At 41.6% G+C, this 72089-nt stretch overlaps 1 protein-coding gene across 1 annotated transcript; it reads left to right on the top strand.

The window, feature by feature from the left end:
• The first annotated feature begins 29871 nt into the window (after positions 1 to 29871).
• LOC126082866 (tigger transposable element-derived protein 1-like) lies at positions 29872 to 48883 on the top strand. The gene is made up of 2 exons (XM_049895951.1): positions 29872 to 29985; positions 47827 to 48883. The coding sequence occupies exon 2, from the start codon at positions 47846 to 47848 to the stop codon at positions 48431 to 48433; it is 588 nt and encodes a 195-aa protein (XP_049751908.1). The 5' UTR covers positions 29872 to 29985; positions 47827 to 47845; the 3' UTR covers positions 48434 to 48883.
• The last annotated feature ends 23206 nt before the right edge of the window (positions 48884 to 72089 follow it).

Genomic DNA, 72089 nt, shown 5'->3' with positions numbered 1-72089 from the left:
TCAAAGGCCACCCTATCTATACGTTCCCCTGCTAATTTGAGTTTCTCTCTTTGGGTCAAATTAAACCACTGGGAGGCTATTAACTTTGACCAACTCAACTCAACTCTGAACACAGTCTCCTTCACTGAATGACATTTTAATTTTATGCTTTCTATTTTTATCAAGGGTTACTACAAGGCAGAACAATTTTAGTTCAGCTTTTGCATTTGCAAAACACCTGTTGTTGAAAACCTTCTCCAGTAAATCACTGAGTGTTCCTGTAAAAAGCTCCCTGTAAAGACTTTCTCTCAGAACTCAGTACTAGGAAAGCCCTGTGTGCCAACCTTTCAGAGAGTTTCAGAGTTCTTTCTTAGCTAACTACACACCATTCTTACCAAATTGCCCTCTTCACTCTGGCTTCTGGGAAGCTTAGAGTGAGATTTTATTCTCAATCACAACAAGTGTATAGTACAACTCCAGGGAGTCCAAACTAGGAAGCTGTTGCAGACATTTATATAAGAAAGCTTAATCTCTGGGGAAATGAAGGTTTTCTTTGTAAATATGAGTCCAGGCATACTTTGAAACACTGCCCTCCCCCCCACCTCAGAGTCCCTGAGTGGTGCAAATGGTTAAGTGCTCAACTACTAACCAGAAGTTTGGTGGTTCGAACTCAGCCAGAGATTCCTCAGAAGAAAGGCCTGGTAGTCTGCTTCCAAAAGGTCACAATCTTGAAAACCCTGTGGAGTGCGGTTCCACTCTACACGCATAGGGTTGCCATGAGTCAGAGTCAACCTGACAATAAAAGGTTTAATTTTAGTTTCCTCCCCCCTCCCCGTCCTGGTGTCTTGAAGACACACTGTACCTCGGAAGAGGGGCATCTTTTCTGCCTCCTTTAAATAGATAGGTGTGGTGGTTAAGATTGTGTGTCAACTTGGCTGGGCCATGATTCTCAGTGTTTATATGTGATCACGCCCATGATCAAATCTACTGTGAGTAGCCAATCAGCTGAAAGGAAGTTTCCTCGGGGATGTGGCCTGTATCCGAATATAAGCAGACGTTCTGGCTTTTTTGCTCACTCTGGATCCTGCGGCTGCCTCCTGTTTGTCTGACCTCTAGCTCTTGGGATTTGAGCTATCAGTTTACCTGCCAATTTTGGGATTCATCGATCTTCATAGCCTATGAGCAGAAGCCCTGCTCTCTCACCTGCTGATCTTGGGTTTTTGCCAGCCCCTGTGGCTACATGAATCAAGAAAAGCCTCTATCTTGATCTGTGGAGTTGGGACATTCCAGCCTCTACAATCGTGTGAGCTGTTACCTTGATATAAAGCTCTCTGTATGTATATTTATATGCTTTACTGAGTTTGCTTCTCTCGAGAACCCAGCCTAAGACAATAGGCTATTATATTCTCCTGGGGGAAGATGGCGAAGGACACTTTCTCTGGGAAAGTGATTGGCTGAATGTGATGACCAATTATCCATATGTTGGACTATCTCTAGCTGAGACCACCATTCTCTCATTTACTCCCGAACAGCTTCCAGCCCTGTCCTGCCCTTACTCACCCGTCAGCCTCATTTGTTCAGGGAATTCATCCCATCCTGCCAGACACTTCGGGGACTCCTGTCTGTATTCCTTTTATCCGTGTAACTGCCTCCCTCACTAAACCTTAACTTTCTTATTTCTCATTCTCCTTTGTATTGCCAGATCCTGGCACAGGCCTGACACAGAGTAGGTACTCAATAAATGTTTAATGAGTGAATGAATGAAATCTACACAAGATATTTGGAAATTTGAGCTTGTAACTCAGGAGAGATGGCGAGGCTAAGATAGTTTTCAATTTTTTCTTAGCTCAAGTTTTGAGACTATATTAACTTTTCCATGTGTCTTTATTTTTTAAAGTTTATAGCATCGATATATAGAATTTATATCTTTTCATAGTCACAAAGTACTTTTTCTTGTTTTTCATTCTATAATTCACATTACGTTGAAGAGGCATGTGTTTTCAATAGCCTGGGACCCCATGTGGTTTTCATGGCATCTCCCATGGTACCAGGACCAGGACAGACTTGCTTAGGTCTGGTAGTGAGAAGAGCTGGCTGTTTGAGAAATTAACTGGCTTACTGGAATCGCTAAGTGAGAACAGTTCTTAGCAGGGATGCCAGTAAACGTTGGAAAAAGGTCAGTACTGGGGAGCCAGGGACCGGGACAGCGAAGGACAGGCATGCAGACAAGGCCTGACATAGGTACCGACCGAAACCAGTGGAGCAGAACTTGAATGGCTGAGCTGGCCAGGGAATCTCACACTGGCACCAGGATTGGGCCATGCGTTTTACGGCTTGGTTTATGCAAAGGATAAACCAAACCAAACTGGTTGCCGTTGAGTCAGTTCTGACTTATGTCAACACCGCATGCTTCAGAGTACACCTGCTCCATAGGGTTTTCAAGGCTGTGACCTTTCGTAAGCAGATTGCCAGGACTTTTTTTGAAGTGCCTCTAGGTGGGTTCAAAACACCAACCTTTCGGTTAGTAGCCGAGCACTTAACCATTTGCACCACTGCAGAACGCCATACAAAAGCCACAGCCCAGGGATGACTGCCTGATCCTGTCCAAAATGGCCGGGAATTTCCAACAGGTCTCAACAATTCTTTTTTTTTTTTTTTTATTCCCAGTGTTCTGATCTGCATTTAAATTGTTTTTTTTTTTCATTTTTTTTTAATAACTTTTATTAAGCTTCAAGTGAATGTTTACAAATCCAGTCAGTCTGTCACATATAAGTTTACATACATCTCACTCCCTACTCCCACTTGCTCTCCCCCTCTTGAGTCAGCCCTTTCAGTCTCTCCTTTCTTGACAATTTTGCCGGCTTCCCTCTCTCTCTATCCTCCCATCCCCCCTCCAGACAAGAGTTGCCAACACAATCTCAAGTGTCCACCTGATATCATTAGCTCACTCTTCATCAGCGTCTCTCTGCCACCCGCTAACCAGTCCCTTTCATTTCTGATGAGTTGTCTTCGGGGATGGTTCCTGTCCTGCGTCAACTGAAGGTCTGGGGAGCATGGCCGCCGGGATTCCTCCAGTCTCAGTCAGACCATTAAGTTTGGTCTTTTTATGAGAATTTGGGGTCTGTATCCCACTGATCTCCTGCTCCCTCAGGGGTCCTCTGCTGTGCTCCCTGTCAGGGCAGTCATCGATTGTGGCCGGGCACCAACTAGTTCTTCTGGTCTCAGGATGATGTAGGTCTCTGGTTCATGTGGCCCTTTCTGTCTCTTGGGCTCTTAGTTGTCGTGTGGCCTTGGTGTTCTTCATTTTCCTTTGCTCCAGGTGGGTTGAGACCAATTGCTGCATCTTAGATGGCCGCTTGTTAGCATTTAAGACCCCAGACTCCACATTTCAAAGCGGGATGCAGAATGATTTCATAATAGAATTATTTTGCCAATTGACTTAGAAGTCCCCGCAAACCATGTTCCCCAGACCCCCGCACTTGCTCCGCTGACCTTTGAAGCATTCATTTTATCCCGGAAACTTCTTTACTTTTGGTCCAGTCCAATTGAGCTGACCTTCCATGTATTGAGTGTTGTCTTTCCCTTCACCTAAAGCAGTTCTTATCTACTGATTAATCAATAAAAAACCCTCTCCCACCCTCCCTCCCTCCCCCCCTCGTAACCACAAAAGTATGTGTTCTTCTCAGGTTTACTATTTTTCACGATCTTATAATAGTGGTCTTATACAATATTTGTCCTTTTGCCTCTGACTAATTTCGCTCAGCATAATGCCTTCCAGGTTCCTCCATGTTATGAAATGTTTCAGAGATTCGTCACTGTTCTTTATCGATGCGTAGTATTCCATTGTGTGAATATACCACAATTTATTTACCCATTCATCCGTAGATGGACACCTTGGTTGCTTCCAACTTTTTGCTATTGTAAACAGAGCTGCAATAAACATGGGTGTGCATATATCTGTTTGTATGAAGGCTCTTGTATCCCTAGGGTATATTCCTAGGAGTGGGATTTCTGGGTTGTATGGTAGTTCTATTTCTGTTTAAGATAACGCCAGATGGATTTCCAAAGTGGTTGTACCATTTTACATTCCCACCAGCAGTGTATGAGAGTTCCAGTCTCTCCGCAGCCTCTCCAACATTTATTATTTTGTGTTTTTTGGATTAATGCCAGCCTTGCTGGTGTGAGATGGAATCTCATCGTAGTTTTAATTTGCATTTCTCTAATGGCTAATGATCGAGAGCATTTTCTCATGTATCTGTTAGCTGCCTGAATATCTTCTTTAGTGAAGTGCGTGTTCATATCCTTTGCCCACTTCTTGACTGGGTTGTTTGTCTTTTTGTGGTTGAGTTTTAACAGAATCATATAGATTTTAGAGATCAGGCACTGGTCGGAGATGTCATAGCTGAAAATTCTTTCCCAGTCTGTAGGTGGTCTTTTTACTCTTTTGGAGAAGTCGTTAGATGAGCACAGGTGTTTGATTTTTAGGAGCTCCCAGTTATCGGGTTTCTCTTCATCATTTTTGGTAATGTTTTGTATTCTGTTTATACCTTGTATTAGGGCTCCTAGGGTTGTCCCAATTTTTTCTTCCATGATCTTTATCGTTTTAGTCTTTATGTTTAGGTCTTTGATCCACTTGGAGTTAGTTTTTGTGCATGGTGTGAGGTATGGGTCCTGTTTCATTTTTTTGCAAATGGATATCCAGTTATGCCAGCACCATTTGTTAAAAAGGCTATCTTTTCCCCAGTTAATTGACACTGGTCCTTTGTCAAATATCAGCTGCTCATACGTGGATGGATCTATGTCTGGGTTCTCAATTCTGTTCCATTGGTCTATGTGTCTGTTGTTGTACCAATACCAGGCTGTTTTGACTACTGTGGCTGTATAGTAGGTTCTGAAGTCAGGTAAGGTGAGGCCTCCCACTTTCTTCTTCTTTTTCAGTAGTGCTTTGCTTATCCGGGGCTTCTTTCCCTTCCATATGAAATTGGTGATTTGTTTCTCTATCCCCTTAAAATATGACATTGGAATTTGGATCGGAAGTGCGTTAAATGTATAGATGGCTTTTGGTAGAATAGACATTTTTACTATGTTAAGTCTTCCTATCCATGAGCAGGGTATGTTTTTCCACTTAAGCATGTCCTTTTGAATTTCTTGTAGTAGAGCTTTGTAGTTTTCTTTGTATAGGTCTTTTACATCCTTGGTAAGATTTATTCCTAAGTATCTTATCTTCTTGGGGGCTACTGTGAATGGTATTGATTTGGTTATTTCCTCTTCGGTGTTCTTTTTGTTGATGTAGAGGAATCCAAGTGATTTTTGTATGTTTATTTTATAACCTGAGACTCTGCCAAACTCTTCTATTAGTTTCAGTAGTTTTCTGGAGGATTCCTTAGGGTTTTCTGTGTATATAATCATGTCATCTGCAAATAGTGATAACTTTACTTCTTCCTTGCCAATCCGGATCCCTTTTATTTCTTTGTCTAGCCTAATTGCCCTGGCTAGGACTTCTAGCACAATGTTGAATAAGAGTGGTGATAAAGGGCATCCTTGTCTGGTTCCCGTTCTCAAGGGAAATGCTTTCAGGTTCTCTCCATTTAGAGTGATATTGGCTGTTGGCTTTGCATAGATGCCCTTTATTATGTTGAGGAATTTACCTTCAATTCCTATTTTGGTAAGAGTTTTTATCATGAATGGGTGTTGGACTTTGTCAAATGCCTTTTCTGCATCAATTGATAAGATCATGTGGTTTTTGTCTTTTGTTTTATTTATGTGATGGATTACATTAATGGTTTTTCTGATATTAAACCAGCCTTGCATACCTGGTATAAATCCCACTTGATCAGGGTGAATTATTTTTTTGATGTGTTGTTGGATTCTATTGGCTAGAATTTTGTTGAGGATTTTTGCATCTATGTTCATGAGGGATATAGGTCTATAATTTTCTTTTTTTGTAATGTCTTTACCTGGTTTTGGTATCAGGGAGATGGTGGCTTCATAGAATGAGTTGGGTAGTATTCCGTCATTTTCTATTCTTTGGAATACCTTTAGTAGTAGTGGTGTTAACTCTTCTCTGAAAGTTTGGTAGAACTCTGCAGTGAAGCCGTCCGGGCCAGGGCTTTTTTTTGTTGGGAGTTTTTTGATTACCGTTTCAATCTCTTTTTTTGTTATGGGTCTATTTAGTTGTTCTACTTCTGAATGTGTTAGTTTAGGTAGGTAGTGTTTTTCCAGGAATTCATCCATTTCTTCTAGGTTTTCAAATTTGTTAGAGTACAATTTTTCATAATAATCTGAAATGATTCTTTTAATTTCATTTGGTTCTGTTGTGATGTGGTCCTTCTCATTTCTTATTCGGGTTATTTGTTTCCTTTCCTGTATTTCTTTAGTCAGTCTAGCCAATGGTTTATCAATTTTGTTAATTTTTTCAAAGAACCAGCTTTTGGCTTTGTTAATTCTTTCAATTGTTTTTCTGTTCTCTAATTCATTTAGTTCAGCTCTAATTTTTATTATTTGTTTTCTTCTGGTGCCTGATGGATTCTTTTGTTGCTCAGTTTCTATTTGTTCAAGTTGTAGGGACAGTTCTCTGATTTTGGCTTTTTCTTCTTTTTGTATGTGTGCATTTATTGATATAAATTGGCCTCTGAGCACTGCTTTTGCTGTGTCCCAGAGGTTTTGATAGGAAGTATTTTCATTCTCGTTGCTTTCTATGAATTTCCTTATTCCCTCCTTGATGTCTTCTATAACCCAGTCTTTTTTCAGGAGGGTATTGTTCATTTTCCAAGTATTTGATTTCTTTTCCCTAGTTTTTCTGTTATTGATCTCTAGTTTTATTGCCTTGTGGTCTGAGAAGATGCTTTGTAATATTTCGATGTTTTGGACTCTGCAAAGGTTTGTTTTATGACCTAATATGTGGTCTATTCTAGAGAATGTTCCATGTGCGCTAGAAAAAAAAGTATATTTTGCAGCAGTTGGGTGGAGACTTCTGTATAAGTCAATGAGGTCAAGTTGGTTGATTGTTGTAATTAGATCTTCCATGTCTCTGTTGAGCTTCTTACTGGATGTCCTGTCCTTCTCCAAAAGTGGTGTGTTGAAGTCTCCTACTATAATTGTGGAGGTATCTATCTCGCTTTTCAATTCTGTTAAAATTTGATTTATGTATCCTGCAGCCCTGTCATTGGGTGCATAAATATTTAATATGGTTATGTCTTCCTGATCAATTGTCCCTTTTATCATTATATAGTGTCCTTCTTTATCCTTTGTGGTGGATTTAAGTCTAAAGTCTATTTTGTCAGAAATTAATATTGCTACTCCTCTTCTTTTTTGCTTATTGTTTGCTTGATATACTTTTTTCCATCCTTTGAGTTTTAGTTTGTTTGTGTCTCTAAGTCTAAGGTGTGTCTCTTGTAGGCAGCATATAGATGGATCGTGTTTCTTTATCCAGTCCGTGACTCTCTGTCTCTTTATTGGTGCATTTAGTCCATTTACATTCAGGGTAATTATAGAAAAATAAGTTTTTAGTGCTGTCATTTTGATGCCTTTTTATGTGTGTTGTTGACAATTTCATTTTTCCACATACTTTTTTGTGCTGAGGCATTTTTCTTAGTAAATTGCGAGATCCTCATTTTCATAGTGCTGGACTTTATGTTAGTTGAGTCGTTATGTTTTTCTTGGTTTTTATCTTGAGTTATAGAGTTGTTATACCTTTTTGTGGTTACCTTTTTATTTACCCCTATTTTTCTAAGTAAAAACCTAACTTGTATTGTTCTATATCGCCTTGTATCACTCTCCATATGGCAATTCAGTGCCTCCTGTATTTAGTCCCTCTTTTTGATTATTGTGATCCTTTACCTATTGACTTCCATGATTCCCTGTTATGTGTATTTTTTTTTTTAATTAATCTTAATTTGTTTGTTTTTGTGATTTCCCTATTTGAGTTGATAACAGGATGTTCTGTTTTGTGACCTTGTGTTGTGCTGATATCTGATATTATTGGTTCTCTGACCAAACAATATCCTTTAGTATTTCTTGTAGCTTTGGTTTGGTTTTTGCAAATTCTCTAAACTTGTGTTTGTCTGTAAATATCTTAATTTCGCATTCATATTTCAGAGAGAGTTTTGCTGGATATATGATCCTTGGCTGGCAGTTTTTCTCCTTCAGTGTTCTGTATATGTCGTCCCATTCCCTTCTTGCCTGCATGGTTTCTGCTGAGTAGTCAGAACATATTCTTATTGATTCTCCCTTGAAGGAAACCTTTCTTTTCTCCCTGGCTGCTTTTAAAATTTTCTGTTTATCTTTGGTTTTGGTGAGTTTGATGATAATATGTCTTGGTGTTTTTCTTTTTGGATCAATCTTAAATGGGGTTCGATGAGCATCTTGGATAGATATCCTTTCGTCTTTCATGATGTCAGGGAAGTTTTCTGTCAGGAGTTCTTCAACTATTTTCTCTGTGTTTTCTGTCCTCCCTCCCTGTTCTGGGACTCCAATCACCCGCAGGTTATCCTTCTTGATAGAGTCCCACATAATTCTTAGGGTTTCTTCATTTTTTTTAATTCTTTTATCTGATTTTTTTTCAGCTATGTTGGTGTTGATTCCCTGGTCCTCCAGATGTCCCAGTCTGCATTCTAACTGCTCGAGTCTGCTCCTCTGACTTCCTAGTGCGTTGTCTAATTCTGTTATTTTATTGTTAATCTTTTGGATTTCTACATGTTGTCTCTCTATGGATTCTTGCAACTTATTAATTTTTCCAGTATGTTCTTGAATAATCTTTTTGAGTTCTTCAACAGTTTTATCAGTGTGTTCCTTGGCTTTTTCTGCAGTTACCCTAATTTCATTTGTGATATCATTAAGCATTCTGTAAATTAGTTTTTTATATTCTGTATCTGACAATTCCAAGATTGTATCTTCATTTGGGAAAGATTTTGATTCTTTTGTTTGGGGGGTTGGAGAAGCTGTCATGGTCTGCTTCTTTAAGTGGTTTGATATGGATTGTTGTCTCCGAGCCATCACTGGGAAACTAGTTTTTCCAGAAAATCCACTAAAAAAAAAATGCAGTCAGATCTCTATCAGAGTTCTCCCTCTGGCTCAGGCTATTCAGAGGTTAATGAAGCCGCCTGGGGAGGGTGGGGGAGGGAACAGAGAGATAGGAGAGTAGCACCTGAGAATATAGCCAGAGTTGCTTGTCTTGCTTGGAATGACTATTATATCTGAGATTCCTGCGGGCGCGTCGCCTATGTGTGCTGGCTGCATGGAGATCGCCCCCGGGGGGTCTGGCCCGCTGGAGTTACGGTCAGATCCTCCGCTTCCAGCCCCACGCCCAGCGTCAAGGCTCCCCTACTGGGACAGTGCACTCTCGACTCCAAAATCAGTCGCTGCCTCCCGGGGACTTCTCGTCCCTCCAGCCGCGTGGCCGTGCCGCCTCCGAGAACCAGTTGGGCCTCCTCCCGGGGTTAGTTCAGATGGGTGGAGCAGCTCCCCGTGCTTGTGCCGTGACCAAGTGTCCCGGCTGGGACGCTATTCTCCCCGCTCCAATACTAGTCGCTGCCTCCCGGGGACTTCTCCTACCGGCTGCGTCCCACGCCGCCCGCCCGACCCGGCTGGGCCCCTTCCCGGGGTTAGTTCAGGGGGGTGGAGCAACTCTCCGTGTTTATGCCATACCTGCGTCCAGTCCAAATCCCTGCAGGATGGTTCCCTGGCTCAGATGCTGCTCTTTCTGCTCCAAGACCAGTCACTGCCTCCCGGGGACTTCTCCTACCGGCTGCGTCCCACGCCGCCCGTGGAACCGGCTGGTCCCCCTCCCGGGGTTAGTTCAGGGGGGTGGAGCAGCTCTCTGTGCTTGTGCCGTACCTGACTGGTACACTGGCTCCAGGCTCTGGAAACAATCGCTGCTTCCCCGTATTAGTTCGTTCTCCGTCTCTAAATCTGTGTTTGTTGTTCAGGGTTCGTAGATTGTTATGTATGTGATCGATTCACTTGTTTTTCCGAGTCTTTGTTGTAAGAGGGATCCGAGGTAGCATCTGCCTAGTCCGCCATCTTGGCTCCGCCCCTCCCAATGTCCTAAATTGTTATTTATCGTGATGCGCTTTCTAAAAGGATTTGTGATGACTTAAGATAAAAGCACAGATGCCCTAAGAACCAGTGATGTAGGATCAAAGGCAGAACTTCAAGCAAAGAAGGAGACAATTAATATTATAAAGTCTTGATTGAAGAACGTGGCATCGTAAGAGCAAAGTTTGACCCCGTGCTTTCTGGCAGCCTTAACAAGGCAAGAACTATATGGGTTTTTATTTTTTAATCTTTATGAAATAGCTTTATATTCTTGTATAGCTGTTTATCAGAGTATGCAATTCTGTCTTGGCTATGAACTCTGAGAGGAATTTGCTGTGTAGGTCTTTAAGAGGCATTGAGCAGTATAATGAATTATTGAGACCTATACCATCCTTTTATACCATCCTTATTAATGCTCTATTAAAATCTTTTGATGATGATTTTTATTTTATATATTTTTTGCTATACTTGCAACATAAATTCAGAGTTAGTGTTTTTGCATTATTTATTATGCCTTCTCTTATCGATTCCGACTCATAGTGATCCTATAGGCTAGAGTAGAACTGTCCCATAGGATTTCCAAGGAGCGCCTGGTGGATTTGAACTGCTGACTTTTTGGTTAGCAGCCGAAGCTCTTAACCACTACACCACCAGGGTTTCCTCTGTTACTGTAGCACCCTTACTTATTGCTCTAAAGGCTTGTCTCTCACTGCTTTTTCCTATGAAAGCCGGTATTATCAGATGTCACAATTGAAACCTTAGATTGTCATCATCAGCTTAAATTAGTCATATTTTGAGTAATTATTATATAAAAAAAAAACTCTTTGGGGCTTATGCTGAATGAAATAAGTCAATCACAAAAGGATAAATACTGTATGAGACCACTATTATAAAAACTCATGAAAAGGTTTACACACAGAAAGAAACAATCTTTGATGGTTACAAGGGAGGGGAGGTGGGGAGCAAAAAACACTAACTAGACAATAGGTAAGTAGTAACTTAGGTGAAGGGTAAGACAGTACACAGTACTGGGGAAGTCAACACAACTTGACCAAGGCAAGGTCATGGAAGCTTCATAGGCACATCCAAACTCCCTGAGGGACCAAATCACTGGGCTGAGGGCTGGGGAACATGATCTCGGGGGACATCTAGCTCAACTGGCATGCATAGTTTATACATCTTATTTTGGTGGTGTAGCGTCTAGGGTCTTAAAAGCTTGTGAGTGGCCATCTAAAATGCATCTATTGGTCCCACCCCATCTGGGGCAAGGAAGAATGAAGAAAAGCCAAGACACAAGGGAAAGATCAGTCCAAAGGACTGATGGACCACAACTGTCATAGCCTCCACCAGACTGAGTCCAGCACAACTAGATAGTACTTGGCTACCACCACTGACTGCTCTGACCAGGATCACAATACAGGGTCCTAGACAGAGCTGGAGAAAAATGTAGAACAAAGTTCTAACTCACAAAAAAAGACTAGACATACTGGTCTGACAGAGACTGGAGAAACCCCGAGAATATGGCCCCCAGACACACTTTTAACTCAGTACTGAAGTCATTCCTGAGGTTCACCCTTCGGCCGAAGATTAGACAGGCTCATTGAACAAATAATAATACACGTGGCTTAACCATGTATACGAGACTAAATGGGCACACCAGCCCAGTGGCAAGGACAAGAAGCCAAGAGAGGACAGGAAAGCTGGACGAATGGAAATAGGGAAACCAAGGTTGAGAAGGGCAGAGTGTTGACACGTCACAGGGTTGGCAACCAATGTCACAAAACAATATGTGTGTTAATTAGTTAATGAGAAACCAATTTGCTTTGCTCTGTAAAAAAAAAAAAAAGTTCATCTAAAGCACAATAAAAAATTTTTTTGCTCCATTGGTTTGATTCTCTTCCTCTTTTCAATATTTTTAGTTTTTCTACTGCATTTATGGGTATTTTATTATCATTCATTACTGCTGTATGTTTCAGGTTTGTGAACTCTTTGTAGCTCTTGAACCATGTATTTTTCAGATGGGTTGTGTCAGTTAACCTGGGCACCAATACTGCATATTCCAGCTTCAGATAAGAGTTAATTTAGCACGAAGCTTTGAAATTCCTCTGCCATTCTTTGGTTTATATTTAATCTGGCAAATCGATGCCCAAAGTGCGCTGCCTTTTGTAATAACACCCATTTACCACCCCTTTTAAAGGTCCCTGGGTAGCACAGTTTGTGCTCAAATGCTAACCTAAAGTTCGGTGGTCCGAACCCATCCAGTGGTGCCACGGGAGAAAGACCTGGCGATCCGCTTCCCTGAAGATGACAGCCAAGAAGACCTTACGGAGCAGGTCTGCTCTGTCACACCTGGGCTTCCTGTGGGTCCGAGTCAGCTTGGCGGCCATGGGTTTAAATGTCTCACTAAGGAGGTTTTCAAGCCTCAGTTGCCACCAAGTCAGTTCCGACTCGTGGCGACGCCGTGTGTGTCGGAGTAGAACCGTGTTCCGTGAGGTTTCCAGGGCTGTGAACTTTGGGAAACAGATCGCCAGGGCTCTCTTGGGAGGCCTCTCTGGGTGGTTTGAACCTCCAGTTTTTCTGTTAGTAGCCGAACATTTAGGAAGAAGTGCCGCTCTTTGAATCCCTAATCACCATTATTACTGGAGACCATGTGCATTTTCTTTAAGACACTTTAAAACCTGAAGTCCCTGCATCTTCTCTGTCAACAAGACTATGTGATGAAAGCATTTTATTTATCAACAATTGGCATCCTTTTAAACTGCATTTCTTTGGTGGTCTTGAACGTACTTAACTTTATTACTGCTGGATATCGGGAAAGCGAATGGTTTCGACGTCAGTTGCAAAAGCTGTCAAGACCTCGTGTGATCTGTTCCTGAATCATCTGGTACAAAGTCTCCCTGAAACGCTGACAGTTATGTTTTATATGCTGTAGCCAAGCTGTGGAAATAACGTTAGCTCATTAAATGGGTATTCTGGGTCTATACTCGGATGTGCAGGAACAGGAGAAATCAGACAAAAGCAAAAGTGATGGTAAAAAATACTCAATAATCTAAAGCAGTTCATGATAACATCCGTGTCTTTCAAGGAAGGCCAAGGAGGAATGTTTTATTAGCTGAAGGAGTATGGGTAATGAAAAGCTGGTTGGATATGAGGACCTTCCTAATAATGAAGGTTGTTAAGTCTTAGAATCACTTCCTAAGTTCTGATGGAATTTTCTTTCTTAACAGACTAGACACACAGCTGACCAGGATGAACCTTCAAACCAAAAAACCAGACCCACTGGGGTTGAGTCGAGTCAGTTCTGATTTATATGGACCCTACAGGACAGAGTAGAACTGCCCCATAGGGTTTCCAAGGAGCAGCTGGTGGATTTGAACTGCTGACATTTTGGTTAGCAGCCAAGCTCTTAACCTCTGTGCCTCCTATTCAAAATGTAGTCCACAGACCCTCATCCTTGGTCTCACCTGGGAACTTGTTAGAGCTGCTTGGACCACACCCCAGACCAACCAATCATAATCTGCATTTTAACAAGGTATCCAGGTTATTCGTATGCAACTTAGAGTTTGAGAAACAAACTGCCTTGGAGCACTGTTCTCAAACTTGTCTGCACACTGGAATGAACTGAATGATTCCATATGTGGATGCCCACACCCAGAGATTCTGGCTGAGTAGCTCTAGGATGTGGCCCTGGCATCGGGATTTTAAACCTCCCAAGAGCACTTTTTTTTTTTTTTTTTAAGAGCACTTAACAACAACAAGAGAACTCAATGTGCATCAGTGTTCCCACTGCTGTAGAGCTGGCCGGGCACTGAAGGGCTTATAAAAGTTTATTGTTGTTGCTAGGTGCCGTGGGGCCAATTCTGACTCCTAGCTCCCCTACCTACAACTGCCGTGTCCTGCGCCAGCCTCACAATTGTTACTATGCTTGAGCCCATTGTTGCAGCCACTGTGTCCATCCATCTCATTGAGGGTCTTCCTCTTCCCTGCTGACCCCTTACTTTACCAAGCATGACGTCCTTCTCCAGGGACTGATCCCTCCTGATAACATGTCCAAAGTTTGAGACGTAGTCTTGCCATCCTTGCTTCTAAGGAGCATTCTGGCTGTATTTCTTCCAAGACAGATTTGTTCGTTCTTTTGGCAGTCCATGGTGTATTCAATATTCTTCGCCGATGCCACAATTGAAAGGTGTCAGTTCTTCTGTCTTCCCTATTCGCTGTCCAGCTTCCACATGCATATGAGGCGACTGAAAACTCATGGCTTGGGTCAGGCGCACCTTAGTCCTCAAAGTGACATCTTTGCTTTTCAACACTTTAAAGAGGTCCTCTGCAGCAGATTTGCCCAATGCAATGTGGCATTTGATTTCTTGACTGCTGCTTCCATGGGTGTTGTTTGTGGATCCAAGTAAAAAGAAATCTTTGATGACTTCAATTGTTTATCATGATGTTGCTTATTGGTCCAGTTGTGAAGTTTTTGTTTTCTTTATGTTGAGGTGTAATCCATTCTGAAGGCTGTGGTCTTTGATCTTCATCAGTAAGTGCTTCAAGTCCTCTTCATTTTCAGCAAGCAAGGTTTTGTCATCTGCATAAAGAAGGTAGTTAATCCAGATGCCCTGCTCTTCTTCATGTAGTCAAGCTTCTTGGATTATTTGCTCAGCACACAGTTTGAATAAATACACAATCCTGACACACACCTTTCTTGACTTTAAACCACGCGGTATCCCCTTGTTCTGTTCGAATGACTGGCTCTTGGTCTATGTGCAGGTTCCTTCTGTGCACAATGAAGTGTTCTGGAATTCCCATTCTTTGCAATGTTATCCATTGTTATGGTCCACACAATCAAATGCCTTCGCATAGTCAATAAAACACAGGTAAACATCCTCCTGGTGTTTTCAGCTTTCACCGAGATCCATCTCACAGGGATATCAGCAATGATAACCCTGGTTCCATGTCCTCTTCTGAATCCAGCCTGAATTTCTGGCAGTTCCCTGTCAATGTACTGCTGCAGGTGCTTTTGAATTATCTTCAGCAAAATTTTACTTGTGTGTGATATTAGTGATATTGTTCGGTAATTTCCGCATTCGGTTGGATCACCTTTCTTTGGAATAGGCATAAGTATGTATCTCTTCCAGTCAGCTGGCCATGTAACTGTCTTCCAAATTTCTTGGCATAGATGAGTGAGCACTTCTAGCACTGCATCCGTTTGTTGTAACATCTCAACTGGTATTCTGTCAATTCCTGGAGCCTTTTTTTTTTTTTTTTGCCAGTGCCTTCAGTGCAGCTTGGACCTCCTCTTTCAATACCATCAGTTCCTGATCATATGCTACCTCCTGAAATGGTTGAACGTCGACCAATTCTTTTTGGTGTAGTAACTCTGTATTCCTTCCACCTTGTTTTGATGCTTCCTGCGTAGTTTAATATTTCCCTGTAGAATCCTTCAATATTGCAACTCGAAGCTTGAATTTTTTCTTCACTTCTTTTGAAGTGGCATCCTGCATTTCTCCTGTGGAGTGGCTGGTGGGTTTGAACCACCAACATTTTGGTTAGCAGCTGAGTGGAGGGCTTAACCACTGTGCCACCAGGGCTCCTCCACACCTATTAAGGGGTCCTAATGACAAACGCCTAGAAGTTAGGGTCCCAAATGAATAGATCACTCCCCTGACCCTAGGCCATTTGCCCTCTTTGCTGATACCTGAGTCTAAACCTCCCCAGGGCTGAGTTTGCATGTGAACTTTGAGATTGTAAACTTCCATACCTGGTGCAGGTACACGGTGATTGTTAGGGCTTTTGTTCACAAGGAGACTGACTTGAATTACCTCAAGTAAGCCACCAAAACCAAACCCATTGCCATCGAGTTGATTCCGACTCATAGCTACCCTATATCGAGTAAGCAATATCAAGCAAGCAGGAGGATATTTTAAGGACATATGTGCAGGAGAAACCAGGAAAAACAGAACCGTGCAAGAGAAAACAGGGAAAGCAGAGCTATGCAAGGGAAGGCAAAACAACGGGGCTTTGGGGAGACAGGAGCCAGAGGTTGGTCCTGTATCCTCTTGAATAAATGGAGCTTTCCTCTGGCTCCGTCATTAATGAACCCTAGCTACTCTTTCCACCACCCTTCGGCCAGTGTGTTGTACTGTGGTGGCTTGCAGGTTGCTATGATGCTGGAAGCTATGCCATCAGTATTTCAAACACCAGCAGGTTACCCATGGTGGACAGGTTTCAGCTGAGCTTCCACACTAAGACAGACTAGGAAGAAGGGGCTGATGATCTATTTCTGCAAATTAACCCACACAATCCGATGGATCACAATAGAATAATGTCTGATAGAGTGCTAGAGGAGCCCCCTGGGTTGGAAGGCACTCAAAAGACACAGTGGCAGCAACAATGGACTCAAGCATATCAGTGATGGCAAAGACGGCACAGGACTGGGCAACGATTCGTTCTGTTGCACATGGGGTCACCATGAGTTGGAGCCAGCTCGACAACAACTAACAACAACAAGCTACTGTTTGTGTGTCTGCTTCTTTCTGCTCTGGGGGTGTATTCTTTCCCTCTTTGATACTATCTTTTCTCTGCTCCTTCCGTGTTTAGTTTGTGTAGCGTTCATCACGGCCTCCTCTCAGCTGCAAGGGCTGCCATTGCTTCGTTCCCTCAGTCCAGATTCCTTAGAGATAGCTGATATCTGGTTGGTTTCACCCAACTTTCTGTATCAAGTGACATCGGTCACTGTTGGGCAGTGGCCCTCCCTCCAGGTCCATCACCTGTGGTCTTCATGAACCTCCTTGAGCAGGGGCAGTGTCTAGGGCAGCTTCACATGGAAAAGCTAAAGGAAGGGCTAACTGATGTGTCTTGAACAGACTGTGACTCAGATGTCGGCCTCCCTGTACTCATGACTCTTGTACTCAAGCTGATAAGGAACTTGGTTCTTCACGGGAAAGTAATGGTTAATCATGAAACCCAACTTTCCCTCCCAGTTGTAAAGGAAAGTGTGTTATTAAATATACAGTTGAGAAAATCATGAATGGGAGGGTCCAGATCTTCCCGTGATAGGTCGGGTTCCCAGTTAAATTTGAATTTCAGATAAACAATGAATACATTTCATATGAACAGCATCAGTATTTGCGACATAATTATGTTAAAAATTTATTGGTTGTCTGAAATTCAAGTGTGTTCAGTGTTATCTGAAATTCCAATTGTTGATGTCATTGATGTTTTGTTTCTCCGCTAAATCTGGCAACTGCAATGACAGGAGATTCTCCAGAGGAAAAGCACTTCTGCAGGTACGTTATGAGCAGGTATGGGAAGTAGGGAATCACCTGTGTCTAAGGTGTCCTGGCTACCTTCTGCAGGTGGAGGAGTTTATTTACGTTTTATTAGGTACTTCACTGTGTCTGTATAACTCATTTGATGTGTAACCTCATACTTCAAATAACTATGGCCAGGACTGCTGCTGCTGGTACTAGCTGGCTGCTTTACCGAATGGTGCTCTCCGGTTGCGTAATCTAAGGGGAGTTTCACAAAGGGGCTATTGACAATGCTGTGGGAAACCACAAGGGACAGTGCAGTACCCCAAGGCAAGATGCTTGTTACCTCCCCTGGGCCCGATGGCTGTGTGGAAAGGGCCACCTCACAGGCCTTGTGGCCATCTATTAAGGGACCTCAGTAGCACCATGGTGGCTCTCCAGGTGGGGAGCTGGAGAATGCATCTCACCTCACTCTCCTTCCTCCCTCCTTTCTCCTGCCAGGTCTACCCATTGACCAGATCCAAACAGCGGCCACACAGGCCAGCCTACCAGTGTACGGGGTGGAGAAGGGAGCAGGTGGAAGTGTCCCAGCATAAATACTTTGTGCCAGGCCCTGTGGAGCATTTTACATGTCACCTCACTGGATCCCCACACAGCAGTCCTGTGAGGAAAGCACTGTTACTGTCCCCTTTTGTAGGCCTGTCAACTAGGGATTGCTGTTGCTGTTAGCTGCCCTCAACTTGGGCCCTGATGCATGGGGGCACCGTGCACAACAGAATGAAACACCTCCTGGTCCTGCGCCATCCTCACGGCCATCCGCATGATTGGTTGTGGATCCCACCGTTGCCACCCACAGGGCTTTCACTGGCTGGTTTTCAGAAGTAAATGACCAAACCTTTCTTCCTAGTCCATCTTATTCTGGAGGCTCCACTGAACCCTGTTCGGCATTATAGCAACGTGCAAGCCTCACCTGACAGGTGGGTGGTGGCTGCTCGTGAAGTGTGTTGGCCAGAAAATGAACCCAAGTCTCCTTCGTGGAAGGCGAGGATTCTCCCACTGAACCACCACTGTCCTCTCACTAAGGATCAGTGAGGTTGAATAACTTGCCCAGGGTCCCACAGCTCGTGAACAGTAATAGATCCCAAACCTATCTTTTCACCTGCGTATCACTGTGCAGTGTTTCCTGGTGACATCTTTTGATCTTATTGCTTTTAAGTCTCCTGGTGTTTTTAACTATTCATTGTTCACATCTTGTTTTGTTGACCATTGAAATCTCCTCAGACCCGGTTTAGCAGCTTGTATACAAAGTGCTCACTCAATGTTTGTTAATTTTCTGTTTTATTTCTGGTTTCAGGGGGGCAGCAGTCGCAGGAAGCCCAAGTTTAGAATTTGGGTCAATCAGTTGTTTCTTTGCAGGGAAGAGGACAGAAGAGGGCACCTGACTCAGAACACACGGCTCATTCGGCACGAGGGAAGGTCCATCCAGTGGAGGCTGTAGGAAATCCCAAAGAGTAATTTTATAGACTCTTAGATTCGCGGGGACCTTGGAGGTGACTGTTACCAAGAGTGTCTACCTAATGGGGATTCGTCTCCACGATTTATCCAATCTCCTTATTTCTAGGGAGTCCCTGGGTGGTACAAATGGCTAATGTACTCAGCTACTAACTGAAAGGTTGGCAGTTCAAGTCCACCCAGAGGCATGTTGGAAGAAATGTCTGGTGATCAATTTTCTAAAGATCAGCCACTGAAAACCTTATGGAGCACAGTTCTACTTTGACACAGGTGGGGTTGCCATGATAGGGTCGTCATGACAGGTAGCTTATCCCTTGGGTGGTCTAAATAAACACACTGAGAGTGTCTGAGCAAGAGACTTAGGAAAGGGTCCACAACTGCCTCGAGTAATTCTGTTTGCTACTGAAGAATTCCGTGTCGCTGCTGAAGCTTGGCGGCCCTTGGTTTTCCCACTGATAACGTGGAGGTGGGTAATGTAAGATACACTGATCTCCATTTTGTTGGTGGGACACCTTGAAAATTTGTAGTGCTTCTTGAAGAAAGTGCCAAGATGTGTTGCTCAAATAAGTAGCAGCAAACAGAAGGCAGTACCAATCACTTAGTGAGATTTCTGATATGTCAAACTCAGGAGAAGGGAAGTGTAGCTTGGAAGCTTTACTTGTGAGACAAAGAATGAAAGATTCTGTTAGGGTGTAATGTGATTGGGAAAGTGAAAATAATGGAATGGAATCAGCTTTGATTTCTGGAAATGAAATAGAAAGAATAAAAACTGAGTAAATAAATAGTAATAAAAATAAAGAGCCAAGCCTATTACCCACAAAAACTGAAATCTTTCCTTTTATTTGGGTTTTGAATAATTTCCATAAAGTTCCCATAAAATTGAATGAGTTATTTACACTGTTAAATTTACTTTAATTTTTTGTCCTTCTAAAATTTTAATATTTTTGTTCTTTTACAAGTGATTGGCTGATCACACCATGGAGGGTGATTACATCATTACATAACTGCCAAACCACTGAGAATCATGGCCCAGCCAAGTTGACACACAGCCTTAACCATCAACAGTCACCCGTGGTAGACAGGTTTCAGCAGAGCTCCCAGGCTAAGACAGACTAGGAAGAAAGGCCTGGTGATCTACGTCTGAAAATTAGCCAATGAAAACCCTATGGATCACAACAGAATAAACCTCATATTTTAGGGTAAATGCACTATGACCTCCTGTTCCGGAGAGGGGGGCAGGGCAGGTTGTTAAGGAAAAGGTGGGGAGAAAATGGAAATGCCGGTGACCTGAAGGAAGGTACAGAAAAGGGGCAGCTGGGGGTACGGAAGGAAACCTGCCTCATTTACATTTTGTGTCACTCTCACTAGACTTGTCACTAATGTGTTTTGAAGGCTTCGTTAGGCTCTGAGATGACAAACCAAAACAAACCTGTTGCTGGTGAGTCGATTTTGACTCATAGTGACCCTATAGGACAGACAGTGGTGTCACTGGGGGGTGCGGATCACACTGGTGACACTGTCAGAGGGGGCGACACCAAAATGACTGTCAATAAAATTTTTGTGCATGTTTCAGCAGAAATTTATGATATTTTATAAAAATATCTCTGTAGTTAGTTATAACCAAGGCCGGATTCAGGCAAGTGAGGCCCCTAGATACTGGTAATCTGTGGTGCCCCCTTCTCTGTTTGACACATTTGACTGAGATATGGGAGTTATACACACACACACACACACACACGTATTGCCGGCCCTCCTGTCTGGAGTTGCTGGCTCAGCAGACGTGCTACACAAGACAGTTCTCTCATAACGGATCAGAGGTCTGTTGTCTGTTAATATAATCTGTTCTTGCCCAATAAATGCTCATGTTGGATCCAGATGCATATTGGGTGAATGTAGCAAGTGTTAAACTCAACAACCCACCACCACCTCTTATTTATTAGAAAGAAATAGTATACCACCAAGGGACCCACCGAGATAAGGGGTTTCAGTTACACAGGAGGGAACTGAGGAGGCAGATGTCAAGGACAGTGTCGAAGTGGTAGGGACCTCATAGCTTAAACAACCTTGCCCGTGGGCTCCCTTGTGAGCCTGTGTGAACTTTATTTCTGGACGGCACATTCTCAAACATTGGGGACGCTATCAATTTCATCTAGTGCCCTGCCAGTTCCCTTCCACTGTGGTGCTCGCTTTTCCTTGTGTCCTTTCTGCTTGGCATCTGTGGGTCTTTGCTTTGGACAGCTGGTGTCCCTGTTTTGTTGATGCCCTAAGCATGTGCTTACCTTGCTTATTGGGTGATTGTCCCTGGTTATAACAACAAAAACATTTTTGTAAGCCCAGCTTACATGTATCAATATACCTGCAAGGCTAAAACTCTATGCTAATTACTTTTTGACCTTTCTAATGCACTCTGCTCAGAGCTGTCATTATTACCCAGTTACAGTGACGCTTCAAATCATGTAGTTTCATCTGTACACACCACAAGCACACGCTACGGGCAACGCCACAGGCACACGCCACAAGCACACACCACACGCACACGCCACGAGCACACGCCACGGGCACACGCCACGGGCACACGCCACAGGCACACGCCACAGGCACACGCCACAGGCACACGCCACACGCACACGCCACAGGCACACGCCACACGCACACGCCACGAGCACACGTTGTTGTTTTCATTGCTGCTGATATTTTTGTAGTCACCGATTTTGTCAAATTTTCTGGTGTTTTAGCCACAAGATTGCGGTAATTAGTATTTGTGAAGCTATATTAATAACTTCTTTGAGAATGAAGTAGTAATTAAACAAAAAGAGGGAGAAAAATAAAAAAGGCTTCCTCTTGGTTATTAATAATGTTATAGCTAAAAATGTCATTCAATGTAGAAAGAATTTACAAAACAATTTTGTTATTATTCAAAGAATCTAAGAAATGAGGCATTTAAGCAATTTACAACTCTGTTGATCACATATTATTCTATGATTAAAATTGATAATAAACATTAAAAGGACTTCATATGGTCCGGTACAAGAGAAGGTCCATGGGGGGGGTAGCGACAAGGTGAGTCACCGCTCTAGGTGACACTAACCCTAGTGACGCCACTGAGGACAGACTAGAGCTGCCCCATAGGGTTCCGAGGCTGTCATCTTTGTGGAAGCAAACTGCCGTATCTTTCTCCCATAGAGTGGCTGGTGGGTTCGAACTGCTGACCTTTTGATTAGCAGTTGAGCATTTAACCACTGCACCACACTCCCTGTGAGACAAGATGAGTGTCCCAAAGCTGCCTTCTCTTCCCGGGTTTGGGCTTTGTAGCAAAGGCTTTCTGAAGATAACCCCCAGGTCTTCGTGGTCTAATTCTAGCTGAAAAGAAAAGTAACTTAAGGACTGACTCTAATGGTAGAAATTTCAGGTCAGAAAGAGAGAGGGTAGTGCTATCAGAGGTTGTGGGTAATTTGGGAGACAGAACGGACTTTCTGGGAGCCCTTAAATCGTCCGGATCCAACAAGAGCCGCTCGGTTGGCATGCTTGTAAAGTAAAAAACCAGCTGCAGTGGAAGGGACCCTGCCTCGTGGTGACCCATGTATGTCGGAGCAGAACGTGCTCAGTAGGCTTTTCGGTGGCTGATTTCAGGGGTGGGTCACCAGGCCTTTTTTCCAAGGCAACTCTGGGTGGACTCGAACTGCCAGCACTTGAGTTAGCAGCTGTGTGCGTTGACTTTGCACTGCCCCGGGACTCTGTGTAAGATGGGTTCTGCATAATCCTGTGGCTTATTTTTGGGAAATAAGCAGGGTGACCAATGGTCCCAGGTTGTCTGGGACCGTCCCCATTTTAGCACTGAAAGTCCTGAATCTCAGGAAACCTCCCCAGTTACGGGAAAACCAGGCAGTTGGTCACCCTAGATTTAAGACCTGAATGGAAGGGTAGATTCTGATCTCTTAACTTCCACGTTAACACAACTGCTAACTTGGGCTCCAGCATCTGTGGGGAAAAGACACATTTTTAAATAACTAAACAATTGGCCCAGTTTGGGAGGGTGTGAGCTCTGCTATCTCATTAAGATAAGACAATCTCTTCATCAGCAGAGAACTTCTAAATGTTGCCGTAAAAATAACAACAGTTACATAATTAAAATTCCCTGGTTTAAACCACGGATAAGACATTGCCAAATTTTAGCTTCGTGTGTGAAGATAAATACATTACATCTGCCAAGATACTGCATTGCACAAAAGACTGATATTCATTTCTCTAGCTTAGCGTACTTTTGTTTTTAATTACAGCTCCCATCCCTTTTCAGCAGCCTAGCAGGACACAGTTGGTTTGTTATTGTACAATATCATTTAAATGGATTCCTGTTGCTACCAAAAAAAAAAAAAAACAACCAAACCCATGGCCGTCGAGTCGATTCTGCCTCATAGCGACCCTGTAGGACGGAGTAGAACTGCCCCATAGGGTTTCCAAGGAGCACCTGGTAGATTCAAACTGCCGACCTTCTGGTTAGCAGCCTAGCTCGTAACCACTACGCCACCAGGGTTTCCACCTGTTGCTAAAGCTCACTGAAAACACTGTAATATTTATTTTTACAACATGTTTAATGAAGCATCTTTTCATTTACAGCATACCTGCGCTTAGTATAAACTTCTGACCCTACTTTATCATTTGTAGAGATAAAGAGGAAAGAGAGGCTGCACAGCCCCCAAATGACTGCTGGTCTTATACGCTAAAGTGTTACATCTGTTTATTATAAGAATACAGAGGTACTAGGACTATTCATAAACCAAAAATCAATAGTGAAACAAAAACAAAACAAAAAACCCATCGCTGCTGAGTCCATGTCCACTCATGGCAGCCCATGTAGGAAAGAGCAGAGCTGCTCCATAGGGTTTTCTGGGCTGTAACCTTTCTGGGGCTTTCTGCTTCGGCACCACGGGGTGGGTTCAAAGCGCCAACCTTTAGGTTAGTAGTTGAGCAGAAACTGTCTGCGCCACCCCCACCAAAGTAACATACTTAAAAAAAATTAACACATTACTAAGTAACTTTTGGAAATCTGGTAGCACAGTGGTTAACAGCTCGGCAGCTAGCCAAAAGGTCAGCAGTTCACATCCACCAGCCACTCCTTGGAAACTCTATGGGGCACTTCTACTCTGTCCAGTAGGGTTGTTATGAGTCTGAATTGACTCGACAGCAATGAGTTTTTTTTTAAAGTAACTCTTGGGTTCAGGAGTAAATGAAACGGCAATGATAAAACATGTAAAGATGAATGGACACAGAAGTATCGCTCCAAGTCTGTAGTTGTAGCCAACATGCTACTCGGAGGGAAGCCTATGGCCTTACATATGTTGTTGTTGTTGTTAGGTGCCGTCGAGCCGGTTCCAACTCATAGCGACCCTATGCACAACAGAACAAAACACTGCCCGGGCCTGTGCCACCCTCACAATTGTTGTTACGCTTGAGCTCATCGTTGCAGCCACTGTGTCAGTCCACCTCGTTGAGCGTCTTCTTCTTTACTGCTGACCCTGTACTTTACCAAGCATGATGTCCTTCTCCAGGGACTGATCCCTCCTGAAAACATGTCCAAAGTATGTAAGACACAGTTCTGCCATCCTTGCCCCTAAGGAGCATTCTGGTTGTACTTCTTCCAAGACAGAATTGTTCATTCATCTGGCAGTCCGTGGTATATTCAATATTCTTCGCCAATACCACAATTCAAAGGCGTCAACTCTTCTTTGGTCTTCCTTATTTATTGTCCAGCTTTCACATGCATATGATGCGATTGAAAATACCATGGCTTGGGTCAGGCGCACCTTAGTCTTCAAGGTGACATCTTTGCTCTTCAACACTTTAAAGAGGTCCTTTGCAGCAGATTTGCCAATGCAATGCGTCTCCTGATTTCTTGACTGCTGCTTCCATGGCTGTTGATTGTGGATCCAAGTAAAATGAAATCCTTGACAACTTCAATCTTTTCTCCATTTATCATGATGTTGCTCATTGGTCCAGTTGTGAGGATTTTTGTTTTCTTTACGTTGAGATGCAATCCATACTGAAGGCTGTGGTCTTTGATCTTCATCAGTAAGTGCTTCAAGTCCTCTTCACTTTCAGTAAGCAAGATTGTGTCATCTGCATAACGCAGGTTGTTAATGAGTCTTCCTCCAATCCTGATGCCCCATTCTTCTTCATATAGTCCAGCTTCTCAGATTCTTTGTTCGGCATACAGATTGAATAGGTATGGTGAAAGAATACAACCCTGGTGCACACCTTCCCTGACTTTAAACCATGAAGTATCCCCTTGTTCTGTCCGAACAACTGCCTCTTGATCTATGTAAAGGTTCCTCATGAGCACAATTAAGTGTTCTGGAATTCCCATTCTTCGCAGTGTTATCCATAGTTTGTTATGATCCACACAGTTGAATGCCTTTGCATAGTCAATAAAACACAGGTAAACATCCTTCTCATATTTTCTGCTTTCAGCCAGGATCCATCTGACATCAGCAATGATATCCCTGGTTCCACGTCCTCTTCTGAAACCGGCCTGAATTTCTGGCAGTTCCCTGTCGATATACTGCTGGAACTGCTTTTGAATGATCTTCAGCAAAATTTTGCTTGCATGGGATATTAATGATATTGTTCTATAATTTCCACATTTGGTTGGATCACCTTTCTTGGGAATAGGCAAAAATGTGGATCTCTTCCAGTCAGTTGGCCAGGAAGCTGTCTTCCATATTTCTTGGCATAGATGAGTGAGCACCTCCAGCACTGCATCTGTTTGTTGAAACATCTCAACTGATATTCCATCAATTCCTGGAGCCTTGTTTTTCTCCAATGCCTTCAGGGCAGCTTGGACTTCTTCCTTCAGTACCATCGGTTCCTGATCATATGCCACCTCTTGAAATGGTTGAACATCGACTAATTCTTTTTGGTATAATGACTCTGTGTATTCCCTCCATCTTCTTTTGATGCTTCCTGTGTCATTTAATATTTTCCCCATGGAATCCTTCACTATTGCAACTCGAGGCTTGAATTTTTTCTTCAGTTTTTTCAGCTTGAGAAGTACTGAGCGTCTTCTTCCCTTTTGGACTTCTATTTCCAGCTCTTTGCACATGTCATTATAATACTTTACTTTGTCTTCTCAAAAGGCCCTTTGAAATCTTCTGTTCAGTTCTTTTACTTCATCAATTCTTCCTTTTGCTTTAGCTGCTTGACGTTCGAGAGCAAGTTTTAGAGTCTCCTCTGACATCCATCTTGGTTTTTCTTTCTTTCCTATCTTTTCAGTGACCTCTTGCTTTCTTCATGTATGATGTCCTTGATGTCATTCCACAATTCATCCAGTCTTCGGTCACCAGTGTTCAATACGTCAAATCTATTCTTCAGATGGTCTCTAAATTCAGGTGGGATATACTCAAGTTCATATTTTGGCTGTCGTGGACTTGCTCTGATTTTCTTCAATACCAGCTTGAACTGCATATGACCAGTTGATGGTCTGTTCCACGGCTGGCCCCTGGCCTTATTCTGACTGACGATATTGAGCTTTTCCATCGTCTCTTTCCACAGATGTAGTCAATTTGATTTCTGTGTGTTCCATCTGGCGAGGTCCATGTGTTTTTTTTAAAAAAAAATATGTATAGTCACCGTTTATGTTGGTGAAAGAAGGTATTTGCAATGAAGAAGTCGTTGGTCTTGCAAAATTCTATCATTCGATCTCTGGCATTGTTTCTATCACCAAGGCCATATTTTCCAACTACCGATCCTTCTTCCTTGTTTCCAACTTTCACATTAAAATCACCAGTAATTATCAACGCATCTTGATTGCATGTTCGATCAATTTCAGACTGCAGCAGCCGATAAAAATCTTCTATTTCTTCATGTTTGGCCCTAGTGGTTGGTGCATAAATTTGAATAATAGTCGTATTAACTGGTCTTCCTTGTAGGCGTATGGATATTATCCTATCACTGACAGCATAGTACTTCAGGATAGATCTTGAAATGTTCTCTTTGACGATGAATGCAACACCATTCCTCTTCAAGTTGTCATTCCCACCATAGTAGACTATATGATTGTCTGATTCAAAATGGCCAGTACCAGTCCATTTCAGTTCACGATTGCTTAGGATATTGATGTTTATGCATTCCATTTCATTTTTGACAATTTCTAATTTTCCTAGATTCATACTTCGTACGTTCCAGGTTCCAATTATTAATGGATGTTTGCAGCTGTTTCTTCTTATTTTGAGTCATGCCACATCACCAAATGAAGGTCCCGAAAGCTTTACTCCATCCATGTCATTAAGGTTGACTCTACTTTGAGGTGGCAGCTCTTCCCCAGTCACCTTTTGAGTGCCTTCCAACCTGGGGGGCTCATCTTCCAGCACTATATCAGACAATGTTCCGCTGCTATTCATAAGGTTTTCACTGGCTAATACTTTACAGAAGTAGGCTGCAAGGTCCTTCTTCCTAGTCTGTCTTAGTCTGGAAGCTCAGCTGAAACCTGTCTACCATGGGTGACCCTGCTGGTATCTGAATACCAGTGGCATAGCTTCCACCATCACAGCAACATGCAACCCCTCACAGTATGACAGACTGACAGACGCATGGTGGGCCTTATACTTACCAGAAAATAAGAAATACTGAAAATAAATTAACCAAACTTTCTTCTAAGATACATCAATTGATTCCAACACGTTCAGAGCAAAGGAGAATGAAGAAAACCAAAGACTCAAGGAAAATATTAGTCCAAAGGATTAATGGACCACTATTTTTTTTTTTTAATACTACAGCCTCCACCAGCCTGAGCCCAGCAGAGCTAGATGGTGACTGCTCTGACAGGGATCACGATAGCGGGTCCCAAACAGAGTGGGAGAAAAATATAGAACAAAATTCAAATTAACAAAAAAGGGCCAGACAGACTTACTGGTCTGATAGAGACTGGAGGAACCTCCAAAACTATGGCCCCCGGACACCCTGCTAACTCAGAACTGAAGCTACTCCTGAAGACCACCTTTCAGCCAAAGATGAGATAGGCCTATAAAACAAAAAGAGCCCTGGTGGCATAGTGGTTAAGAGTTTGGTTCCTAACCAACAGATCAGCAGTTTGAATCACCAGCCCTTCCTTGGAAACCCTATGGGACAGTTCTACTCTGCCCTATAGGTTTGCTATGAGTTGGAATCGACTTGACGGCAACAGGTTTGGTTTGGTTTTTGGTTTATAAAACCACAGTAATACATGTGAGGAATGTGCTTCTTAGTTAGATCAAGTATACAAGACCAAATGGGCAACACCTGCCTGAAAGCAAAGACGAGAAGGCAGGAAGGGACGGGACGGGGAAACTGAATGCATGTACATGAAGAACCCGGGGTGGAAAGGGAAAGGGGGAGAGTGCTGACACACTGCAGGGACTGCAACCATTGTCACAAAATAATGTGTATATAAATTTTTTAATGAGAAACTAATTTGCACTATAAACTTCACCTAAAACACAATAAAAATTTTAAAAATTTAACCAAATTTTCTGATAAAAATTTAACCCCCTAATCCAATTACTTTGGGTGGTTTATTGTTTATTATGCTGCTACGGTGGAGAGTAGGAAAGAAAGGCTGTTACATTTGCGCAAAAGTCAGTTCTAATCAAAGGCTGGATTTTTTCAATTTCTCAAGGCTCAATTCCACAAAAATATAACAAAATGAACACAAAGAAAAGAGAAGGAAGAAACATACAAAATAAAAATGGCAGAAAATAATGCAATAGAAAAAGGATGGTAGAGGCAGGTGGACTTAAGGGGGTTGTTATGGACTGAATTGTGTCCCCCCAAAATGTGTGTCAATTTGGCTGGGCCATGATTCCCAGTATTGTGTGGTTGTCCTCCATTTAGTGATCTGACATAATTATCCTTCGCGTTGTAAACCCTAACCTCTATGCTGTTAATGAGGCAGGATTAGAGGCAGTTATGTTAATGAGGCAGGACACATCTTCAGGATTAAGTTGTATCTTGGGTTAATCTCTTTTGAAATATAAAAGAGAGAAGCTAGCAGAGAGGAGAGGGACCTATTACCACCAAGAATGAAGAGTCAGGAATGGAGTGTGTCCTTTGGACCCAGGATCACTGTGCTGAGAAATTCCTATACCCAGGGGAAGATTGATGGCAAGAAACATTCCCCTACAACCAACAGAGAGAGAAAGCCCTCCCCTGGAGCTGGCATCCTGAATTTGGACTTCTAGCCTTCTAAACTGCAAAAGAATAAATTTTTGTTGTTAAAGTCATCCACTTGTGGTATTTCTGTTGTAGACGGGACTAGATAACTAAGACAGGAGTCTTCCTCTTATGTGGGGATCTCAGCTGCCCAGACTCTGATTTGGACACCCACCTCCAAGCCCAAGGAAAATGGATTATGGGTAGTAAAGTAGAAGCAGAAAGAAGGCAGCAGGAAATTCACAATTCCTCCTCTGGGTGCAGTCCTGAAGAGGGGAGAATAATAACCACATCTACAGTTACCATGGTAGGCAGATTATATACATCATTTGGTTTAATTATTTATCTTCCTGATTTACAGATAAGAGCACTGAATTTCCTCAAGGTCACTAGACAGTAAATAATAGAGCTGAGACTTGAACTCCTAGAAAGGCTATTAATGAGAGTTTAGCTTGCCACATGCCGTCAGTTAGATGCCTTTGGTTTAAGGAACATCTTGTTTGGAAAACTCCTATCAGCCTGAGAAAGTTGTGGGGCTATCAGCCATTCACATTTTAGAGTGAAGTGGTTCAAACAGATTGCTTTCCTCTCAGCACTGAGGTTAGCTGCATTAAAAGAATGGGAGTTTTGAAATGGCTGGAGAAAGGGGTCATGTGGTAACGTGCCACTGCTTGGAGATTAAGGTCTTCTGTGAATACAGGGCAGCTGAGGGCTGGACAAGAGCTCTATGAAGTGGTAAGAAAAGAGTACAGAAGGGGAAGTGGGAAGATGCCAAAGATAAACTCTGGCTATTTCAAAATTCTGACTGGGTTCAGCCCCACCCTCAAGAAGACAGAAACAGGTTCTTCCTCTTTCTCTCCGCTGTGCAAATCAGTCCCCATTCACGGGACCAAGAGGTTCAGCTCCAAGGGCTACCCTGGGGGCATGAAGTCGGAGAGCTGGAAGGGGCCTCAGAGGTCTTCGGTCCTACTCACCACCAGGCACCTCCATACTTGAATCCCCCAAATGCCCCTACCACCTTTGCTGAAGCGAAGTGGTAAGAAATGTGCTCCTTCACAGAATAGCCTATGTCCATTTGGGCTTGAACTGATAGTTAGAAAGTCCTTCCTATCATTAGCAAGTCTTCCTTCAGCTTCCCCTCATTGCTCCTACTTCTACCCTCTGGAATCGCCCAGTCTGTGTGGTATTTGCTCAAATGGAATTTGATCTTTCACGTACTGTTGTTTTTGGCTGATTTGCTAAGTTGATTAAAAAAAAAAAAGATCCCTCTATATACTCAGTGCTTTTTGGATCAAGGTAAATAAATGCTGGTAAAATGTTCTGGCAAAATTTTTTTTCAGGGAAATTTTGCCATTAATCTTTTTTTTTTTTTTTTAAAGCTAAGGGTCCCAACTAACAGGCTTATTTTGTGGGAATAAGTTCATATACAAATCCATGGGATGACTCACACAAACCCCTCCACATAAGAAAGAAACAAAAAGATATGTTTTCTTATTGATAAGAACTATTTGAAAGCTGCCTCCATTCTTTGGAATATAATAAAATAAACAGACATCAAGAAGAGATCATGTAATTAACTAACATGGAAAACTGTTTCACCTCGCTTTTAATTTTAAAAAAGTAAAAATTAAGATGATAATGAGATTCCGTATTTTCCTCCCATTCATTTAGCTACAAAACAAAACCACCCGTAATAATACCCAGTGTTTGTTAGGAAGGAGAACTAGTGTTCAAGTATCTTACCAGTGGTATTACAAACAGCTTTAGAGATCAATTTAGCACTATCCATCAAGGGACTTAAAAACATTCATATCCTTTGGGCCAGTGGAGTCTTCTCGGAATTTATCTTAAGGAAATAACCAAAAAGATTAAAATATATATGTGGCTAAAATTTGCAATCCATTATAGGAAAGCTATTTGTAGTTGTGAAAAATTGGTCACAGCCTAAAATCCCAGAATAGAAAAGAGTTAATTAGATAATGATGCATCTGCTCGATAGGAGATTATGCAGCCTTTACGAAAAATGTTTATGAAACAAAGTCACCTTGCATAATCAAGATGGTCCTAGTGGGAATACCTCAGGTAAGCCAAAAGCTGTGGAAGCAGAAAAATGTTGAGACTTACTGTTCATAGCCATGTGAAAAATACTTGCAGGATATAAAAAATCATGTATATAAAGAAATACACCAAAATTCTTCTTATGATAGAAAGAGGATGGGAGAAGTATTTTATAATTACTGTATTTTTATACATACAACACGTACCTTCTACATTTATTTGCCAACCATACCCTCCCCCGTGAGATGTTTTCATAAGCACCGCTATGCTAATTTTTTTTTTTTACAGTTGTTCAATAAAAAAAATTAGCATAGTATGCTTACGAAAATACTTGGGGGACGTGGTTGGCAAATGTAGAATGCGGTCATTATTTCCATAAAAACATGGTAATCAAGATATTAACGTAGTACCTCATCTTTAACCAAAAAAGGCTACGTAAACTAATTTTGCTCCTGACTTTTTTTTTTTTTTGCCAAGAACTGCATCACTAACTTTGACCAGTTGTTGTTAGGTGCCCTCCAGTCAGTTCTGACTTATAGCAACCCTACGGGAAATAGAACTAAACATTGCCGAGTTCCGCACCATCATCAGTCATTGCTGTTTGAACCCATTGTTGCAGCCACTGTGTCAGCCCATCTCGTTGAGGGTCTTCCTCTCTTTCACGGACTTTACCAAGCATAATGTCCTTCTCCAAGGACTGGTCCCTCCTGGTAACATGTCCAAAATACCTGGGATGAAGTCTCGTCATGCTTGCTTCTGAGGAGCATTCTGACTGTACTTCTCGCAAAACAGATTTTGTTCGTTCTTCTGGCAGTCCATGGTATATTCAATATCCTTTGCCAACACCATAATTCAAATGCATCAATTTTCCTTTGGTCTTCCTTATTTATTATCCAGCTTTCCCATGCATATTAGGCAATTGAAAATACCAAGGCTTGGTTCAGGCACATCTTAGTCCTCAGGGGGACGTGTTTGCTTGCTTTTTTTTTTTTTTTTTAAACACTTTAAAGAGGTCTTTTGCATCAGATTTGCCCAATGCAGTGGGTCTTTTGATTTCTTGACTGCTGCTTCCATGGGCGTTGATTGTGGACCAAGTAAAATGAAATCTTTGACAACTTCAATATTTTCTCCATTTATCAGGTTGTTGCTTATTGGTCCAGTTGTAAGGATTTTTTTTTTTTTATGTTGAGGTATAAGTCATACTGAAGGCTATGGTCTTTTATCTTCATCACTAAGTGCTTCGAGTCTGCTTCACTTTCAGCAAGCAAGGTTGTGTCGTCTGCATATCGCAGGTTGTTTATGAGTCTTCCTCCGATCCTGATGCCCCGTTCTTCTTCCTATAGTCCAGTTTCTCGGATTACTTGCTCAGCGTACAGATTGAATAGGTATGGTGAAAGGATACAACCCTGATGTGCACCGTTCTTGACTTTAAGCCATGCACTGTCGCCTTGTTGTGTTCGAACTACTGCCTCTTGATCTATGGACAGGTTCTGCATGAGCACAATTAAGTGTTCTGGAATTCATGTTGTTTGCAATGTTATCCGTAATGTGTTCTGATCCACACAGTTGAATGCCTTTGCGTAGTCAATAAAACTCAGGCAAACATCTTTCTGGCATTCTCTGTTTTCACCCAAGATCCATCTGACATCAGCAATGATATCCCTCATTCCACATCCTCTTCTGAATCTGGTTTGAATTTCTGGCAGTTCCCTGTAGATGTACTGCTACAAAGGAGTCCTGGTAGTTCAGTGGTTAAGGTGCTTGACTGCTAACCGAGAGGTTGGTGGTTAGAAACCACCAGTGGCTGCTCTGGAGAAAGATGTGGCCGTCTGCTTCCATAGAGATTTATAGCCATGGAAACTCTATCGGGTTGCTATGAGTTGGAATCAACTCAATGGCAGTGGGCCTTTGGTTCTTGGTACCACTGCCACTGCTTTTGAATGATCTTCAGCAAAATTTTACTTGTGTGTGATATTAATGATATCGTTTGATAATTTTCACATTCTGTTGGATCACCTTTCTTTGGAATGAGCACGAATATGGATCTCTTTCAGTCGATTGACCAGATAGCTGTCTTCTAAATTTCTTCACATAGACAAGTGAGTGCTCCCAGCACTGCGTCCATTGGCTGGAACACCTCCCTTGGTATTCCATCAATTCCTGGAGCCTTGTTTTCCACCAGGGCTTTCAGTGCTCTAGGACTTCTTCCTCCAGTACCACCGGCTCTTGAGCGTATGCTACCTCCTGAAATGGTTGAACGTCGACCAGCTCTTTTTGGTACAGGAACTCTGTGTATTCCTTCCATCTTCTTTTGATGCTTCCTTCTTGTTCAATATTTTGCCCACAGAAACCTTCAATATTGCAACTCAAGACTTGAATCTTTTTTTCCCAAATGAATTTATTATCTTTAAAGTGAGAGTTATTGTGAGGAATGAACGGGGTGATTTATGTTTGGTGTCTCCTGTGCTATTAATATGTGCTCCATATTTTGTGGCTGTTGTAATTTATTTTGTAATTATGTATGTTTTTTAATTAATTTTTATTCCTTTTTGTTTTGTTTTTTGGTTTAGTAAGATATATATTTCACTTTTGAATTATTTTCCTATAAATTTTATTTTACTGACAGTAAAACAATAATTTGAATTATTTACTTATGGAATCCATCCATAATTAAGTGATTGTCTATCCTAAACAGTTAAAAATTAAGAACACTAAATATCTGCCCTCAGTAGCTTAGAGGACAGAACAGAGGGATGGAGCATCAGAGGGAAATATAAAAATGTGCGGAATGAGCTTAGTTACTGGACTGTAAAAACTAATTTGCACAATCTAGTTTGGCTTATATTGTCTTATATTAGATGTTTTGTTCAGTTTTCATTGAGCCCCTACTCTGAGCCAAGCGTTGCACTAGGCAATGGAAATACAAAGACAGAACAGAGAGGTCCCTACCGCGACGGTCTTCTAAGTTATACAGTGTAATGCTTCATAATATCTAAAATGTCTCAGAACCTCGGGAGCAAAACTCCACCTCAGATGTATAAGGATCACCTAAAATATAGTTCAAAGTGAAAATCTCCATTTTCCAACCTTCTTTCTCTGAATGCAGCCATTTTTTAGATCCCTTCTCTGTCTAACAACTGGAACACAGATTCCAAGAATAGGACAATGCTAATCAAACACCAAGAATCTTTGCTTCTTTTTTCAGGCCCCGAATATTGACATTTCCACCTGATGCCGTGGGATTTGTGTTGCCAACAAAGCACTAGAGTTGAATGCAGACTTTTAAGAGAATTTCGATTAAGGAAAAAAAAAATCATATTCCAACCACTGCCACTGCCTTTTCTGAAGCACTCAGAGTAGGCAGTAATTTAAAGGCTCTGAAGCACTCTCTGAGGAGGGTTAGCACCCAAAGTTTGTTTTGTTGTAGTGTCCTAAGGGAATACCTTTCTTGCTAAGCCCTGGAACAGCTGGTTGGGGATTTCCCTATTTTTCTTTTTTTTTTTTTATTGTGCTTTAGGTGAAAGGTTACAGCTCAAGTTAATTTCTCATACAAAAATTTATACACATATTGTTATGTGACACTAGTTGCAATCCCTATAATGTGACAGCACACTCCTCCTTTCCACCCTGAGTTTCCCAGGTCCATCCAGCTAGCTCCTGTCCCTTCTTTCCTTCTTATCCTGTCGAGGCTTGAATTTTTTCTTCAGTTTTTCAGCTTGAGAAATGCTGAGTGTGTTCTTCCCTTTTGGTTTTCTATCTCCAGCTCTTTGCACTTGTCATCATAATATTTTACTTTCTCTTCTTGAGCCACTCTCTGAAATCTCCTGTTCAGCTCTTTTATTTCATCATTTCTTACATTCGCTTCAGCTACTTCTATGTTCAAGAGCAAGTTTCAGAGTATCTTTTGATATCCATTTTGGTCTTTTTTCTTTTCTGTCTTTTTAAGGACTTTTTGCTTTCTTCATGTGTCATGTTCTTGATGTCAGTCTACACCTCGTCTGGTATTTGGTCACTAGTGTTCGTTGTCTCAAATTTATTCTTGAGGTCTATAAATTCAGGTGGCATATACTCAAGGTTGTACTTTGGCTCTTGTGGACTTGTTTTAATTTTCTTCAGCTTCAGCTTGAACTTGCATAGGAGCTATTGACGGTCTGTTCCACAGTTGGCCCCTAGCCTTGCTCTGGCTGAGGACCTTGAGCTTCTCCACTGTCTCTCACAGATGTAGTCGATTTGATTCTTGCGTATTCCATTCGGTGGGGTCAGTGCGTATGGTCATTGTTTATGTTGTTCGAAAAAAGGTATTAGCAGTGAATAAGTCATTGGTCTCGCAAAACTTTATCATAAAATCTCTGGTGTGGTTTCTATCACCAAGGACATATTTTCTAACTACTGATCCTTCTTCTTTGTTTCCAACTTTTGCGTTCCAATCACCAGTAACTATCAATGCATCTTGATTGCATGTTTGATCAATTTCACACTGCAGAAGTTGGTAAAAATCTTCAATTTCTTCATCTTTGGCTTTTGTGGTTCATGCATAAATTTGAACAGTGGTTGTATTAACTGGTCTTCCTTGTAGGCATATGGATATTATTCTATCACTGACAGCACTGTACTTTGGAATAGTTCATGAAATATTCTTTTTGACAATGAATGTGATACCCTTCCTCTTCAATTTGTCATTCTTGGCATAGTAGACCATATGATTGCTGATTCAAAATGGCCAATATCAGTCCATTGCAGCTTACTAATGACTAGGATATTGATCTTCAAGCGTTCTATTTCATTTTTGACAACTCTAGTTTTCCTAGATTCATAGTTCGTACAGTCCGCATTCCAATTATTAAGGGATATTTGCAGCTGTTTCTTCTCATTTTAAGTCAGGCCACATCAGCAAATGAAGGTCCCGAATGTTTTACTCCTTCCACGTAGAAATATTACTGTAATATTGGAGGGGGGCTTCAAAAATGTAAATTAAAAACCCCCTTTCCAAAAATAAGTGGCTCAGGGATATCTCCAACCTCTTATTCCTTTCTGCGCTGCTCCTGTAATAAAACTGGACAGAGTGCAGAGAAGAAAAAGAGCTTTTCCAGAAGCAAGTTTTTGAAGTATCCAGAGGACGCCGATAGAAAAAAAAACCCTCGCCTCTTCTCTAGGACGCCTTGCTCTGCTTACCATGAGCCCTGGGAGGGGAAAGTACTTGTGTAGCCAGATAAAAAGGAAGGGGGCAGGGTGGTGAGGGAGGAGATCCTGGCAGAGTGAGACCCTCCAGGCCCTCTGACAGCCAGAGTACAATCTGGAGCTTTCCAGTATCGCTGATTCTTTGGCCAGTGGAGCAGAAGGCTGATTGCTTGCTTAAATACATACCTTCTCCCCTGCTCCAACCATTTCATTTCTATTGGATTTTTGCAGAAGCTTTCAAATTTTCTCACATTTTCTTTGCCTTTCTCCTCCAACTTCATTCTGGAATGATGTTGTTTCCAATTCATCTGGGGTCCCCATTGATATTATTAGCAAAAAACGCTGATTATGGAATGTGCTTGATCGGTTGAGTCTCTGAGGCTCCTGGTCATTGCACTTTGTGGGACTGTGAGTTAATATCAGGAAATGACACCTCCATTCAGCGTTCTCACATGTGTACACCACTCAACACAAAGCGAAATATGGGGTATATTTTTTAAAAAACAAACCCAAACCGTTGCCGTCAAGTTGATTCCAACTCAGAGCAACCGTAGAGAGCAGAGGAGAACTGCCCCACAGGGTTTCCGAGGCTGTAGTTTTTACAGAGGCAGATGCCACGTCTTTCTCCAGCAGAGCAGCTGGCGAGTTCGAACTGCTGTTTGGTTAGCAGCTGAGTGCTTAGCCGCTGTGCTACCAGGGCTCCCTATGGGATATATTAGTCAGCTATTATAAAACCAGGACTCCATGGGTGTTATAAACCCAGTAAGTGCTCAGTTCCTAACCAAAAGGTTGGTGGTTCAGATCCACCCAGATGCACCTCAGAAGAAAGGTCTGGTGACCTACTTCTGAAAAATCACAGCGACTGAAAACCCTATGGAGCAAAAAAGCAAAACAAAACAAAAGTTCGCCGTGGCGCGTGGTTTGACTCTGGTGCCCGTGGGGTCGCCACGAGTCCGGTCGACTGGGCAGCAACTGGTTGTGAAGGTGGTATTGTTACACTAATGCTGTGTGACAAATAGCCCCAAACTCGGTGGCTTACAACAACCAGGCTGTACCTTCCCTGTTGGTGTGGGCGCGGAGGAGCCGGGTCAGCTTCGCTCCGATTGCAGGGAGGCTGGGCTCAGAGCGAAGCTTCCAGCTGGCATCGGGTCTGCTCCGCGTGTCCCCGCAATCTCATCAGCTGTCTGGGACTCTCTCTCCTTCGGGTGGGTCACCAAGCACAAGGGGTCAATTCAGATCATTCATTCAAGGCCTGTATTCATGTCTTCTACTATTCAGTTGACCACACAGGTCACACACACGATTATGCCCAACATCGGTGGGGAGGGGAGATAACTCTGCCCACTGGGAGTTCACGTGGTAGAGGGAGGGAGGAAAGAATTGAGGACAATGATCTAATCTACCATAGGGGACGGTGTGCGAACTGGTGAACTCAAATAATTAAAAAAAAATATGTACCTACTGATTTTCAGGATAAGAAGCATCGTCTCCATGTGTGAAAAATATCCCCTTTTTTCCAATCAGATGAATGAAAATGCAATAAACTTATTTGCTATATATTTCTTTAAAAAAACTTGCAATATTACTATATTTAAATGATAGTAACTGATTAGGACTATACTGGCAGTCTAATCAAGTAGGAATTGGTTCAGTTTAGGTGAATTTCTGATATTGGAAATTGTTTTATATTTTGGTAGGCACTTTTTTTTTTTTGGAAACCCTGGTGATGTACTGGCTAAGAGTTATGGCTGCTAACCAAGAGGTTGGAGGTTCAAATCCACCAGGTGCTCCTTGGAAACTCTATGGGCAGTTCTACTCTGTCCTATAGGATCACTATGAGTCAGAATTGACTCGACAGCAATGGATTTAGTTTTTTTTTTTTTTTTTGCTTGTTTTTTAGTTCCAAGTTAGTAGTTTGTATTAAACACACGCGTGCATGCACGCGTGCACACACACACACTGCATTTGTTTTTAGGAGTTTGTAACAAGGAACTAAAACGTGCCCTAAAAGGAAACCAGCTGGTAAGAATCACTATTTGGTAAGAAAAGGTGACTCAAGAAAAGAAGTTCCTTGTGGTTTTGAACTTTATTATGCTACAGGTCTCTACACAAGTAAAAAGAAGAAGCTGACATTAAGGCAAAAGCTTTTAAGCAGAGGTTTCTGTTGTTCATGTTTTAGAAAGAGAACACTTCTCAAGAAGATTCTGTGTTTCTTTGTTTTAAAGACTAAAAGCAAGGGGTAAGTGAAGTCTGTGTTCAAGCTCAGTAGGTCTGTTTACTTTGGAACAACAGCTTCAAACTCCTGGAAAGAATTGCTGGCTGATAACCTCAGAAAAAACAAAAACAAAAACCAGTAAGGGATTCAAAGAAAGCTGATTGGGGATTTTTTGTTTGTGTGTTTGAATTTTAAATTAGTAAATGCCTTTCTAGTTTTTGTCTGGAACCAAAATTTTTCGTTCTTTTTAGGATACAGGTTAAAATTTGCAGGGACTCAAGAGATCAGGGAACTAGTCAATATCAGAGAAAGATGGTGAGTTAATTTCAGTTTCAAAAAATTTATCTAGCTTTGTCTGGATGAATAAATGGGGACATTGAAGCAGGAGAATTTGGCATTTGCTGTCCCAGCTTAGAGGATTTCCTCCTGAAACAGAACTGCCTCTGTGATGCAATGTCCAGTTGCCTTTTTTCCAACGAAAAAGGAAATTCACCAGCAATTATGCCTAATTAAATGAACAAAAGAAAAATTTGTTCAACACCATCACTACTTGGCACCCTGGATGCAATCAAGTAAGACAAGCTCCCTGTATCCATAAGAATTTTCACTTTTTTTTTTTAAATATGTTATTGTGTTTTAAGTGAAAGTTTATACAGCAAATTAGTTTCCCATTCAACAAATTGTACACAAAGTGTTCTGTGACATTGGTTGCAGTCCCCACACTGTGTCAGTGCTTTCCCCATTTCCACCCTGGGTTCCCCATTCCCTTTCTTCTGGTTTTCCTACCCCTCCCTGCCTTCTCATCTTTGCCGTAGGGCAAGTGTTAACCTTGTGGTCTCCTATATTTGATTGTTCTATGGAGCATGTTCCTTTTGGGTGTTATTGTTTGTTTTACAGGCCTTTTGTCTGTTGCTTGGTGGGAAGGTGGTTTCCAGGAATGGCTGGAGAGCCAAGTCAGAGGAGTGTCTTAGGGCCGTCATCTCAGGGCTTCCTCTCTTGTGATCCCAGAGCGGTCAGTAGTGGTAGCTGGGAACCGTTCAGTTCTTCTGGTCTCAGTGTCATGGAGGCTGTGGTACATGTGGTCCATTAGTCCTTTGAACTAATTGCTCCCTTGAGCCATTGGTTTTCTTCACTCTTCTTTGCTCCAGACAGGAAGAGACCACTAATTATATCTTAGATGGCCGCGCGCGAGCTTGTAAGACCCCAGTCACTACTCACCAAAGGGGGATGTAGAACACTGTTTTTATGCAGTTATGCCAATTGACATAGATGTCCCCTGAGTCTATAGTCCTTAGCCTTTGAGCCTAGTATCTTCATCCCAGGAGGTGTTTGTGCATAAGAAGTTTCCATGACTGTACCCTTGTGCGCTCTATTGTCTATATTGGTATACACATTACATCTACAACTATGTATGTAGAGATATCCACAACCTAATCTATATCTATATCCCAGGCCTCTTTAGCATATCTATCTACCTGGCGGTGTAGTAGTTAAGAGCTATGGCTGCTAACCAAAATTTTGGTGGTTCAAATCCACCAAGTGCTCCGTCGAAACCCCAGGGGCAGTTCTACTCTGTCCTATAGGGTCAATATGAGTCGGAATCAACTCAACGGCAATGGATTTTTTTTTGTCTACCTACATATCCCTTCATAAATTATTGTTTGTTAACACTGTTGTTGCAGGGTTGCCTTTGTTACAGTAATTGCTATAGTTGCCCTTTGTTCTTGTGTTTCTTTTAGTGTTTTTCTTTGCTTTTGTCATGTTGTAGTGAGTTCTCCATATAGTGTATTGCCTTTCCTTTCGTTAGTATTACCACGTGTCTTCTTTCTGTTTAGTAATTTACCCGCCTTCCCCCTCCCTTTTTTTTCCCCCCTCCCTTTCCTGGTAACCATCAAAGAATTTTTTTTTCTGTGTGTAAACCTTTTCTTTTTTTTTTTTTTTTAATAATAATGATTTCATACAATATTTGTCTTTGTGGTTAGCTTATTTCACTCAGCTTAATGTCCCCAAGATTCATCCATGTTGTGACATGTTTCATGGATTTGTCAGGATTCTTTATTGTTGCATAGTATTCTATTGTGTGTATGTACCACAGTTTGCTTACCCATTCATCGTCGATGGACACTTTGGTTGTTTCCATCTTTTTGCTACTGTGAATAATGCTGCAATGAATGTGGGTGTGATATGTCTCTTTGTGTCACGACTCTAATTTCCTCAGGTGTATACCTAGGAGTAAGATTGCTGGATAATATGGCATTTTCTATCTCTAGCTTTTGAAGGAAGTGCCATATCATTTTCCATAGTGGTTGTACCATTTTACATTCCCACCAGCTGTGTATAAGAGTTTCAGTCTCCCCACAACCTCGCCAGCATTTGTTGTTTTCTGTTTTTTTTTTATTAGTGCCATGGATGGTATCTCATTGTAGTTTTAATTTGCATTTCTCTAATGGCTGATGGCTAATGATATCGAACATTTCTTCATGTTTTCCTTAGCTGCCTGAATGACTTTAGAGAAATATCTGTTCATGTCCTTTGCCCATTTTTCAATTGGATTGTTTGTCTTTTTGTTGCTGAGGTATTGAAGTTTTCCATTATTTTAGAGATTAACCTGTTGTTGGGTATGTTGTAGCCAGAAAATTTTTTCCCAGTCTGTAGGTTCTCTTTTTACTTTTTTGGAGAAGTCTTTTGATGAGCCTTTAAGTGTGTAATTTTTAGGAGGTCTCATTCATCTAGTTTGTCTTCTCCCCTTTGTGCATTTTTAGTTATGGTTGGTATGCTATTTATGCCATGTATTAGGGCCCCTGTGGTTTTCTCTATTTTTTTCTTCCATGATCTTTATAGTTGTAGGTATTTAGGTCTTTGATCCATTTTGAGTTAGTTTTTGTGTAAGGTATGGGTCCTGTTTCATTTTCTACAGATAGATATCCAGTTTTACCAGCACCATTTGTTAAACAGTCTGTCTCTTCCCTGTTTAATGGACTTTGGCCCTTTGTTGAAGATCAGCTGTCCCTAAGTAGAGGAATTTACCACAGGCTTCTCAATTCTGTCCCATTGGTCTGTGTGTATGTCGCTGTACCAGTGCCGGGCTGTTTTTAATACTATGGCCGTGTAGTAGATTCTGAGATCAGGAAGTGTGAGGCCTCCTACTTTGTTCTCCTTCAGTAATGCTTTACTTATCCATGGCCTCTTCCCTGTCCATGTAAAGTCTGTAATTATTTTTTCTATCTCATTAAAGAATGCCGTTGGGATATGGATTGGGATTGCATTATATCTATAGATTGCTTTGGGTAGTATTGACATTTTCACAATGTAAAGTCTTCCTATCCACGAGCATATTTTTTGTTTGTTTTTCTTTTTTGTTTTCTTGTTGTAGTGTTTTGTAATTTTCTTTGTATAAGTCTTTTATGTCCCTGGTTAGATTTATTCCCAAGTATTTTATTTTGGCGGGGGGTTATCGTAAATGGTATTGTTTTCCTGATTTCCTTTCTGAAGTTCTCTTTGTTGGTATAGAGGAATCTGATTGATTTTTGTATGTTGATCTCGTATCCTGCTACTTTGCTGAATCCTTCTATTAGTTCCAGTAGCTTTCTTGTGGAATCTTTAGGATTTTCTATGTATAGCATCACATCATCTGCAAATAGGGATAGTTTTACTTCTTTCTGGCCAATCTGAACGACCTTTATTTCCTTTCCTTGCCTAATATTTCTAGCTAGGACATCCAGTACAATGTTGAATTGTTATCGTTGTTGTTCGGTGTCGTTGAGTCGGTTCCAACTCATAGCAACCCTACGCACAACAGAATGAGACACTGCCTGGTCCTGCGCCATCCTCACAACTGTTGTTATGCTTGAGCTCATTGTTGCAGCCACTGTGGCAATCCACCTCGTTGAGGGTCTTCCTCTTTTCTGCTGACCCTGTACTTTACCAAGCATGATGTCCTTCTCCAGGGACTGATCCCTCCTGACAACATGTCCAAAGCATGTAAGACACAGTCTCGCCATCCTTTCCTCTAAGGAGCATTCTGGCCGCACTTCTTCCAAGACGGATTTGTTCGTTCTTTTGGCAGTCCATGGTATATTCAATATTTTTCGCCAACACCAGAACTCAAAGGCATCAACTCTTCTTCGGTCTTCCTTATTCATTGTCCAGCTTTCACATGCATATGATGCCATTGAAAATACCATGGCTTGGGTCAGGCGCACCTTAGTCTTCAGGGTGACATCTTTGTTCTTCAACATTTTGAAGAGGTCCTTTGCAGCAGATTTGTCCAATGCAATGCGTCTCTTAATTTCTTGACTGCTGCTTCCATGGCTGTTGATTGTGGATCCAAGTAAAATGAAATCCTTGACAACTTCAATCTTTTCTCCGTTTATCATGATGTTGCTCATTGGTCTACTTGGTGAATAGGAGTGGTGATAAAGGGCATCCTTTTCTCTAGTTCCAGTTTTCAAGGGAAATGTTTTCAGTCTCTCTCCATTGAGAATAACATTTTGTGTAAATACCCTTGACTATCCTTGACTATATTGAGGAATGTCCCTTCTATTCCTATTTTGCTGAGAGTTTTTAACAGGAATGGGTGTTGGACTTTATCAAATGCTTTTTCTGCATTGATTGAGATGATCATGTCGTTCTTTTGTTTTATTTATGTGGTGTATTATACTGACTGATTTTCTAATGTTGAACCATCCTTGCATACCTGGTATGAATCCTACTTGGTCATGGCGTATTGTTTTTTGATATGTTGTTGAATTTTATTGGCTAGAATTTTGTTGAGAATTTTTGCATCTATATTCATCAGGGATATTGTTCTGTAGTTTTCTTTTTTGGTGGTGAAGAGTTTTTATTCTTGAACAGGCAGTAGAAGGGCAATTAAGCAAGCAATGGCAATAATTTTTACAGTCAAAAAGACTGTGGTAAATATAATTCTTTGACAAATACCTAAAGACAATAGTTATGCTTTTCTAATGACTAGCATTCAGACTAGACTAAGTTTAAAGCTTTTGTCCATTTTCTAATTGAGTCGTTTGTCTTTTTATTATTGATTTGTATTATTCAAATATTTTGAATAATGGTTTTTTGTCAGATATATGAGCTGCAAATATTTTCTCCAGCCTGTGTCTTGCCTATTTGTTTTCTTAGCAGTGTCTTTTGATGCAGAATATTGGCTCACTGAATGATCCAAATTCTTAGTTTCTAGTGCTGTTTTAACAAAAATACCACAAATGGTATGGCTTTAATGAACAGAAATTTATTGTCTCACAGGTTCACATACTAGAAGTTCAAGTAGGTCATCTGCCCCAGGGGAGGGTTCTTCCTTGTTGGTCCTTCCCAGGTGTTCCTTGCCCTTCCTTGGCTTATAGGTGTTTCCTCACATGGCCTTATCCCCCTGCGTGTGTGTGTGTGTGTGTGTGTCTTTGTGTTTATTCTGCTCTTTTTATAAAATACCACTTAGAAGTACTTAAGTTTAGGACCCACCCTACTCTGGTATGTCCTCATTAACTTGTTGTTGTTAGGTGGTTAGGTGCCATCGATTCTGATTCATAGCGACCCTATGTACAACAGAACAAAACACTGCCTGGTCCTGTGCCATCCTCACAATTTTTATGCTTGAGCCCATTGTTGCAGCCACTGTGTCAATCCATCTCACTGAGGGTCTTCCTCTTTTTCGCTGACCCTATACTTTACCAAGCATGATGTCCTTCTCCAGGGACTGATCCTTCCTGATAACATGTTATATATATATATATTACCTATATTTAGTTCTAGCAATACCGATTTGGTTCTGTTTTATAGCTTTCTATTTCTCTGCTGAGATAGCCTCTCCATTCATTCATTATGAGCATATTTCCTTCATGTCTTTGAGCATAATCATATGGCAGCTCTAAAATCCTTGCTTGCTTATTCCTACACCTAGGTCATCTTTGGGTTGGTCTACCTTTTTTCTTGGGAATGGGTCACATTTTCCTATTTCTTTGTATTCCCAGTACACTGGGATGTATCCTGGATGTTGTAAATGACACAGTGAAAATGATACAGTGAAGAGAATCTAAATTCTGCTATGTTTCTTTTTTCTTTTACCAGGTAGTTAAGTTGGCTACACTCAAACTCTAAACTCAGTCTTTCCTTCAGTGAGCAACAGCTTAACTCTCTGACTGGCTTAGCTGAGCTGGGCTAGGTAGAGCCTGTCCTGTGCATTAGTAATTCAGAGGGCAGCTAGAGGCTTGACCCAAGTTTGTATGTAGAATTCAACGCTCCCCATTTATGGCTATCTCTTTGATGGAATTTATTTCCTCACTTTCCAGCTGCTGTTGTTGCCCCAAACCACATATCCTCTGATGTCTTTAAACTAATAAGACTACAGGTCTGTTATTGGTGTGTTGGCTGCCCAACTTGGTGCTCACTGGGCCTGCCCTCAGGCAAAAAGCCGCAAAACCAGGAAACTCTCTGTGCTGTTGCTCATTTCCACGTGTAGATTCCCCTCTAGTTTCTGTTCTCTAGTGCTTTCAGTGAGTTGTTTTATATATTTTGTCCAGAGTTTGGGGATGATCTGAAAGGACCTATTCCTTCATTATGGCACACTAGAAGCGTCTACACAAAGTTTCGTTGCTTGAAAACATAATTATGTTATATGGGAACAGTCCTCAACATTGTAAATTTCTCATTTGTGCAACCTTAACTTATATACTGACACTCATAAACAGTATTTTAACATCAAATTCAGATTTTAATATCAACTGATGACCAAGCATTTTAAGCTGTTGCACAGGGATACTGCTTCTCGCCAAACTTCTGTGTCTCTGTTTGTTCAGTTTAAACTTTTGCCTTTCTAGTTTTATAAATTGGAGTGGAAAATGGAAAAATAAAGATCTTATACAGTCTTGTGCCGCCTAACATCTGTTCAGGCAACGCCAGACCACATGTACATCCGAGCTCTTGTAAGTTCAGAAATCCCGATCAGAGAACGGGCCGTGGTGGACGTAACCAGACGTAGTGAACGCAGAAGCTTCCTACAGACAACACGTGTGTCTCGTGACTCTTGTATACAAAGCGATTGTGCTGCCAGGCCTATAATGGTATAGCATGTATATAACCTGTAATACTTATGTCTTGATAGTCATAATAGACTCCTATGTTACTGACTTACATATGTAATGTACTGTTATTTTCTATCATTACTTTAATGTGACCTTACCCTGCTTATAAATAAAAAGTTTACCATATAACAGTGTATGCTTCAACTCGTAGGCGGCAGCATCCAATCTCTTAAGCATCGTAGCACTCTCTCTCTGTTCAATTTTCTTTCGAAAATATTACCCTGAAGTGCATCATGGGTCTCAAACGCAGCAAAACCAGTGCCAGTGAAAACAGCAGCGAGAGGCAAAGCAGAAGTATCAATTCGGAAGTGAAACAAAATGTTATTAAACAACACGAAAGTAGAAAATCAGTGGGCAGTTAAAGGATTGCAAAAATGAAGTTTGACTACTAGACATTAGAGCCCACTCGGAGTTAAAAGTTTGAAGTGCTGGTACAACCATCTTGGAAAACAATGTGTCTCTTCCTTATAAAGCTAGAAATAGAAATGCCATATGTCCCAGCAATCCCACTAGTAGGAACATATCCTAGAGAAGTAAGAGCCATCGCACAAACAGACATATGCGCACCCACGTTCACTGCAGCATTGTTCACTACAGCAAAAAGATGGAAACAACCTAGGTGCCCGTCAACAGATGGATGGATGGACAAACTATGGTACATACACACAATGGAGTACTACGCAACTATAAAGAACCGTGATCAGCCTGCGAAACATCTCACAACATGGATGAATCTGGGAGGCGTTATGCCGAGTGAAATAAATCAGTCGCAAAAGGACAAATGCTGTATGAGACCACTACAACAAAAACACATGAAAACGTTTCCACACAGAAAGAAACAATCTTTGATGGTTACGAGGAAGGGGAGGGGTGAGGAAGGAAAAACATTAAGTAGATAGTAGATAAGTGGTAACTTTGGTGAAGGGTAAGACAGGACACAAGACTGGGGAAGTCAGCACAGGTTGACCAAGGCAAAGTCATAGAAGCTTCATAGACACATCCAAACTCCCTAAGGGACCAAATTACTGGGCTGAGGGCTGGGGACCATGGTCTCAGGGGACATCTAGCTCAATTGGCATAATATAGTTTATAAAGAAAATGCTCTACATCTGACTGTGGTGAGTAGCACCTGGGGTCTTAAAAGCCTGCAAGTGGCCATCTAAGATACATCTACTGGTCCCATCCCGGCTGGAGCAAAAAACCAAAAACCAAAACCATTGCCTTCGAGTCAATTCCAACTTATAGCAACTCTATAGGTCAGAGTAGAACTTCCCCATAGAGTTTCCAAGGAGCACCTGGTGGATTCAAACTGCTGACCTTTTGCTTAGCAGCCATAGCTCTTAACCACTATGTCACCAGGAGCTGGAGCAAAGGAGAATGAAAAAAAACAAAGACACAAGGGAAAGATTAGTCTAAAGGACTAATGGACCACAACTACCACAACCTCCACCAGACTGAGCCCAGAACAACTAGATGGGATAGTGCCTGGTTACCATCACTGAATGCTCTGGCAGGGATCACAATAGAGGGTCCTGGACAGAGCAGGAGAAAAATGTAGAACAAAATTCAAGCTCACACACACACACACACACACACACACACACACACACACACACGCACACAAAGACCAGGCTTCCTGGTCTGACAGTGACTGGGGAAACCCTGAGAGTATGTTCCTTGGGCACTCTTTTAACTCAGTACTGAAGTCATTCCTGAGGTTCACCATTCAACCAAAGATTAAACAGGTCTATAGGGCCAAAAATAACACATGTGAGGAACATGCTTTGTAGTTCAGTTGTGTATAGGAGACTAATGGGCACACCAGCACAAAAGCAAAGACGAGAAGGCAGGAAGGGACACGAAAACTGGACGAATGGAAACAAGGAAACTGGCGTGGAGAAAGGGAGAGTGTTGACACACATCACAGGGTTGGCAACCAGTGTCACAAAATAATTTGTGTCTTAACTGTTTAATGAGAAACTAATATTCTCTGTAAACTTTCACCTAAAGCACTATATATATATATATATATATATATCTCCTGGGTGGGGGAAGAATTTTTTGAAAGCTTAGATAAACTAATTGTAGAAGTTTATTTGCAAATTTTTAATATGGATGAAACCTCCTTATTCTGGAAGTGAGTGCTTGAAAGGACCTTCATCCATAAGGAGGCCAAGTCAATGCCAGGCTTTAAGGCTTCTAAAGACAGAGTATCAGTGTTGTTAGGGGGCAACGTTGCTGGCTACAAGCTAAAGCCATTTGTTATCTGGCATAGTGAAAACTCTAGGGCTTTCAAGAACATTAACAAACATACTGTACTGGTTTATTACAGGTGCAATAACAAGTCCTGGATGACACAGTGTTGTTTCCGGATGCCCTTCAATTGCTATGCCAGTGAAATGGGGAAGTACTACTTGGAAGAAGGCATAGCTTTCAGGATTCTGCTCATTGTAGACAGTGCTCCAGGACATCCCCTTTTCACTGGTGACCTCCACCCCGACATCAAAGTGGTGTTCCTCCCACCAAACACCACCTCTTTAATCCAGCCAGAGGACCAAGGTGTTATTGCTGCAATCAAGGCCTACTGCCTGAGGAGGACCTTTGCTCAGGCTATGGCTGCAGCTGATGACACTGGCAAGACACTGATGCAGTTCTGGAGGAAGTACAGTGTTTACCATCGCATAGAGAACCTTGCTTGGGCCTGGGATGATATGACCAAAGTGCACATGAATGGCATATGGAAAAAAATACTGAAGCAGTATGTGCATGACTTTAAGGGATTTGAAAAGGTTGATAAGATTGCAAGGGTTAATAGAGCTGTTGTCAACATGGAGAACGACCTGAATGTAGATAAAGATGATGAGGACATTGAAGAACTCCTAGAGGTGGCTTCTGAGGAGCTAACAAATGAAGAGTTGCTGGAGCCAGACCCAGAATGAATAGCTGAAGAAGAGGCAAGGGAAAAGGAAATTGTGGAAGGAGAAAGAAGAGGGGCAGAAGAGGTTCACTGCTAAGGGCTTAGCCAAATTCCTTGCAGACATTAGCAGCTTGCTGAACAGTGCTGACGAGATTGACCCAAACCCTGAACGCCACTGACAGAGAGGGGCGCTCATGCAGAGTTTGCTGCATTTAGAGAAATTTTTGAAGAAAAGAAAAAGCAAACTAGGTGAACAACACCGGACATATTCCTGAAGAAGCCAACACCTAGCTCCCCACGAAGAGCCTCGGCCAGGTCCTTCGGGCAGATGATATTATCACTGTTGGCGACAGCTCACCAGCGGAGGTTGTTCAGCCCGAAACTCTCCCAGCGGAACACTATAAGGAATTTGAGAACAGCAATGTGGCTGCTCCTGGTCCTCTTTGTTAAATTGTGTGTGATAGAGGCTAAGAAAGGGTTTACACGAAAGTTTAAAAAGTGAAAAAGAAATTAGAAAGTTTAAAAAGTGAAAAAGAAATTAGAAAATTTAAAATGAAATCAATTAAAAAGTTTAAAAATAAAAAAAGTTTACAAAGTTCCCTACGGTTACTTTATAAAAATAAAATAAGGAAAATATTTATTGTGCACACAGCTGTACAGTGTATTATAGTGTACATACAGTAATTTGGCATAAGTTCAGTATCTCGTACAGCACAGAACTGTGCCAGGAACAACCTCCAGACTCACCCAACACTACGTTAGCTCTGCAAGCTCCAATTGCGGTAAGTACAGATTACATATTAGCCTATGTATAGACTAGTATGTATTTACAATGCATTATTACATTATGTATACAGTACTGTACGGTAGTAACCTATATATTACCTTGCCAGGTCCATCAGCTGAATTACAGTACTGTATGTGTACCGTATCTTGGCTATTTAGTCAATACAGGTACCCTACAGTATTCTGCATAAAAAACCTAAAACCAAACCCAGTGCCATCGAGTCGATTCCGACTCATAGCGACCCTTTAGGACAGAGAAGAATTGCCCTATAGAGTTTTCAAGGAGCGTATGACAGATTTGAACTGCCAACCCTTTGGTTAGCAGCCATAGAACTTAACCACTATGCCACCAGGGTTTCTGTATTCTGTATAGCTTTGCTAAATACAGGCAGTCCCTGGATTATGAACGAGTTCCATTCCTAAATTTGTCTTTAAGTTGAATTTATACATAACTTGGAACAGTTAGGTACAGTTCATACCCAACATCAGTTAGTCACATGTTTGTCTTAGTATATAGTATACAGTGTACTTTTCTATGCATAAAAAACATTAAACACTTCCAGATACTCTAAAACATCTTTAACATACTAATACAGTAATAATAATATGTTTTGTAGCACATCACAAAGTAGTACCGGCTGTAAGTCCCTCAAATTCTTAATATAATAGACTTTACAAGGATTGGTTCGTAACTACGGGTTGTACATAAGCTTGGACATTCGTAACCCGGGGACTACCTGTATAAGATATGGTGTTTGCACGGCGTCCAAATCACATAATGTCCTTTTTCACAGAGTTTATCAAGGACCTTAAGCAATGCAGGACTGTATTAGTGATAAGAGCATGGGCCTCATAAAATTTAGTGCAATGTAAACAAAGATATTTTAAAGGTTATGTCTAAAACATAGTATAACGAGAAACTTCATAATATTTTGGCTCTGTTGGAGTGAACCAAAAAACTTTTGTAACTTTTAGGTGTGTTACAATTTCCTATTTAACTTTTATGCACATCTTGAGCAACTCATTATATGGGAAAGTAGGGAACTTCCTGTGAACTTTAGCCTTTGTTTTCACTTGAAATTATAAATTTTTTATATAATATATAATAAATTTATTTACAAATTTTATATACTGGAATTAGGTGGGTCCTAAACTGAATCATGAAGAAGCGTCTTATAGAAAGGACAGAATAGACACGGACACACTAGGAAAAGACAGACACCAGGGAACACTGAGGAACCCCAGGGATGGCTTTCTAGACCAGACGCCCTAATTTGGAGTTACAGCCTTCTGAAATGTGAGAAAATAAGTTTCATTTCTGTTCTTTAAAATCACCCACATGTGGTATTTTTTGTTGTTGTGATGGCAGGTAACTAAGACATGGGATGTCTTTCCATTAACTTATTGTTGTTAGGTGCCATCAAGTCATTTCCCACTCATAGCAACCCTATGTACAACAGAACAAAACACTGCCCAGTCCTGTGCCACCCTCGGAATCACTGCTATGCTTGAACCTGTCGTTGCAGGCACCGTGCCAATCCGTCTTACTGAGGGTCTCCCTCTCTTTTGCTGACCCTCTGCTTTACCAAGCATGATGTCCTTCTCCAAAGACTGGTCCCTCCTAATGACAGGTCCAAAGTATGTAAGATAAAGCCTCCTTATCCTCACTTTTAAGGAGCATTCTGGCTGTACTTCTTCCAAGACAGATTTGTTCATTCTTTTGGCAGTCCATGGCATATTCAATATTCTTCCCCAACATCGTAATTAAAAGGCAACAATTCTTCAGTCTTTCTTATTCATTGTCCAGCTTTCACATGCATATGAGGTGATTGAAATTACCATGGCTTGGGTCAGTCTTACCTTACTTCTCAAAGTGACATCTTTGCTTTTTAACACTTTGTTGTTGTTGTTGTTAGGTGCTGTTGAGTTGGTTCCAGCTTTCAGTGATCCTATGTACAACAGAACAAAACACTGCCCGGTCCTGTGCCATCCTCACAATTGTTGCTATGCTTGAACTCATTGTTGCAGCCACTGTATCAATCCATCTTGCTGAGGGTCTTCCTCTTTTTCACTGACCCTCTACTTTACCAAGCATAATGTCCTTCTCCAGGGACTGATCCCTCCTGATAACATGTCCAAAGTATGTAACACGTAGTCTCGCCATGCTTGCTTGTAAGGAGCATTCTGGTTGTACTTCTTCCAAGACAGATTTGTTCATCCTTTTGGCAGTCCATGGTATATTCAATATTCTTTGCCAATGCCATAATTTGAAGGCATCAGTTCTTCCTAGGTCTTCCTTATTCATCATCCAGCTTTCACATGCATATGAGGCAATTGAAAATACCATGGCTTGGACCAGGCACACCTTGGTCCTCAAAGTGACATCTTTGCTTTCTAACACTTTAAAGAGAGGTCTTTTGCAGCAGATTTTTTACTTGTTCATTTAACTTAGGTATCTGTGTGACCTACCTACCTGATGACTTCAGAGTTATAGTACCAAAATTATAACTAACTTGCAGCTTACTTTAGTCAGTACACTGAATCTTCAAGGTGACATCTTTGCTTTTTAACATTTTAAGAGGTCTTTTTTTTTTTTTTGCAGCAGATTTGCCCAATGCAATACGTCTTTTGATTTCTTGACTGCTGCTTCTATGGGCGTTGATTGTGGATCCAAGTAAAATGGAATCTTTGACAACTTCAATCTTTTCTTCGTTTATCATGATGTTGCTTATTGGTCCATTTGTGATGACTTTTATTTCCTTTATGTTGAGGTGTAATCCCTACTGAAGGCTGTGGTCTTTGATCTTCATCAGTAAGTGCTTTAAGTCTTTTTCGCTTTCAACAAGCAAGGTTGTGTCATCTGCATATTGTAGGTTGTTAGTAAGTCTTCCTCCAATGTTGATGCCCAGTTTTTCTTTATATAGTCCAGCTTCTCGGATTATTTGTTTGGCAAACAGATTGAATAAGTATGGTGAAAAAATACAACCCTGATGCACACATTTCCTGATTTTTAAGCCAAGCAGTATCCCCTTTTTCTGTTCGAACAACTGCCTCTTGGTCTATGTACAAGTTCTGAATAAGCACATTTAAGTGTTCTGGAATTCCCATTCTTTGCAATGTTACCCATAATTTGTTATGATCCACACAATTGAATGCATTTGCATAGTCAATAAAACACGGGTAAACATATATCTGGTCTTCCTTGTAGTCATATGGACATTATCCTATCACTGACAGCGTTGTACTTCAGGATAGATCTTGAAATGTTCTTTTTGACGATGAATGCAGCACCGTTCCTCTTCAAGTTGTTGTTCCTGGCATAGTAGACTATATGATTAAAAAAAAAAAAACCTGATTCCAAATGGCCAATACCAGTCCATCTGAGCTCACTAATGCCTAGGATATCGATGTTTATGCGTTCCATTTCATTTTTGACAATTTCCAATTTTCCTGGATTCATACTTTGTACATTCCAGGTTCTGGTTATTAATGGATGTTTGCAGCTGTTTCTTCTCATTTTGAGTCGTGCCACATCAGCGAATGAAGGTCCCGAAAGCTTGACTGCACCTGCGTCATTAAGGTCGACTCTACTTTGAGGAGGCAGCTTTTCCCCAGTCATCTTTTGAGAGCCTTCCAACCTGGGGGGCCCATCCTCCAGCACTATATCAGACAATGTTCCGCTGCTATTCATAAGGTTTTCACTGGCTAATGCTTTTCAGAAATAGACTGCTGGGTCCTTCTTCCTAGTCTGTCTTAGTCTGGAAGCTCAGCTGAAACCTGTCCTCCATGGGTGACCCTGCTGGTATCTGAATACTGGTGGTATAGCTTCCAGCATCACAGCAACACACAAGGCCTCACAGTAAGACAAACTGACAGACATGTAGAGGCTATTATTATTTGAATTTTCACACCAACTACTAAGGCCAAAGATGAAGAAATTGAAGATTTTTATCAGCTGCTGCAGTCTGAAATTGATCGAACATGCAATCAGGGCACATTGATAATTACTGGTGATAATGTGAAAGTTGGCAACAAAGAAGAAGGATCGGCAGTTGGAAAATATGGCCTTGGTAATAGAAACGGTATAGGAGATCGAATGATAGAATTTTGCAAAAAAAAAAAAAAAAAACCCAGTTGTTTATGACACATAGGTTGCAGCAGTACATCGACAGAGAATTGCCAGAAATTCAGGTCTGATTCAGAAGAGGACATGGAACGAGGGATATCACTGCTGAAGTCAGATGGATCCTGGCTGATCTCAGAAGATACCAGAAAAATGTTTGTTGTTAGATGCTGTTGAGTTGTTTCTGACTCCTAGCGACCCTATGTACCACAGAAGGTAACACTGTCTGGTCTTGTGCCATCCTCACAATCGTTGTTACGCTTGAGCCCATTGTTGCAACTACTGTGTCAATCCATCTCATTGAGGGTCTTCCTCTTTTCCACTGACCCTGTACTTTACCAACATCATGATGTTGCTTATTGGTCCAGTTGTGAAGATTTTTGTTTCCTTTATGTTGAGGTGTAATCCATAATAAAGGCTGTAGTCTTTGATCTCATCAGTAAGTGGTTCGAGTCCTCTTCACTTTCAGCAAGCAAGGTTGTATCATCTGCGTATCGCAGGTTGTTAATGAGTCTCCCTCCAATCCTGATGGTGTGTCCTTCTTCATATAGTCCAACATCTCAAATTATTTGTTCAGCATACAGATTGAATAAGTATGGTGAAAGGATACAATGCTGATGCACACATTTCCTGACTTTAAACCACAAAGCATCCTCTTGTTCTGTTCGAACGATTTCCTCTTGGTCAATCTACAGGCTCTGCATGAGCAAGTTTCAGTGTTCTGAAATTCCCATTATTTGCAATGTTATCCATAATTTGTTATGAGCCACACAATTGAATGCCTTTGCGTAGTCAATAAAACACAGGTAAACATCTTTCTTCTGCGGATTGGCTGGTGGGTTTGAACCACTGGCCTTTTGATTAGCAGCTAAGCTCATAACCATTGCAGCACCAGGGCTCCTCACACTAAAACAGTGTTTTCAAATGTTTCTGCAGCAACAGAGCTCTTTTAAGATAATTTTTAGCTGCAAAACCCATTATGCAAAGTAGATGTAATAATCATACAAGTTTCACAATGCTGTTTAAACTTTTTGTTTGATTGGAAAATGTCTCATTGTTTCTGGAAACCCTGAGCTATTTCCGCAGAATCTCTGGTTCCTCTGAGCATAAACTGAAATCCTTATATGCAGAGAATATAAGAAATCTATTTTGAGGAATTCAAAAGACATAACCTTAAATATGAAGCCTCCATTTACGTGATATGGCTCACGGCCACAAAGTTAATTCAGTCGTTCATGATTTGTTAAAAAGAAAAAAACAACAACTCTCATTAATGGCTTGTTATGAGTCAGCCACAGTTCTAAGAAATGGGGATACCTGGGGAATATCTATTCAAAATTAACAAAAGAAATGTTTTTTTATCCCCAAATTGCAATATATGCGAATTACGCAAAAACTCAGAAAATTACAGGAAAGCAAAATGCAGAGACAAGGATCTGCAATTCTATTATCCAGAAACAACCACTATTAACATCTTGTCACACGTATTTCCAGACTTTTTCTTCACATATGCACATACATTTTCTTTCCTTTTTTGCCTTTTCCTTCTTCCTTTTTTTTTAAACCAGAAGTAAAATTATATCACGTCTGCTGCCCTGTAGTCTGCAGTTTATACTCAGTCATATGTCATGACTGCCTCACTGCCTACAGCCTTGGCTGCTCAGATTTGCCTGACTCTAGTGCAGTTTCAAAGGAGCGCTGGTGGCACGGTGGTTAAAGCGCTCAGCTTCGAACCAAAAGGTCAGTGGTCAGAACCCACCAGAGGCTCTAGGGGCGAAAGTGTGGCAGTCTGCTTCTGTGAAGATTCCAGCCTTGGAAACCCTATGGGGCAGTTCTGCTCTGTCCTGAGGGTTGATATGATCGGAACTGACTTGATGGCAGTGGATTTGGTTTTGTGTATGGGTGTGTGTGCAGTGCCAGGTGGTTGCTTTGAAGGGGCTCTTTAGCCTCCCAATAATCTCATGGGGCCCCCAGAGCCTCCTGAATAAAAAGTCAGTCCAAGCAATAATGGAGTGCATGCTAGACAATGTAGTTTCAACGTAAGTGACCTGGAAGGACCTGTCCCCACCCTCCCAAATAGATTGCCCCTTTGAAGCCCTTTCTGAAGACCTATCACTGCTACTCCCAAAGGATAAACTTAGAAACCTGTGTGGGATTAAGTTGGGGAGGGGGCAATGAACAATTAAAAAATTTACATTACTTTTTCTCATACCTGGGTCATTCTCTCGACGGCACTGGATTTTTGGGGGGGTCATTTTCTGGAGGTTCCCTTGTGTTATTCTTTCCACACATAACAACAACCAGAAGTTATTATTTTTCCCTAACGCATTTAAATGGGCCACCCCTCTTTGTCCACTTACTTTGGACATGTTATCAGGAGGAATCAGTTTCTGGAGAAGGACATCATGCTTGGTAGAGGGTCAGTGAAGAAGAGGAAGACCCTCAACGAGATGGATTGACACAGTGGATGCAACAATGGGCTCAAGCATAACAACGATTGTGAGCATGGCACAGGACAGGGCAGTGCTTCTTTCTGTTGTACATAGGGTCGCTATGAGTCGGAACGAACTTGACAGCACCTAACAACAGCCCCCTGCCAGTACCTCAAGAAAATGGGGTCAGTTAGGATTGTTCTTCCCTGACCTCTTTGCCTTGTCAACATCCTCCAGATCAGATAAATATTCCAGTCAATGACATTGTAAAAATGGCTTGAGGGCAGTGTCTGACCTCCGCTAACTTCACAACGGTAAAGGAGAATGAAGATCAACAGCCCAAGGCTGATTCCCATGAGGCAGGGGTCAGACATGCCTCCTCTCTCTGTCATCTTTACTAATTCTGACATCAACTGTCCCTCCCACAGCACTCTCTATTAAAAAAAAAAAAAAAAAAGCCAAACCCTTGCCATTGAGTTGATTCTGACTCACAGGGACCCTACAGGACAGAGGAGAACTGCCCATAGAGTTTCCAAGGAGCGCCTGGTTGATTCGAACCGCTGACCTTTCGGTTAGCAGCCATAGCTCTTAACCACTCTCTACTAGGTTCAATAATTCATTGCAGTGGCCATACAGAACTCACAGACCATACCTGCTGTTACGGGGTTTATTAGGGAAGTAACAGCTACAATTCAGGCTTAAGAACACTCAGGATACAGTTCTTCCATCAGAAAAGCCTCTCCCCAGCCATGCTCACAGGCACGCCTCGCCCTGGCTCTCAGTCTCTCCTCAAAGGCGCTCAGCTTTCTCTCTCCAAGGGCCAGGAAGCCCAGCGCCCTGTCTCCTGCTGCCAGATCCCCCCTGCCACTGCTTCTCACCCTCTTAGGGTTACATCTTGCTGTCTGTATCCTGCTTGCAGGAGGTTCTCAGCACAGGGATCCTGGGTCCAAAGGATGCGCTTTCCACTCCTGGCTGTTCTTCCTTGGTGGTGGTAGAATCCCCCACTCTGCTCTGGAATTGGCTCTCTTTTAAGGCAAAAGCAACGAATTCCCTTGGTAGGCCACCATTACCCTACCACACAACCACCTGGGTGGGAATTACAAGACCATGGCTAGAAAGGCCATACATAGAAGTAATTAATCCACAACAGGCATGGATACGAGAATTTGTTTTCTTAAATCTTAAAAGGATATTACAGTGTAAAAAGAATACTTGCTGAAATACTAGCTTACATTTTTTAAAAAAATGGTGGAAGAAAAACAGCAGTTGCCCTAGGGTTTCCAACCGGTTAGTTCTGGTTGGAACCCCTGCCGAGAATTTACATTTCCACCCCAGGCATACTGAATCAGAATCTGCATCTTAGTAAGATCTCCAGCTGATTCTTACGTGTAATACATTTTGAGCCCTGGTGGCATAGTGCGTAAGAGCTCGGCTGCTAACCGAAAAGGTCTGCAGTTAAAATCCCCCAGCCACTCCTTGCAAACCTATGGCACAGTTCTACTCTGTCTCATACAGTTGCTATGAGTTGGAACTGACTCGAAGGCACCTAACAACAGCAAAGTCTACTAGTGGCTCTCAGAATTGGTCCATCACCAGCAGCATTAACATTGCCTGGGCACTTGTTAGGGTTACACTTTGCCCTTGGTAATCAACCAAATGCCTCACGGAGAATGAAAAACAGAACTGTACATGCCATTGTTGATAAATCTAGAAGATACTTATAACCGTGAACCACAAAATACAAGGAGGGGCTGTCTGAGAGAAGAATTCTGATGGCTGCAGGACTCAGGCCAAGACAGCTGAGGCAGTTGTCCAAAGTGGGAAGCCCGTCTTGATTCAAGGGGAAAATCTGTTTGGAATAACAGGAATAAAATATGCCAGCCAGCAGCAGAAGCGTCCCTGTTACCTCAGTACCTTCTGAAGTCCCTTGCCTCCTCTATTTCTAGGCCACTCCCTCTAGTACCCTAACTTGAAGAATTCTGCAAACAATCCCCCACTGGGACAAAGCATTAATGTTTTATTTCCCTCACCTGCCTCTTCACTTCCTTGTTACCCGGTTTAAATCCATGATCAGTTATCAGTAATCAGTTATTTGCATGCATTCTTGACTTCCTTGCCCTTTTCTCACTTCCTCTTACTCACCTGGCAAAACTCCAGCCCTGCTTTAATTGAGCTCTTCCTGGTTTCTGAGCACTGGCTTGTGCAGCTGAATGTGGGGTGGAGAAAACCCAAAACAATGCTGCTGAGGCTCATTTCAAAAACAAAGGTTTTTGGCAATATATACATATATTGTGCTTTAGGTCAAAGTTTACAGAGCAAATTAGTTTCTCATTAAACAATTAATTCTCAAATTGTTTTGTGACATTGGTTGCCAACCCCGTGATGTGTCAACATTCTCCTCTTCTCAACCTCGAGTTCCCTGTTTCCATTTGTCCAGTTTTCCTGTCCTTTCCTAACTTCTTATCTTTGCTTTTGGGCTGGTGTGCCCATTTAGTTCTGTATACATGCTTGAACTACGTGTGTTATTGTTTTATAGGCCTGTCTAATCTTTGATAGGCATGTCTAATCTATAGGGTCGCTATGAATTGGAATTGATGGCATTGATTTTTTTTTTAATCTTTGACTGAAGGGTGAACTTCAGGAGTGACTTCAATATTTAGTTAAAAGGGTGTCTGGGGGCCATATTCTTGGTGTTTCTCCAGTATCTGGCAGACTAGTAAGCTTGGGCTTTTTTGTGTGTGTGTGAGAATTTTGTTCTACATTTTTCTCCCACTCTGTCCGGGACCCTCTACTGTGATCCCTGTCAGAGTAGTCAGTGGTGGTAGCCGGGCACCATATAGTTGTGCTGGACTCAGGCTGGTGGAGGCTGTCATAGTTTTGGTCCATTAGTCCTCTGGACTAATCTTTCCCTTGTATCTTTGGTTTTCTTCATTCTCCTTTACTCCAGACGGGGTGGGGCCAATAGATATATCTTAGATGGCTGCTTGAAGGCTTTTAGGACCCCAGATGCTACTCACCAAAGTAGAATGTAGAACATTTTCTTTATAAACTATGTTTTGCCAATTGAGCTAGATATCCCCTGAGACTATGGTCCTCAGCCCTAAGCCCGGTAATCTGGTCCCTCAGGGAGTTTAGACGTACCTATGAAGCTTCCATGACCTTGCCTCGGTCAAGTTGTACTGACTTCCCCAGTATTGTGTACTGTCTTACCCTTCACCAAAGTTAGCACTTATCTGTTGTCTAGTTAGTGTTTTCCCCTCCTCATAAACATCAAAGATTGTTTCTTTCTGTGTGGAAACCTTTTCATGAGTTTTTATAGTAGTGGTCTCATATACAGCATTTGTCCTTGTGTGATTGACTTATTTCACTCAGCATAATGCCCTCCAGATTCATCCATGTTGTGAGATGTTTCCCAGATTCATCACTGTTCTTTATCATTGTGTGGTATTCCGCTGTGTGTATGTACCATAGTTTGTCTTTCCATTCATCTGTTGGTCAGGACTTAGGTTTTTTCCATCTTTTTGCTGTTGTGAACAGTGCTGCAATGAACATGCGTGTGCATATGTCTATTCATGTGATGGCTCTTATTTCTCTAGGATATACTCCTAGGAGTGAGATTGCTGGATCATATGGTATTTCTATTTCTAGTTTTTTAAAGAAGTGCCATATTGTTTTCCCAAATGGTTGTCCATCACGTCAAATTTTTAACTTCGAGTGGGCTCTTAATGCTGCCTGGTAGTCAAACTGCATTTCCTTGGTCCTTTAACCACCTACTCTTCTAGATGACTGCTTCATGCCCCCACTTTTTTCTTCAAACCCCTACTATACCCTGCCACCAAATTCACTCTCAGTTGATGACCTTGCTTCCTATGTTAGAGTTAAAAATAGAATCAATCAGAACATAGAAGCTTTCAGGACTGTACACATGTAATCTACCACTGTACTCTGTGGCAGCCATGGCTATGCTGTGCTCAGATCCCTCTTCAAGAGAATCTGCTGTGAGTGTGTAGCTGAGACCCCTCTTCTCTCTACCCCGTGGACTTCTCCCAGCCAGTGACTGAGTGTGGTGAGGATATTAGAGGTGGGCCATTTTTGCCTCATGAAGGATTTCTGAAATGGGTAATCTATGCTGGGGACACCCCATTGGCCTAACTAACACTTTCTCAAAGTGGCACTGGAGTCTGAAGTTCTTCCTACATAGTCCTGTTTTCTTTTTCATTTTTTAAAACTTTATTGAGGTATTATTCACATACCGTACAATTCACCCATATTAAGTATTCAATTTGATAATTTTCCAATGTTAAAACATTTTCCTTACCCCAAAAAGAAACTCATACCCTTTGTGTATTCCCTCCTAACCCTCCCACCTGGCCAGCCCTAGGCAACAATTAATCTACTTTCTGTCTCTATGGATTTGCCCCTTCTGGATAATTCATATAAATAGAATCATACAACATGTGGTCTTTTACGATTGGAGTCTTTCACTTAGCTTGTTTTCGAGATTCATCCATGTTATAGCATGTATCAGTACCTCATTCTTTTTTTTAAATTGTACTTTAGATGAAGGTTTACAGAATGAGTTCCTCGTTAAACAGGAAGTACACACATTGTTCCATGATGATGGTTAACAACCCCGTGACCTGTCAACACTCTCCCTTCTCAACCTTGGGTTCCCTATTACCAGCTTTCCTGTTTGTCCCCTCCTGCTCCCAGTCCCTGCTCCAGGGCTGGTGTGCCCCTTTAGTCTCGCTTTGTTTTATGGGCCTGTCCAATCTTTGGCTGAAGGGTGAACCTCAGGAGTGACTTCATTACTGAGCTGAAAGGGTGCCCGGGGGCCATACAGTACATCATTTTTATGGCTAAATAATATTCCATTGTAAGGATATGCCACACTTTATCTATCAGTTGATGGAAGTTTGGGTTGTTCCCACATTTTGGCTCTTATGAATAATGCTGCATGAATATTTATGTACAAGTTTTTGTGTGGACATTCCTTTTCTTTTCTCTTCAATTTCACTTCTCTATACCTAGAAGTGAAATTGATAGCTCTGTGTTTAGCCCGATTGTCTCAGAGAGCTCTTCCCCATTGTCTCTTGTGTCAAAGAAACCAGGGAAATTTGAATGTGAAGTAGATAATAGATGCTATTAAGGAATTATTGTGTTAATTTTGCTGGGTATAACAATGACATGATAGGCTTCAAAAAGTGCTCACCGGTTTGAAATGCATATAGTATTACACAGAGGCAGATTATCCAATAGGTGAGGTAAGCACAATGCTGACCCTGCTTATCAGGTCATCTGTAGTGAACAATTTCATATTTTTCATCACATCAAAGATTCTGCTTCTGGGTGTGGCTGGCATCTGTCTCTCTCCCAATCCCACAGCACCTTCCTACAGAATCAAAGCCTCTTTTCAAATTTACAATCTCTGACAAGGATGGATTACCCAGTCAGCAAGGTAAGCACGGGCTTACTTGTAATTACTTACTAATCTGTAGGGAAAAACCCTGTGAAATTGTTCACTACAGATTAGTAATGAAGCCCATGCTTACCTTGCTTATTGGATAATCTGCTGTTGGTATTATAGAACAGATGACATGATATCTACAATTTGGGGAAAAGAAATGTGGGGGAAGTAAAAAAGCTAAACTTTGGCCTCATGGTCTTTCCTTATGGTGATTTCCTTCCATATTCAGACCTCTGCCCAGGGAATTAAGTGATAATTCTTGTTTCCTGATAGTTCAGGGGTATTATTAGTACAAAGGATTTGGCCACTAACCCTCATCTTATGCTACCATTGTTCTTATTCATTAATTCATTTATTTAAACATCAACATTTTGCCCATCTTGGGATATTTGGGTAGGCTCTGCTGTAAGGCAAGAAGAGTAAGTGAAATATTTATTTTTGCTTGTTTGCCCACTCAGAGGACGGTAGGGTGTGGTTGTTAGCAGTGTTGGCTCTGAAGCTAGGCCCGCTGATCTCAGTCCTGGCTCTGCAGGGTTTCTGGAGACCCTTGGAATGTTACCCTCTTGTGTCTCAGTTTTTCACTTTTGAAATGAAGATAATGAAAGTAACCTCCTCACAGAGTTGTTGTGAAGTTCAGATGGTTTAATACATATATCTTGATCATCTAGTGCTGCCGTAACAAAAATACCACAAGTATAGAAATTTATTTTCTCTCAGTCTAGTAGGTTACAAGTCCAAATTCAGGGCGTTAGCTCCAGGGGAAGGCTTTCTGTCTCCATCGGCTCTGGAGGAAGGTCCTTGTCCTCAATCTTCCCCTGCTGGAGGAGCTTCTCAGGCACAGGGACGCCGTGTCCAAAGGACGCACTCTGCTTCTGGTGCTGCTTTCTTGGTGGCATGAGGTCCCCAACTCTCTGCTTGCTTCCCTTTCCTTCTATCTCTTAAGAGCTAAAAGGTGGTGCAGGCCCCACCCCAGGGAAACTCCCTTTACGCTGGATCAGGGAGGTGACCTGAGTAAGGGCAGTGTTACAATCCCACCCTAATCCTTTTTAACATAAAATTACAATCACAAAATGGAGGACAACCACACAATACTGGGAATCATGGCCTAACCAAGTTGATACACACATTTTTGGGGGGGACATAATTCAATCCATGACAACATATAAAGCCTTAGAACAATGCCTGGTGTGTTTTATGTACTCTGATGTTAACCATTATTGTTCTCAGGAATTTGTTGAGCTTTTTTCTATATATTTTCTCATTACAAAAAAAAAAAAAAAAAACCCAGTGCCCTTGAGTCAATTCCGACTCATAGTGCCCCATAGAGTTTCCAAGGAGCGCCTGGCAGATTCAAACTGCCGACCCTTTGGTTAGCAGCCATAGCACTTAACCACTATGCCACCCCACCAGGGTTTCCATTATCTCATTATAACTTTAAATAAATCCTAAAAGGTAAAAAGGTGCTCCTATTATTGTCATTCCTAGGAATGATAATAGGAAATAGAAGCTCAGAAAGGTTAGGTAGCTGATCAGGGTCCCCCAGCTAGTAACTATCTCTGGTCTTTGAATTTCCCCAGTGTTTTTCCAGAGAAATCATTTTCTCCTGTAAGGAAAATGGTACAAGGTAGCTAATTTCAGAAGGCTATCGGAATGTGACTGGATAATTGCTTTCTTGATCAATATGGTTGGTGAAGTTTATAATCTGATGTTATTATGTCTACTTTAAAATGTATTAAAGACAAAAAATGGAGGCAAGGATTGTAGCTTGAGTGTCCAATATTTGCAAAGACCTGTCTCATAATGTTGTTGTTACGTGCCACTGAGTCAATTCCAACTTATAGTGACCCTGCGTGGCAGAACAGAACTGCCTCATTGGGTTCTCTAGGCTGGAATCTTTATGGGAGCAGATCGCCAGGTTTTTCTCCCATGAAGTCGCTGGTGGGTTTGAACCACTGACCTTTCGGTTAGCAGCTGAGGGCTAAACTGTTGTGCCACCAGGGCTCCTTTGTCACATAACAGGTATGTATTAAATATTTTATTTATTTATTTACTGGAATGAATGTCATTTGGAATTAAAATTACATAAAATTAAAGATTCATAATATCCAGAGTTAGTGAGATTATGGAGAAATGGGCATTGATATGCTTTTATGAGATTTTTGGAAGTTAATTTGGTAATAGCCACCAAATTTTAAATGTATATTTCCTTTGACCCAGAAGGTTTACTTCTAAGTGTCTACTCTCGGAAATACTTTTGTACCTATGAAAACGTATGTACAATGATATTCAAATGGATCAACGTTTGTAATTGTGGAAAATCAGAACACTACATGTTCATAAATAGGGGGATTATTTAATAAATTAGGACTCATACATTTTATTAGACATTATACAAGAGTGTAAAAAGAATGAGGGAGAGTCATACATGTTGAAATTAAAGATCTTCAGGATACGTTAAGTGAAAAAACAGTAACAGGACAATATATGCAGTGGTATCCATTTTGTTTACTGAACTGAAAACTATGGAAATATGTGGGAAAATGCATAGGAAAGAGTCTGGAAGGTTACACCCTACGCAGTTATCACTGGTTGCCTCTGGGAAGTGAGGTGGGCTTGGAAAAGGGGGCCAAGAGGAACTTCCACTCTGTACGCTTTATAGTCTGTATTTTGGGGATTTTCCACAATTAGTATATATTTATATGTTACTTGTGAAATTAAAAAAAAAAATGCAGCTTGCTTAACAAATTTACCTAGGATAATAGATGCTAAAACGTACAACAGTAAGCTTTTGCAAACCTGAAAACATGTCTCAGTAATTGGCAGCTATTTTAAAAAGTTTCCGAAGTCATCATTCTTACTAAAAATTGTATTGCTTGTAATGCTGTTGATTCCCAGAACATTTCCTGTGAGTAAAAAAAGAGCTGGATTGGCATCTGTGCAGGAAAGCTCAGGATAATAAAATCCTTGTGGCATTAGAGTAGCTAGCCAGAAGAGCTTGCCTTACGCTATTACCGTATTTCAGGCTTGACTGACAACAGATGCCAGTGACCACAGTAAAAACAGCAAATCACCCCTCACAAAAGGAGAAAGCAAGGAATGGTATATATATATTTTTTCCTTCAAATGGTAAGTTATAGCAACATCCAATGGTAAACAGGAATAGGTGTGGATGGAGGAAGGGAAAGCATTCTCAAGGCTTGTCTCAGTCTCAGCTTGAGAAATAGAGGGTCAGCTAAAGTCTGATCAGTTATTAGTAACAGCTATTTAAAATATATGACTTTTGTATAAGACCTTGAGTGGGCTTTACAGCACTGCATAGGAGCCCTGGTGGCACAGTGGTTAAGTGCTCAGCTGCTAACCGAAAGTTCCGTGGAGAGAGATGTGGCAGTCTGCTTCTGTAAAGATGACAGCCTTGGAAACGCTATGGGGTAGGTCTACTCTGTTCTATAGGGTCGCTATGAATTGGAATCGACTCAACAGCAATAGGTTTGATTTTGGATTTATGGTCATTTGCTTAAAATAATCTCAACAATAGCCCAGAATAATACAAGTGACTTTTTCTAAGAAAGCAAATTTCAGGTAAACAAATGCAGGCATGGGTCACTGTGAGGAGTCTTAGGTCTAGGAGGGAAGTAAGAAAGGGTAGAAACTTGGGTAAAGTAAGACCATCTGAAGAGGGTGCTCTCTCAACATACTACTAGGAAGAAAACACCTGTTTTACCTTCGACCAACTCTCATAATGTAAAGATAAAGAGGTGCAACCTCCAAAGCTCAGAAAGAGAAGGCATCAAGTGAAAGAAAAGGAAAAAGGGGGGAGGTCTGGTTAAGGACAAATGATGGACATTTGGGGGCATGTAGCCAAGCATGCGAAAGCTGAATAAAGAAGACCAAAGAAGGACTGATGCCTTTGAATTATAGTGTTGGCAAAGAATATTGAATATACCCTGGACTGCCAGAAGAACCAACAAATCTGTCTTGGAAGAAGTATAGCCAGAATGCTGCTTATAGGTAAGGATGGCGAGACTTCGTCTCACATACTTTGGGCATGTTATCAAGAGGGACAAGTCCCTGGAGAAGCTCATCATGCTTGGTAAAGTAGACGGTCAATGAAAAAGAGAAGATCCTCAATGAGATGGATTGACACAGGGGCTGCAACAAGGGCTCAAACATAGAAGCTGTGAGGATGGTACAGAAGACCAGGCAGTGTTTCGTTCTGTTGTACATAGGGTCTCCATAAGTCGGAGCCAACTCAATGGCACCTAACAACCACAGCCAAGCAGGAGTGGAAGTTAAAATCAAGAACTGTTTCCTGACGGTTATTCTGGTCCAGTTATGTATGTTGTAGGTGAAACTGAAATAGACAGCATGTAAACCCACTGATATAATGCTAAGGAGCCCTGGTAGCACAGTAGTTAAGAGCTCGGCTGCTAACCAAAGGGTCAGCAGTTTGAACCCAACAGCTGCTCCTCAGGTTGTGGCAGTCTCTTAATTAGAGATTACAGTCTTAGAAATCATATGGGGCAGTTCTACTCTGCCCTATAGGGTCACCACGAGGCGGAATCGACTCGATAGCAACAGGTTTAGTGTTTGGTTGGTTTGGTACAGTGCTTCAATATGAAATCCGGTTTTCCCTTGGCTGGTGGTATAGCTAGAGTGGAATGACCACAGTAATTTCCACAGCCACAGCCCAGAAAATTTACCAAATTCTCAAGTTACAGAAAAAGTCCAGTGAAGCAAGTAGGAAGAGAAAACAGAATAGTGTGGGGGTGGGTGTGCTGGCTGGGAGGAGGTAGCGTGGTGAGGAAAATTTCCCTTCAGAAAATATCTGCTGTACTTGAAGATGGCTTCTCTTCTGCTAACCTACAGTTTCCATACAATGACTCGAATTGTGACTAATGCTTATCTAGTTATTCTTGGCTTTATGGCAGAGGATTTCCAAAATTTGTGGGTAAGTTGGATTTTTAAATGACATTTATTTTCCACATAATTTGAGAGAGAATTCTTTCTTTTCTTCTCATCAGTGTTCTTGTTGTTGGTAGGTACAGTCAAGTTGGCGCCCAAATCATGATGAACCCCAAGCACAACGGAAAGAACCGCTGCCCAGTCCTGGGCCATCCCTATGACTGGGTGCAGATTGGACCCTTTGATCCACATGGTTCTCACTGACTGATCTTTGGAAGAAGATCACCAGGACTGCTGCCTGGTCCACCTTAGTCTGGAAGCTCCGCTAAAGCATCATGACAACCTGCGAGCCTCCACTGACAGACAGATGATGGCCATACATGACAGGCATTGGCTGAGAATTGAATTGGGATCTCCCGCGTGGAGGGCAAGAATTCTACCACTGAACCACCACTGCACCGTCTTACTCCAAATTATTTTCGTTGCGAGGACACTACCAGATGTAGCCTAAGTAAGAAGGAGAAATCTGTTATAAGGAAGTATTTTCAAGATAAGATACAGGAAGTTTCACGGAGCCTTTTAAGGAAGAGGAACTTGAAAAGCTATGGGGACCCATTCCTCACGCTCTCTCTTTCTCTTTCTTTTCTCTGGTCTGTGTCCCTCTTTTCTTTTGCTGCGAACCAGCATTCTGTGTAACTCCATGCGGACAAATAAAGATGACAGCTTCCCATTAGCCTTGGCGTTGGAGCGTGGGTCACCTCACTGCGAGTATACAGAGAGTCTGAGCAGCTGTCTCTGAATCCCAATTCCAAATTATCTAGGAGAGAGATCCTGACTGGCCCAACCTGAGTCAGGTGTCCACTCATGGGGACTGAGGAGGCAGGGTTAAGGACTGTAGCATAGGTGCTAACGGCTGGTCCAAGGAGCCCTGGTGGTACAGTGGTTAAGCGCTTGGCTGTTAACCAAGAGGCCACTGGTTTGAACCCACTAGCTGCTGTGCAGGAGAAATATGTGGCAGTCTGCTTCCAGAAAGACTACAGCCTTGGGAATCCTATGCGGTAGTCCCACTCCATCCTTTAGGGCCACTATGAATTGGAATTGACTCAATGACAATAGGTTTGGTTTTCGTTTCAGAGGCTGGCCCACCCTGGCTGGAGAGGAAACTTCTCAGAGAAAGGGGGCAGAATCCTTAATCTAAATTGTTGTAGTTGTGTGCTGCCCAGTTGATTCCGACTCATAGCGACCCCACGGGACAGCATACAACTGCCCCATGAGGTTTCCAAGGCTGTGACCTTTACAGAAGCTGACTGCCACATCTTGTTCCAGTGGAGCTATTGGTGGGTTTGAACCGCCAACCTTGTGGTTAGCAGCCGAACACTGAACCATTGTGCTACCAAGGCTCCTTTAATCTATATTAGGACTCAGGAATTAATGGTCTGTGAACTAACAATTATGCCAGGAGGATTTCTGTATTGAAGAGTGAACCTTGGTATGAACCCTTTTATAAAGGAAAATATTTTTGATGAATTGGTAACCACACCTCTAACCGTTTTAAGTTAAAAAAAAAAAAAGTTTTTAAAAATGAAACATCATTATAAATGACAGTTTGAACACTTTGCCAAACAATTATCCTTACCTGAAGGAGGTTATTAATTTCTGGCTTACAGAGGGGAAAACTTGTGCACCAAAGTTAAACTTACTTGGTTATCTCGAAGGAAGGAAGGACTGGCAAATCGGGAACACCTGTGAGGAACGAGGTGGCGAGATGCTGAAGGGCACGCAAGGGTTTTGAAATATTCACTTGTTACAACAAATCAAACTTTTAAGTGAATGGCCCTCAAATATCTGGATGAGTTAAAATGTTTTAAATATTTTTCATCTATCATCAAAACAGCCCTGAACGGGAAGTACTATTGTCTTTGTTCTACTGATAAGAAGTGGGTGGTCCGGAAGACTAAGACTAGGAAGAAAGGCCTAGTGATCTACTTCTAAAAATTAGCCAGTGAAAACTCACAGCAGAATATTGTCCAATATAGTGCTAGAAGATGAGCCCCCTAGGTTGGGGGGCACTCAAAATACACAGTGGCCCCCACAATGGACTTAAGCATACCAGTGATTGTGAAGATGGTGCAGGACCAGGCAATGTTTTGTTCTGATGCACATGAGGTTGCCATGAATCAGAACAGACTCAAGGCAACTAACCGTAACAACAACTGATGAGAAAATGGAGGCTTTGAAAATTTAAATGACTAATTTGGTGAAGCTGTGATTTAAACCTGGGTTGGCTGGACTCGGAAGCTTAAAGCTCTTCTACCCTTGGCCATGAATTTTCCACCTTGGCTTTGCATCAAACCATCTAAGAACTTTAAAAAAACAGTAGATGCCAAGGCCCCATCTCACTCTTAGGGGGTCACAGGGTTATTGTGGGGGTGGGTTCAGGGAGTGGCCATCAAGCACCACTGTTGCCATGCTTCACTACCGTGGAAGGGCAGAATTGTAAGGCGTGCCACTACATACCTCCCCACGGTTGACAACTAGCTGCCAATTGTTACCTTAGGATATGGCCATACAGCCAGTTTTGAACCTTAATGTGTGATCATCCAGCCCACACTTCTCATTTCTCCATCTTGTCTGAAATAATGTCATAAAAGACTTGGCCAAAGGTCTTGGGACTCTGTTTTATCATTATTAAAGAATAGGGAAAACTTTCTGAAATTTTTGTCCTTGGGAGCAAGTTTCTAGCTATGCTAACACCAGGGATCACATAAAGATCTCAAAAGTTCTCTAATACTCAGACTGAGAACAGTTCAACAGTCCAGGTTAGCAGTGGCTTAAAACCATAACCTATTAGCGAGGAGAGTCGCTTTCACTATCTGAGTAACGCTAAGCAAGTCACTTCGTCTTTGGGTGCTAGAGGATTTCTCAGTTTTCTAAGCCTATGAATGTTGTATTTCCCTTGTCTACCTTGTCTTCCATACCCGAGTCACTAACACAGAAGGAATCCCTTCTCCCAGAGAAAGCTCTCAATATTTACTAGTTCCAAATGGCTTCTCCCTACAAATAGGTAGTGAAGAATAACAGATACCCTGCCTGGCTGAATAAATGTTACAAAATATAGAAACATCACTTGCCACAATGAATGTACCCACATTGTTTCAGAAAGAGCTTTTTATTTTTTCCCTTCACTGAAGTGAATGTTTCCATTTCCACAGTTCAGGTGCTTTTTCACCATGGCATTAAGGCCACCTTCAGCACTTCATCTTCTTTGTGTGGGTCTGTGTTCTGGCTTCTACCCCAATAACAGTTTTGTCTGGAGGAAGAGGGAACTCTGATGGCGGTTGCTATTTGTAATTTCAGCCTTAATATTCTCAGCAGATGTTAGATTTGCATTCCAGTCACAACCCCTATTTCTAATTTCTTTTGAAAAATTAAATAAAAGGACTCTCCAGCATATTTTGCCTAAAAGACAGTAGCCATAGAAATGTGATCTTCCTGTAAATTCCTCCCTCTTAAGAGAAAACAAGGGCTCTCCCTCGTTATTTACTTTAAAGGAGTCAGTGTGAATTCAAGTCATTTCCTATTCTGGATCACTTACTGAAAGACCTTTTGCAATGGATCTTATGTAAGAAAAAATTCAGGAATTGCTTTGGAGAGGTTAACTTAAAGAATAAACCACCACTCATCTGTTTCATCTGTCAGTTTGTCGTACTGTGGTGGCTTGCAGGTTGCTATGATGCTGAAAGCTATGCCACTGGTATACCAACAGGGTCAGCATGGTGGACACGTTTCAGCGGAGCTTTCAGACTAAGACAGACTAGGAAGAAAGACCTGGAAATCTACTTATAAAAAAGTCAGCTAGTGAAAACCTTACAAATAGCAGTGTTTGATATACTGCCAGAAGATGAGCCCCTTAGGTTGGAAGGCACTCAAAAGACGACTGGGGCGGAGCTGCCTCCTCAAAATAGAGTCAACCTTAATGATGTGGATGGATTTAAGCTTTCAGGACCTTCATTTGCTGATGTGGCACGACTTAGAATGAGAAGAAGCATCCGTTAATAATCAGAACCTGGCGTGTATGCAGTACGAATCCAGGAAAATTGGAAGTCATCAAAAACGAAATGGAATGCATCAAGATCAATATGCTAGGCATTAGTGAGCCAAAATGGACTGGTATTGGCCCTTTTGAATTGGACAATCATACGGTCTACTATCCCGGGAATGACAACTTGAAGAGGAATGGCGTTGCATTCATCGTCAAAAAGAACATTTCAAGATCTATCCTGAAATACAACACTGTCAGTCATAGGATAATATCCATACACCTACAAAGAAGACCAATTAATAGAAGTATTCAAATTTGTGTACCAAAGATGAAGAAATTGAAGATTTTTACCAACTCCTGCAGTCTGAAATTGATCAAATATGCAATCAAGAAGCATTGGTAATTACTGGTGACTGGAACGCAAAAGTTGGAAACGAGAAGGATTGGTAGTTGGAAAATATGGCCTTGCTGAAGGAAACCACGCTGGAGATCCAATGATAGAATTTTGCAAGATCAAGGACTTCTTCATTGCAAATACCTTTTTTCAACAACATAAACAGCAACTATATATGTGAACTTCACCAGATGGAATACACAGGAATCAAACTGATTACATCTGTGGAAAGAGACGATGGAGAAGCTCAGCATCATCAGTCAGAATAAGGCAAGGGGCCAGCTATGAACAGACCATCAATTGCTCATATGCAAGTTTAAGCTGAAGCTGTAGAAAGTTAAAACAAGTCCCCAAAAGCCAAAGTGGAACCTTGAGTATAATCCACTTGAACTTAGAGACCATCTCAAGAACACATTTGATGCATTGAATACTAATGACCCAAGACTAGACGAATTGTGAGACGACATCAAGGACATCATATATGAAGAAAGCAAAAGGTCATTTAAAAAAACAGGAAAGAAAGAAAAGACCAAAACGATTGTCAGAAGAGACTCTGAAACTTGCTCTTGAAAGTAGAATAGCTAAAATGAATGGAAGAAATGATGAAGTAAAAGAGCTGAGCAGAAGATTTCAAAGGGTGGCTCAAGAAGACAAAGTAAAGGATTATAATGAAATGTGCAAAGACTTGGAGTTAGAAAACCAAAAGGGAAGAACACGCTTGGCATTTCTCAAGCTGAAAGAATTGAAGAAAAAAATTCAAGCTTCAAGTTGCAATACTGAAGGATTCTATGTGCAAAATATTGAGCGACGCAGGAAGCATCAAAAGAAGATGGAAGGAATACACAGAGTCATTGTACCAAAAAGAATTGGTTGATGTTCAACCATTTCAGAAGGCAGCATATGATCAGGAACTGATGGTACTAAAGGAAGAAGTCGAAGCTGCACTGAAGCCATTGGCGAAAAACAAGGCTCCAGGAATTGATGGAATATCAACTGAGATGTTTCAACAGACGGATGCATTGCTGGAGGTGCTCACTCATCTATGTCAAGAAATTTAGAAGACAGCTACCTGGCCAACCAACTGAAAGAGATCCATTATTTGTGCCCATTCCAAGGAAAGGTGATCCAGCAGAATTTGGAATTTATCAAACAATACCATTAATATCACACATAAGTAAAATTTTGCTGAAGATAATTCAAAATGGTTGCAGCAGTATATTGACAGGAATGGCCAGAAACTCAAGCTAGATTCAGAAGAAGACCTGGAATGAGGGATACCATTGTTGATGTCAGATGGATCTTGGCTGAAAGTAGAGTGTACCGGAAGGATGTTTCCCTGTATTTTATTGACTATGCAAAGGCATTTAACTGTGTGGATCTGACAAATTATGGATAACGTTGTGAAGAATGGGGATTCCAGAACACTGAATCGTGCTCATTCAAAACCTGTACATAGACCAAGAAGCAGTTGTTCGAACAGAACAAGTGGACACTGTGTGCTTAAAAATCAGTTAAGGTGTGCATCAGGATTG

The sequence above is a fragment of the Elephas maximus genome, chromosome 9 (assembly GCF_024166365.1).
Source record: "Elephas maximus indicus isolate mEleMax1 chromosome 9, mEleMax1 primary haplotype, whole genome shotgun sequence".
NCBI classification, from domain to species: Eukaryota; Metazoa; Chordata; class Mammalia; order Proboscidea; family Elephantidae; genus Elephas; species Elephas maximus.
The sequence above is the reverse complement of the archived record's forward strand: the minus strand, read 5'-3'. Positions and strand labels throughout refer to the sequence as shown.

Excerpts from the sequence above, each read along its gene's own strand:
- LOC126082866 (XM_049895951.1), top strand. The coding sequence starts at position 47,846 with ATGACACAGTGTTGTTTCCGGATGCCCTTCAATTGCTATGCCAGTGAA.